The sequence below is a fragment of the Strigops habroptila genome, chromosome 1 (genome assembly GCF_004027225.2).
Source record: "Strigops habroptila isolate Jane chromosome 1, bStrHab1.2.pri, whole genome shotgun sequence".
Taxonomy (NCBI): domain Eukaryota; kingdom Metazoa; phylum Chordata; class Aves; order Psittaciformes; family Psittacidae; genus Strigops; species Strigops habroptila.
This window is the reverse complement of record NC_044277.2, coordinates 56,920,054-56,992,142: the sequence shown is the minus strand read 5'-3', so window position 1 is coordinate 56,992,142 and position 72,089 is coordinate 56,920,054. Positions and strand designations below refer to the sequence as shown.

Below are 72,089 nucleotides of genomic sequence, written 5' to 3'. Positions count from 1 at the left end.
TTGGAAAGTGATTGGTTCAGGGGTTCCATATGTTACTATGAAGGAAAGGTTTATTATCTTCAATGTTGTCAGTTACCTTGACATTTTGATATACCAGCATTCTTCTTTTTTCCAGACCAAACAAGTTAAACTTTGGTATGATCTTATCTGACTGTTAGATAAATCTTACAAAAATGATTACTGAGGCTAAGAGGAATGATGCCTGTGTTCTACAGAATTTTAGCTGGCTGGTACCTGAGGACCACCTGTATGGATCTGAAGAGCTGTGCTGAAATCTGGACTACCTGTGCATGGGATACCACTCCATTAACATTTCCTTTTTTTCTGGAAGTTGCCATGCTTGATTGGTAATAGAATAATACAATCACTATACAATCAGATATTTTCTAATAATATTTAAGCAATGCAGGAAAAAACATAGAAATATGCTGGCACTCTTGCATGGAATCTTTCTTAAAGAGAATAATTCCAAAAGCTCTTTATTACAAATTTAGTGTGTTTTATCTTTTTTTTTTGACTTATGTAAGAAACAGTATTTTCCTATCTAGAATAGAACATGAAGTCACCTGCATATACATATGTACTTTGTTGCACCCTTGTCTCCACAACCCTTTATAAAACAGAAAATGAGTATGTCAAAATGTTAAGGAGGAAGATACTTTCCTACCTCTGTGCACATAAAATGACTTAAGTATTAGGAAGATGAGAAATTCCTGTTTTGAGTAAGGTAAAATGAAGGGAATTATAAAACCCTAAAAGAACAGCTCATAGTTTTTCACAATTAGTAAATTAGGGAACTGAGAGCTTTATATATAGAAATGTGGTTCCTTATCAGAGTCATTTAGCTATGGCTCAAACTGCTAAGTCATTTAAGGTCAATCTAAAACATTTTAATCATCACTCAACAAATTGTTTAGCAGTCAGCAGTGACTGGGAAACTCAGTAATCTTTTTGCCTGAAACACTGTTTAGTAATTAGACTCCCTGTCATGTTACAATTTTCATCAGTTATGAAAATCATGATGATATCTCATTTTCATTTCTTCTCACATAAAAAGGAATATGCCATTAAATTCCATTGAGTTTCTGCCATTAAACCTGAGCAGGTGACCAAACATATACAGACCAGCAGAAAAAGTGAGAAATAAGCATTACTTCCATAGCCAGCGCCTGGTACCCCACAATACATGCTTACTTCAAGCAATCCCCTTTTTAACCCTGCTTATCCTATTGAAAAGGACAGTCAAATTCAAGAAAAAATTCCCACTGTTACTTTTCAGACATATCAAGCACGAAGCACGGCACTTCTAAGGTTAATGACTACTGCTGCAGTCTGCAGTTTTGTCAGCATCTCATACTTGACTGTTTCCATGGTAACCAAGGAAATGGTGGTGATGAAACAGTAGAGCAGGACAGAACCATTTATCTTCTTGCAGGATGACCATGTTAACTAATCAGCAGTAGCCCTGCCACTACTTAGCAATAACCGAAAAGCTTGTTTCTGACCAAACTGACTGAGCCATCTGTTAGCAGGGCAGTATTTTTCAGGCTCTTGCAACTCTAACAATGTTATCTTTTGCTTTTCTAATCTGTTCAACAGCTTGTTGTACAACTACGTTGGATGGCACCTGAAAACGTGAGGAATCTCTGAATTGCATGGTTAAATACTATGGGAAGATGATGTCACTGTCTTTTTCGCAATTTTTTTTTTCATTATTGTTTGATACTGTTTAATAAGTTGATATTCTCTTCCTGTTCTTTGATTTTAGTAGCTGTACTTAGGCGTAGAATATTTTTCAATATGAACAACATATCCTTAATATTCACAGAAGTTTACGTTCAATTCCAGCTTTGATGTTTTAGAGCTAGATGAAACAAACAAAAAAAAAAAAATAAAAAAGGTTTAGAACGTGGATAAATTTTGAGAGTTCATTTACCAATGCTAATCCAAAGACTCGCTTAATTTTCCAGCTTCATTTCCTCTTGTTTAAATTGCAATCTCTACCACTTTGTCAAAGTTATTGTAATCTCGGCATGATCAATATGCAGAATCCCAGTGACTTCAGTATATGGCTTATAAGTTAAAACCCACAGATTTGCAGCTTTATCACTAAATCAATTATTTTTATAACTTTCTATGTATTTAAAGGTTATTTTAAAAACAAAGTAATGAAACTAAGGAGATATCTTTACCAATAAAATTCAGTTAAGAATCACAATTAAAACAAAAATTCCTCTGCTTAGAAGAACTATCAGTGGAGACTACCTAAGCAAAACTTAGGTGAAAACTAACATACTGTGATTTCAGAACCTATCCTATTCAGTTAGTGGTGAACTCCCTGCTAATCCTATTAAAAGATTTTTCAAGGAGACTTTGATTACTTAAGCCTAAAAATATCACTGAATATATAGAAACTCTAAGAGTCCTCTACTGAAATACAGCATGATGAAATTTAACTAAACATAGAAGTTTTATTGATGATTACCCAGTATGAGTAATGTTCTTAAAAAGAAAATTTTTCTTTTCCCGACTTCTTCCTTATTTACTTTGGTAGAACATAAAGATATGAATACATATGACAGTTATGCATACCAAAAGATCCTCTGCTCTTTTACACGATTTGTGTTTGATTTCTTACAGCAGCACTTGGAAAAGAATCACAGAGGTTAAAAAAATTCCCTATCATAAAAGGGTCTATAGCAGTGACTAAAATTATCTACACAACCAGAACTTTAATGCTTAAAACATAATTACCTTGCAGAGACCTGCTGAGTTTATTGCAGATATTTACAGTATAGTTTATCAACACTAAAGCAAGCCAAGAATCTTCTTTTCACTTTTATTCCTATTGCATTCATAGTTATCTTTTCTTTGCAATTTTTTACCTTTAAATGATTCTACAGCTATAGTTGCCAGATTGTGTAAATGCGAATCAAAATTAGTGCCCCTAAAGCACAGAGGACTAAACAAAATCTTAAAGCTAAGCTTTTTTGTGTGGATATTGTTTTAAATCCTTATTCTAATATGTCATGAAGCTACTGTAAATACAGGAATAAATATAGTAATGTCGGCTAGTAATTATTACTGATTAAGCTAAAATTCTGAACATCAATCAACTATACATTTTTATCTTCTAAATGTATCTCTTAGTCCCTCTGCATTCATATACAAATTTAGGCAGAGTTAAATTTGACTCTGCAGACAATTTTATGAGATACAGATATTCAATCACCAGAATCTGAAGTAACATGAAAGATGAAGTTCTGCTGAATGAATGATGTGCTTGAGGTAGAGCAGTCTCTGCTGATCCTTTAGGCCATTCATTAACTTTTACAGAAAGATGTGTAAACGTGGCTTATGCATTGTTAAGGCTTAATCCAGCGCTTCTTTTCTAAATGACCACCTCATTAATAATTAACAAAGAATGGTATTCAACATGCAGTAGCTTTAAGAGTCAAATCCCTCAATAAGATCATTGTGTGAGGGAGGCAGAGGAGAGCTCAGCTTGGAGTTCTCCTCTTAAACTTCACATAACTTCAGAAGTTTGGAGAAACCTCTGCAGTATGGTTCTGTCTTTCAAAATTATACATATATTTCTAACTCAAAGTTATGTCACATTGATGCCATGAAGATATTTATGGTAAATACTGCTGTGACCTCTCACTAATGTTTCCTGTTGCAGACTACCAGTGCTTTCATGCTTGGTCAAGAGCAAATAAAAAAATAGTGAATTTTTAGAGTACTGTAAATCCCACCTCCCCCACAAAAAAACCCACTGCAAGTAGCCTATTTATTGATGTAACTTATGTGTATTCCTTTCACAATGCTTGAAAATTCTCCAGGGCAGGCATAAAAGGCATAAAATACAGCATACACCAATACCTTCCATACTTCTTGATGGTCAGTTTTGTAGGTGTAGTAAATAAAAACCTCATATTATCATATAGTTTACTGCTCTTCAGGCACTGAAAGTTTTCTTTAAACTATCATAAATGGCTTCCAATAATTATTTCTTTTAACTCCCAGAGGTATTATCAACATGATTAACATATATGTCAAAAAGATCAACAAAAATCAGGGACTGATCTTCTAGATCCTCTTGATCTAGAGGATCAAGAACTATGTTTCCAACAAACTTCTCTTTCAGTAAGTAGTATCACTCATTTAAATTAAAATGTACAAGCAAACAAAAAAGCAGAAACAAACAAACAAACAAAAACAACCCCCCAAACCAAAGAACATAACATAACCCAGATGAAAAAAATCCACACAGAGTGTCTACATGGAATATATTGCAAAATTTATACTGAGAGCATAGTGGTGATCTCACTACATGTGGTGATTTGCCATGAACTATTAGAAGGCCGCAGGATTTCTATGAACTTGGAAGTGCTGCATGTCAGGTCTTGTCTTAACCAGAATTGAGTTTAGCTTTGATATACAGTCTAGCAGTCAAGTGACTATTGCCTGTGAATATTATTTATGGCAAAGGTCTAACAAATCTATAAAGTTGATGAGTAACAAACACTACCTTTTTATGTTAACTGGGGTTGGAGGAGGTTATCACAGAACTTAAACTAATAGCAAAGGGGTGAAGGTAGTCACATTTTTAGACAACAACCAAAAATCAAATAAAGACATGGTGTTTGAAAACATAAAAAAAACCCCAAAACCTAAATAAATAAATCCCAAGACAGACACAAGTCTGAGAAGAAAGAAATGCCCACCACCCTTCATATACTCCTCTGTGCAGATAACTCAGGACACAGATAACTGTCTGTAATGCTCCCCCTCACTCTATCCCTCTTGAGGATGACAACCAACTTTAGATTCTAGACTGACACAAGAAAGATGAACAAAACATCAGAGAAAAGGTGTAGAAAACTTGGGTAATTTTGGTACAACAAGTTTAACTGTATTACCACTGAAAGTTTTCTTTATTACCTAGATATTGTGGCCTGTAAATGTTAGTGTCATTGTAACTGAGATTGTAATTGCATATTTGGATTACACAGTTCAGACTTAAATTAGACTAACAATAAGTTATAGGCTCTGCGTGCACAGTGTGTTCCTTTTTGCCCTTAAACCTTCAAGCTTTAAGCAGCTCCACTTTAAATAGCATGCAGTACAGAGTATATAGATGATTAAATAGAAAACAGGAGTTCTGAGTAAATGAAGCACTTCAGCCACTGTTTGTATCCCTGCCCACTACTCCTACATCACAGAAAACTAGACTTACTCCTTCAAGATAAAATGTCCTGTTGTGTTCTGTGATATACAGAAGATATAAAGCATGATTAGACATTTTAAAGTGGTTATTTTTGACTTCAAAAAGCAACACAGCATGTCATTCAGGTTTTGTTTAATGTTAAACAACTATAAAAATACCACACAGAGATCTTCCCCAAGGCTGGATAGTTATGAGTGGCAGGGTGTGTGGAATAGTATGGGCAAGTACCTTGGCCAGTGGGCACCTCCAGTGTTTTGGAACTTCATCCATGAACAAGTGCAAAATCTGGAAAAACTAGTAAGACGATTGGAAAAAAGTATGCTGTAGCCCTGGCAATTCCAAATAGGCACAAACCACCGCAACGCGCTGGAGCCTGGCCCATGCTTACTGAGCCCTGTTAAACACTATCGAGTACCCTCAAGGGGAGAAGAAACTCTATGGATCTGATGACAACTCAACAGACACCTTGGCTACCCCATCCCTAACAACGAGCATGGCAACCACTCTTACCCTGGTGACATACAATAACGAGATTTTAAAGAACAATCTAAAATACCACAAAGGGACAATAATTGGTAGTGGTTTTCTTTTTTCTGTCCTTAATGCTGCCAACAGAAGACACAGTCTTAAGAAGTAAGTGTGTGTAATGAAATGCTGACATTGCAGCCAAGATTGAACTATGGCAAACAAAGAAGGAATTATATTGAAAAAATGAATCTTCAAAAATGGTCAATTATTTTAAAAAAGACAATTTTTATCACAGAAGTATTGCTAAATCGGAAAAGAAACCAGTAAAGAACTAACCAAGCAGCTCATTTTAACTTCTATTGTAAATTCTGTCTTTATCACTATTTGGTTGATTTGTTAGGTTTTCAAAATACATTAGAGATTAAAAAAAAATAAATCTGTAATTTTGGTGCTATTCAAGTACAATTTCAGCTATGCTCCCCTCCTCTCTCCCCCCCCCCACCCCCCCCCCCCCCAATATCAGGCTCATTTCATCAATATTTTAAACTTTAATTGTTCCAGATTCTAAACATAAAATTTATTTAAACTGAAGTAACAACTGAGATGCTCCATATATTTATTAGGAGCATGGAATTTCTGGCATGGTGGAAAAGGGCTTTTGGATGAGTCAGGAACAATGTGACAGAATTATTCTGTAAATAGGTATAAAAGAAAATATATCACGTAAATTTTCATGTGCATTTTACCATTTAAATTGTAACACATGAATTTAATATTTTGTTTCTTTTAGTTTGGCTTTGTTAACATTGAATTAGCTAGAATTATTATACCAGCCATTTTCTAATGCAGTCTTGTCCAAACCACAAAAGTTCTCATGTAACTATAACATTACCATGTTACCACAATCATAGATTTGGACCAATAAAATTTATTTTTTCTTTCATTATATACTGTAATGGAACAATAGTAACAGAAACCCACACTACTGTGCAGTCATCCTTAATTACATAGAGATGGTACTTTTTTCCTGAGGTATTATTACTTTGCTATTGTTGCCATATGTTATTTAAAAGAAAAAAAGGGCAGATGGAACATTTATTTTCGAATAAAGATGAATACGAGAATCCTGGTCCACCTCCAAATCGTAACTAAAAGCTGTTTTTCTAAAGCCAGTGAATCTGTATTTGACAAAAATATATCATTAGAAGCAAATGTCCAATTAGAAATGCATAATGATAGTTTTGACATAAACATAATTACATAAGTATATGCTGTTCATGTAGTTTAGTTTCATCCACTCTCTTTGTTCATTGCCCAGATTCTATCAACATAAAGAAGTAAAATAAATTAGTTAAGTAGATGCTTTAAGCAGATGAGTAATGTCTCATTTTAAGCAAAGTAATACTGTTTTAACTTGTCTTTTAAAAGAGAAAAATGTAACCTGAAGAAATCTTTCATAGCTCTACTTGTTTTGGTTGGGATAGATTCAATTTTCTTCATAGCAGGTCATCTGCTGCTATGTTTTGGATCTGTAACCAAAACAGTGTTCATAACACACCAGTGGTTTAGCTTTTGCAGAGCAGTGGCTACACAGCATCATAGTCTTTTCTTTCTCGGGTTGCCCCACCACTGCGTGGGCTGAGGTGGGCAAGAGGCTGTGAGGGAACACAGGTGGGACAGCTGACGCCAGCTGGCCAAAGGGATATCCCGTACCATGTAATGGCATGCTCAGCAGAAAAAGCTGGGAGAAGAAGAAGGAAGGGGGGATATTCACAGTAACGGTGCTTGTCTTCCCAAGCAACTGTTATGTGTGATAGAGCCCTGCTTTCCTAGGGATAGCTCTAAACACCTGGCTGCTGATGGTAAGTGGTGATTTGTTTTGGTTTGTTCAATTGGGTGTGAAGCCTGCTTTTTCTATTAAACTGTCTTTATCTCAACCCATGATTTTTCTTACTTTTACCCTTCTGATTCTCTCCCCATCCCACTGGGCAGCGGAGTGAGCAAGCAGCTGTGTGGGACTGAAATACCTTAACAGGTGAAACCACAGTAGATTACATGAACTGTAATTGGATTACTGAGGTAATTTTTAGGTTCTACCTATAGTATCAAGAAGCAAAACTGCACAGAAAATGAAGGGATATTGCAGTCATAAGATCAATGTACAGCATGAAAAGAAGGGGAGAAAAAAAATAAGCAAAACTGCTTTAAGAAACATCTATGCTCCACAACATTGCAAGTACTTCTTGGGCATGTCATTGACTGTATTTTGTTGCTCAAGCTCTGTTCCTTGAAGCATGATTTGGTGCCATTAACAAAAAGCTATTTAAGGTAACAGAACTACATTAGGGAAATAATTAAAATCATCCACTGTATCACACTTCAATATATAGGAAAGCTACATAAGAAACATGTTTTTGCCAGCATTTACCTTTCTCAGGTAGTCATACTGCTCTAGTGTTCGGCAACATGTACATGTGTCCTATTTAGCACATAAGCATAGTGAATCAACATTTCCAAGAAGTCAGATCTATTGGGTATAATGTGCACAGATAACATGAGCACATTCAGGAAAGCTAACACATTTTTCTCATGCCAAATTTATTGTGTGGGGTCAGACCAATGATGCAGAGTATCTGCAATACAACTTCTGAATTTCCCAAAATCAGAGCATCACTGCACAGGTCTCATGAAGCTGATCAATACAAAGGACATGTCCTAGATTTTCAGTTATGAAACTTGTAATCCGTTCAAGACCTGTATTTTGAACAAGACCACTCCCAAGCATCTATAAGCAAGACCCTTGAAAGCCATTTGAATACAATTTCTGGAGGGGGAGGAGGGGGGAGAAGAGACATGAACACCTTAGCCTAAAAACAACAAAAAAAGATTTTGTTTACTTTTTTTTTAATGCAACCTTGTGCTACTTCTTGAGCTGGATGCTATCAAATTGACAAAAATGTTAGTTTTGCCAGTGTATTTAGATAATTACAGTCCTTCTGTAAGTAAAGTCCTTCTGTAGTATATGTTATTATATATGCATATTTTAGTCTAGTTCAGTTTACTAATTCCATGCAGCTGCTGCATATTTAACCCATATGGAAAAGTCAGAAGCAATCTTCCCATCTAGATTATCTTACTGACTTGTGTAGGCAGTCATACACAGTAGTACATTATATTAGCATAATATATTATTTTATTCATACTTTCTAGTATTTTTAGTCTTTATTTTTAGTTTAGTATTTATAGTTTTTTACTATATTTTTAAATCAAGACCTGCCCACCTCATAGCAATATAATAACCTTGGTGAGGTAGTTTTGGTTTTGTTTGTCTGTGGTTTGTTCTGAATTTTTGTTCTGGGCTGTTTGTTGGGTTTTTTTGTTGGTTTTTTTTTGTGGGGGTGGGGAATTGGTTGGTTGGTTGGGGCTTTTTAGTGAACAACAGATCTCTACAGTAACCACACAGAAATGTGACCTGGCTCAAAGGATTAAAAAAACCCCAACAAAAATGGCCATATAATTTTGGTATGTTTCTAAAAGCCATTGAGTTAGTACAGTGTGGTGGAAATAACGCACAATAAGCAATTTTCAGAGCACAACTAAATCTTTCTTGCAGGATAATATTGTTATTTCTGATCTTAAGAAAGAAAATATGTAGCATTATTCTTCCCTTACCCAGGGAAGATCACCCAGAAGGTACCTTTAATGCTTGTGCTATGAAACCACTTCTGATAGCTCTCTCAAGCAATTTACCTGAGGACTATTCTAAAGCAGGATAATTTTCCTGTCAACTTTTGCTGATGTCATCAAGGAAATGATGCGTGGTTTAGCAGCAGGCTACAGTAAAATAGTAAGAGAACATGTTTATGTTTGCTTTCCCACCATTTCTCATATATGCTTCGTATGCTTCTCATACCATAATTTACTCTTTGCCTGGTCAAACAAGGTCCAATTACCCCTCCTCAATGGGATTTTTTTTATCAACCATTCAACTTCTGCTTAACCATTTCCTACCATGCTAATGATATGCTTTCTACTATATGTATAAATAGTGGAAATCAGTGATCTTAAGAGGCAAAAAGATATACGTATGTTTAAAGTCTGGATAAAGAAGTGACTGACACAATGTTATGGTAACCACTGGCCCAAAAAATATGGGAATATATTAATTCACTGAAGACCATAACAGACATAGAAAAATAGATTAAAAAAAAAAAAAAAAAGAATAATAACATATTTTGCTTGCGTAAATGATATGCAGAACACTGGAAAATCTTCAATTTAACATGCATCATCAACAATTTGTGGCCATTTCAGATCATGCAAGATTCTTTATTTCTTGAGAAGGCCCAGTGGCTAAGTAATAGCTACATTTATAAAAAGGGAGTATTCGCCACTCTCTGTCTTCTCTAGATTACCTTAAAACCAAAGCACTAGCAACAATGTGATATTACCAAAGCCTTGTTAAGTAGGCATGCTGAAAGATCACTTTTATTTTAGTAAGTGAATAATTATATAATGATTCTTATGTTTTAAGTAGGGAATATAGACAAATCTTTTGTCTGAAATGAAGTATAATCATAGCGCACAAATGCTGATGACCTTAACACAAAGCACTGTGAAATAAATACCGATATATCAGTTTTTCTGTCCCTGGAGATTGTTTACAGAGTGTTTTATTCAAATACTTCATATTACCTGTTATTATCTGGCATAATGAAAGATAATTCATGGGCAACTACTGCATAAAATTTCTTTAAAAAGGTAAATCTGCTTGCAAATCTAATGACTTTTTAAATACCATTTAAATAATAAATACTCCAAGTAAGAAACAGGCTATATAACCACATAAGTTGAACTACAAAAATTTTGAGTGAAAGGTTATGTTAATGTTGGGATATATTATAAAATGCCACCATATCATGGGTGACATTTTAAAATACCAATTTAGCTGATTTTATGAAACACAGCTCCTATTTCTCTAGAGCCAAACTGAACAAACACTCTAGCACAAGAGAAATTCCTTTGCCTGGCAACATTGCTAAAGAATAAGAAAAATTCAAAACCTCATAATTTTGTCCAAAAATGGATATGAAATACTTCAACCTACATACACATCCACGCTAGACTTTATCAGCCTAACCTTACTAGTCCTGACCCACAGTTTACTAGTCTATACACAGTCCTCGTTTAATTCAGATGCCGAATATTATACTTTATAATTCTTTTGTTAAAAGAAATATACACCATGTAGAATAAGAGACTGCACAGTACCTATTTCAGAGTTCACATATAGAATCTGTCAAGTATTTCTGATGAATGATTCTACTATTATGCTGATATACTGCTTGGAGCTATAAGCAAGTGAATTCACATCAACGTACCCAAGTTTTGGAACATGCCATGAATTGGATGATTCACACTTTTCCTATGATTCTCTCTGACTTTGAAAAATGCTTGTTTATATTTATATATAAATACATATAAGTATCAAATACATATATATATACTACTTAGGAATATGTAACAGGGCTATATTTTATCATTTGCTTATCATTCATATCAACTGTTTTATTAAAAAAAAAAAAAAAACACCAAAAAACCAAATTGTTGTACTTCCCATGTCTTACCCATGTTCAGAAAAGCTATATAGTTGTTTTTTATTTTCTGTTTAGGAAAAATCCTAACAAAAGCATGCATATTTGAAAGACAATTTTCATTTCCAAGACACCAGATAACAACTCTTTCATTTTCATAAAACGGCCCAGTTATAGTTTTGAATATGCTTTCAAAACATAATTCCATTTTCCTGTTCTTGACTCAAAGCAAGAAGCACCAAATAAGTCTCAATTTTTACTGAGTCTAGCTTTGTATGACCATTTACAGAAGTTTTGCAATTACAAGTGATCCTAACATGATTTCTTTACTTTTTTATATCCTTTTCAGGGTAAAGAAAACCTGTTCAAGTACTGTATTTAAACATTCAATAATTTAGAGAACATAAAAAGCAAGTTAAGTCTTAGCTTACACTATTGACCACAAATATTTTTAAAACTTCTTTTCAAATACTTTAGTATTGCATTGTGTTGATTATACAGGTGTTAGTTTTTTCATCAATTGATTTTATTTTATTGCTTCAGTATGTGAACGCATCTTTATAATGGACAAAATACAAACACATGGGATGAATAGGCCTATTTAGAAAATTATAGAAGATGATCTAGAACATATTTTAATATTGCACAGTACTATATGCAAGTTAGGGAATCATATCCAAAGTTTAAAGACAAAACATTTTTCTATCAAGAAGAAAAACAACATTTTTTTTGCAGGAGAAATTAATGGGATCTGAATAATTTCTAGTAATTCCTCCTCATAAACTCCAGTTTTCAAAACTTGTGTTTGAATGGCCTATGACCTTCAGCATTCCAGAGTGTAAAACCTATGCTTCACACATATGAATCTGATTTGTACTTATGAAATTTAATATAGGAATATCCTAGAGCATTTCATTTAACATTTCTATGCAAGTTGCATGCACTGTTCAATGAAATTAACCTATCTGAATTTAGAATCTAGTAAGCACCTCACACTTCAAAAAGTCTCTTTGAAAACCTCTTGTGCGTTGTCATCATATATTTGGGTCACTAGTAATAAATTCCTTTTAAATAAACTGTAAGCTGAATTTCATGACCTGTAATATTTCTGAAATGGCTCAAAAATAAGCACTTGGGGGGGTGGTGGTGGTGAAGTTCTTAGATAAGAAATAACTAGTATAGCGAAAATGGGCCTGGAAATTAAAAAATGTGATTTCTAGTCCTCTGTTACCTAATCAGTTAGTAACAGATTACTAAATTGTAATCAATCAGGGCATATAACATTAGCATTTATTTCTTCCTATTTCAGAGAATACACAAATTAATCAAAAAACCTATAAGCATTCAAGGCTTTTAATTACCTTCAATATACTTCATCTCTTAATGTTAACACCACAATTTTTTTACATTATTGAAGCATTCATTATTTCTTGATGGAAACAAACTTAACAGTTTATAAGGTCCAAGTATTTTGTGGAATGTTTTGAAAACAGAAGAGACAAATAGGGTCAAATACCCCCACCAAACTCCAAAAACACATACCTCCCCTCCTTACATCAATATCTTGAGTTCTGATATAGTCTAGTAATATTGGGGTGACTTCAGTGGAGTGAGAGCATAGTGGTTTATCAGTTTCTTGATTATCACCACCATCACTTCAATTATTTTGAATAAATTCTGATGCAAAATATTGCCTTTTTTTTTTCCACAGTACATTTGAATATACATGACAAGTTATTTCATAAGTATATAGGGCCACAAATACATTTGCTTTAACTATGAATAAATAACATATGAAATAGAGAACAATTTATAACTGTTATAGCTACTGCATTTGACCAGAATCTCATTAGAAGTGTAGCAAATTAGACCTCTTTTAAATTAATCCTTCATAGATCTTTTTCTTTTACACTTCAGAACAATGCACAAACTCATTTATATTACCTAGAGTTCTTCCTAAATTAAACCTTGTTAGCCAGGTGTGAAAAAAGACCTTAAGATTAATGAAGTTCAAAACTTTAATAAAATGGAACATGTATCTCAAAGAGTTAACTCACTGCCATCCTTTCATTCTTCCTATGGCAAAATTTGAGAAATGTTCTATACTACAGCATTTGTGTATGCATAGATGATAACACCACTGGAGTATATTTCAATACTTTTCAATATAGTAATTTATGCCATTGTTCTATTATACACCAGGATAACTAGTAACTAGTACAATCAAGACAAGTTATGAAAACTTAGAAAATATTGATGAGATGAAAAATAATCCGCTAATTAAATCTTGCTGTGACAAAGAAGTTTAAAAGTGTTCCACACCATCATCAAAACAGAACTGAAATGAAGCAATGAAGTCCCTTTATGCAGTACAAAAAACCAAAAATGCCTGCATGAACTGAACAGTAACACTAAGCCTGTGTTCCAAGCATTGCTAGAAAAATTAGACAATTGCTTCTGTTCTACTGGTAACACTTGAGACAGTCCAGCTTTTGGACTTAACAACACTTTAACTTCTTTAATAAAAATCCTAAATGTGGAAGTCAAAAGCCCATCATCACCACTACGAATTAATTGACACCTCAATTCAGTTTCAACCCTTACTGCAAAAACTTTAAAGTACATTTTAAAAAGGCAAAAATCTAATCTTGAAGTTGGAATGCAATGTCCATCAAGAATCTAAACTCCTATTGTCTGAAGAATTCAAAGCAGGAAAAAGAGAGTCCAGTTTAGTGAAGTAAGTATAGAGAATAGAAATAAAACTTGAATCCAAACACTGACTGCTCCTTTTCACAAATTATTTATTATGTTTCAGGTTAATGTTGTTTTCAAATCTGTAGGATTAAGCTATTTCTTTGAGGAGGTTGTCAATGTTGGAATTAAGCAGCAACAGCCTTCTTACCCATGAAAATGAAAGTCAAAAAAATACCTTCTTATGTTGGAATAAGCCCGAGGATTTGAGTGCGAGGTTGCTTATATGTCTTTCAGTGTGAAAAGTTATACAATGAAAACCAAACAGAATCACAGAATCATTAAGGTTGGAAGGGACCTCTGGAGACTATCTAGTCCAACCCCGTGCCAAATCAGAAAAGATACAAATGGTCTTCATAGTAGCTTAACTGTTAGACTGTTCAGGCTGGATAAGAACTGAACAACTCAATCACATCTGCCATGATGTATTACGTGTGGAAAAGCAGGACTGAAATAATCTTAAGAGGATCTACCCCAGACTAGATAATATCTTACATTTCCTATCTCGCAAGAGAGATTTTAGGGCCTTATCCTCTTTTTTCTCTTCACAGATTTTTCTCAAAACTTTGGATTTATAGAGTTGATATTTTCTAAATCAAAAAGATTATTCTTGTATTTAAAACCAAGAAAACTTCTTTGTTAGATTTAAGAAGTGCCAGTAAGGCCAACAGAAAAGTTTACTCTCAACACAACCATCAGTTTCTGAAGTTAACAGAAGCATGGATAGCTTTCTTCACCTAATCACTGCAACCAGATTTATTTTTCAGAAGACAGACTATTACGTATGTGTGAGTACCATGACCTTTCAGATTTTACCAACAATATTCTTCATATAAATTGATCCATCTTATACCATTGGAGTCAGAGATGCAGAACTTCCAAAAGCATTCACTTTCACTTAGCTAGAAATATAACTTCTCATGAAAAAGCAGCTTCCTCAATCATGATATGTGGCTTCTGTATGTCATGTGATAAGATGTAAATGTCTAAGAATTCAGAACTGCAGAAACCTTTACACCTAGTAATCATAAAACCACAAAGGTGTGAACGTAGAGTAGCCAATTCAAACTTAATCAGTTCTATGCCATTAGACTTTGTAAAAGGTATTTCCACTCAACGATACAGGAGCCCACTACAGTAATTTCCATTTGAAGGTCAGCAGTCACCAGTGTTGACCTTCAACAGGACATAAAAGTTGTTAATCAGTGAATTTATGGGAACAATCAACAATCGCAAAACAATACTAAAATCATATCATATTTAATCAATCTGACGACAAAAGGAACTCAGTATTTTGATGGATTAGGCTAGACTGGGTTGAACCTCTCACTGTTCTACTGCTTTGTAGCATGTTAGCCATGCTCTAATGCTGATAGTTATTTGATACGAAGTGGGGATCAACAAGGCTGTAAGGGCATTCCCGTATGTGCTCAGGGCCAACTTAGATCTAGTGTAGCTGAGGGCATGCCCCTGCTCCCTTTTTAGAAAAGATTTGAAGTAAAGCATTTCCAGCTCTGCTGGAAAAAAAAAGCAAGGGCTGTTCCTCTTTACCTTGGGAGCTTTTATGCTGAGGCTCTCCCATGAGGTTTGCCTAAGCTCCAGCCTCAGCTGCATCAGAGTCACTATTGACTTGCTTGATGATGCCACTTCTTCAGGCAGGGTATACAATAGTGTATTAAATATACTACACTATTTGGTAGTAAAGAAATTAAACCTTCTTCAGCATGGTTGCCACTCATTTATATTACACATTTGGTAATATGACGATAAATCTCCTTGGTAAGATGCATGGCTTGAAGCAAGTAATCAAACAACGTCAACTATCTGAATGAAGCACAGAAAAAGAAAATGCAAAAGGGAAAGTGAAAACAAAAGGGAAAATAATGATGAAGATTATTTATTTTCATTTGCAATTATGTTATATAACAAGACAGATTAAGACTGTCTTGAATTTTTTTTTTCATATCCACTTTTCAACTATAATTAAACAAGGACATTAGAAATATTAAATAACCTTCAGTTACAAAAAAACCCACAAACAAACAAACAAGTCCTCCCAAAACAAACAAATAAACCAAACCAAACTAACCAAACAAACAAAAACAAAGAGAGTACTCTCTTCCGCAATGTTTCTTCATTAAGAAGGTAAATTGTAATGTACAAAATTGTCTTTTAAGGAACCACCTTTATAATCATCAAGTATTAAATAAAATTCTGGACAAAGCATCTTAAAAAAAACCAACTAACCAAAACAAAAAAATCCAAACCTTAAAGAAATATCTTTGGCTATTTTACATCAAGTATTATTTTTCATCCTCACAAATTTTCTAAAACAGAGAAAGACAGAGAGTTCAATATCCCTAAATTGAGAAAAGCAAAGCATACAGGAAATGATGGGGTCAGACAAGAGGTGTTCAGATCTATAAATCAATATTTATGCCATATGGGGACTATCTGGCTTCAATGTACACAACTCACATGGGTTGTTTTTAAGCAATCTCTTGACAAAATGACTTTATCGAACAACAAAGTAAAAGCTGTTATTTCTGTTATCTCCTTTGGCACAAGACTTTATTTTTCGTGCAATTCTTAACCCTTGGGGTGGTGGTGTTTTGGGTTTTTTATTAACAAGGATTCAGTGAAGAAATATATCCTCTGAAGAACATTGAAATAAAAATGGTAGTATAATAAAAAGACAATCCTCTATAATTAAGTTTAACCAGAATTACATGGATTAAGTGACTCCAACACCAACTCAAGTGAGCACAAAAGGCAAATGTCAGACCAAAATCAAGCACAAGATATTCCAAGAATCTACTGCTGGCTGTTTAAAAAACTGAAATTTCCAAAGTTGATGAGAAATATCACAAAATACAGTTCAAATCGATGCATTTTTTAAGAGGGATACTGCTGAAGAACAATCCCTTCTGTTCTTTTCCCAAGACTGTTGTAAGATACCCAAAACTGAAGGCTGAATTAGTCTCTCTTTGCTTCTAAAATTTATTTTATTTTTCTTAGAAAGGAGTTTTTCAACAAGTGAATTTGACAGTCTGCTACATCAGAAAAGAAGTACAAGAAAAGAAAGTACAAAAAAGAAGTACAAGTCAGAAGTTAATCAGAAGAACTCTTCAAATATTCAGTAACTGTAAGAAGTACCTTTCCAACTGAGACAAGCTTACAGACATACCACTCAGGCCAAAGTTTCTACCTAACTGAAAAGATTAACCACTGAAACTGTCAGATTTTACAAGCTGAATTTAAAGGAATGAAACCTGAGCATCAACACACTGATGCATACATTTGCCTTTTCCAACTGATAGCTTAATCATGAGGAAAAAAAAAAAAGGAAAATTCCTGACCTCCTAACAACAACAATGTAACATAACGTGTTTTTGGAATTAATAAAATGGGGGGTGGGGAGGACAAACAGGATTAAAGACTGAATTTTATTTTTGTTACAGATATCACAGGTTTAAGAATAGGGCAGAAAAAAGTTAAATCCATTTCTCATATATATATTATGGGGTGGAGTCTACTGTATTCATAAAGGGAACTACATAAAACATTGAATCACATGATATATTATAACTAGCTGTTTAGAAATGGAAGAAATAGAAAAGATCTTAAAATTTGCCAGTCTTTTTGTAACTATACAATAAGGCAGGGCAAATAGGATTTGAGGAACAATTTGCAGAAGTTATAAAAACTATTATTAGTCCTTTTTTAAACACATCCACAGCAAGAAACCTGATGGTCTGTTGACCAATATACAAACAATATGAAAAATTATGGAAACAAGACAGCTACTTGAATTTCGTCTATGTTCATATAAGAGACATATGGAAATAATCCTATGTCCGTATTTTATATATGGGCCACACCACAAGGTCTGTACCAGATTGAACATTGCCATGAAACAGACAAGACGGGTAGTTAAAAAAAAAATTGACAGAAAAAATATTCAATAAGATGTATTAGAGTTGGAAAACATCACTCTCTCTCGGGAACTTTCTGAGCCATAAATTGCTAACAAGCCATGAAAGTGCTCTGGAAAAGTATTCTTATGCTGCTCTTAGTATGTCTTCCATACACGCCCATTTTTGGTCAGTGTCAGAAATGGGATACAGAGCTAGATGAACTCTGGTTCTGATGACATGCAAACACTCTTATGCCACTCTGAAAAAATAAAAAAGGTAACTATTATTTGAAAGCAAGCTTCCCCAACTGGCTGGAAAACAGGGAGAGAGGTGGTGCAATAAGGTTGAGAAGTTAAAATTTTGGGTTTTTTCCCCTTAATTTTTCATTTGAGAATTCTAACCTTTGAAAAGCTGCGTATAGAAAAATGAAGGGAAAAAAGAAAACAATACAGGCTTCATAAGTTTCACGAGAAAAAGACTAAATAAAACTTTTTCTGAACTGTAAAATCTTTCTCATTGTTATAAACACGTAATTTACTGCTTAATGAAAAGCTTGAATGGAGACATTGTATTTTGTAAACATCTATAATTGCAAGCATGATAGTGAAATAGGTGTTAATCTGCCATATGCAGTCTGCCAGGAATAGCCTCCAGTGACTTTTAAATAGAAGACAACACTGAGAAATTCAGTGTAAGAAGATGTTCCAACTTCTACAGGTAATACTTGATACACACAGCCCCACCGCATGAAAAATTACAAGTTTCAACACTTTCATCTCATGACTGAGGTTGAGGTTGAATCATTGATCTCCTTGATCTCCTCGATCTCCTCCAACTTGACCTTCTTGATGTCCTCCAACTTAACCTTCTATTATTTTATGATTAGAATATATTCCTTAGTAAAAGATCACATTAAGATATTCCAGCTGTTAAAACTATGTTATGAAAGTTACAGGACAATAGTAAACATGTAAACTTCAGTGAAATCAAAATCTTGTCCTAATTAATAACTGATTAACATGCATCAGCAAAACCTACAGTTTTTCTGGGGTTTATTATTCCTATAAAATAAAAATTTTTATAGAGTCTTCAAAAATTGTACAATTGCACAAAAATTTTACAAAAATTGTACAACTGTACAATTTACAGGCCCATTCAAGAAGTTAGAAAATAGAAGATAAACCACCAAATTTAAATGAAAAAAATGAAGCATACTAATACTCTTGAATGTATGCCACTAGTCACATGCAAATGACAGATTATTTTTTAAATCTGGTCTTTAACCTTCAGCTTTTTCTTGTCAGGAATTCCAAATTTAATATTTTTGAAACTGGAAACCATTTGGTGGGGAAAGTATGGAGTGCTGAGTGTTGATCCATGACAGTTTGTAATCCAGTAATTTTTTCCTTGCTATTATTAAAGATCAGCATAATTTCTTAGAAGAAATGAACATATCTGTAAAACTCTCTTCTTATTTGCTTTTAGCTCTAGATTTTAGTGGGTTTTCTAAGGAATTAAAATGATCATTTCACCAGAAAAGTAATTAGAAAAAAAAAATCATATAAAAATAACTGTATCCCAAGAGGTAATTATGAGAATACATACTGCGTTTTAAAAATCTGCTAAGGTAATTGTGCAACCGATACCACTTTACCATCACAATAACCAGCCCCAGAGGTTCTCATTGAAATGAGATAATTCTCCATTGGTTGACCAGTGCTAGATGAAGTATCGAAGTATTTAACAATAATACTGTAATTATGTCTTCTCTGGAGTTTTGTTCTGATGAAGAGTAAAAACTATATTAAAAAACTCAGTCCAAGAGATCTTTGTGACACAAACCCAGGAATGAAACACATGGCAATTACTATAAGCCTTTACTAGTCAAACTTCTTTCACATCATCCACAGACTTGACTTGGGGAAAACTAAATACACTGTCAATTAAAAATAGAGTAGGATGGTGAGAAACAAAAATAAAACTAAAAAAACATCTTCCTTCCCTCTCACCCTTCTTCCCAAGCCCAGCTTCACTCCTTCACACCTGACTCCTCTACCTCCTCCCTCTATGCACAGATGGGGAATGGCAGGTTATGGGTCAGTCTCTGCTTCCTTCCTACTCACACTGTTCCTCTGCTCCAGCAGTGGGTCCCTCCCATGGGATAGAGTCCTACATGAACTGCTCCAGCATGAATCCTTCACAAGACCACACTTCTTCAAGAATTGTTCCTGAACAGGTCCTTTCCATGGGGCAGGTCTTTCAGGAACAGACTGTTCCAATGTAGGTCCCCCACAGGCTGCAACTCCTGTAGAGATTCCCCTGCAGCCTGTGGAGAAGACCATGGTGAAGCAGGTTGCTCCATGCAGCCCATGGAGGACTGTGGTGGGCACATGGAGCACTCCACTCCTTCTACTTCTTTGGCCCTGATGTCTGCAGAGCTGTTTATCCCACATTTTTTCCTCATTCATCCCTATCACACACTGCTGCTCAGTGGTTTTTTTCTGTATCTTAAACGTGTTTTCCCAGAGAGGCCACCAGCAACTGATAGGTTGGCCAGCGGTGGGTTCCTTTTGGAGCCAGCTGAAACTGGTTGTTTCTGGCAGCTCTCGATCTCTTCTCACAGAGACCACCCCTGCAGCCCCATTGCTACCAAAACCTTGCCATGTAAACCCAATACAGAAAATTTTTCAAATTATTTGCATTAAAAAATTCAGTGTTTCCAGCTTTTGAAAACTCAAAAGTTGATGATTTAAAAACCATCTTGCTAGGTAATGATGAGCTAAAATGGTTTCATCTTAAAAAATGTGTTGTCCATCATTCCATATTTCAAATCTATGGATTTTTTTCCTAACATTATAACCTTATACTATTGAAGACAGAAATTAAACTTTTTAAAAAATTTATTCTATGATCAGCAAGCTACACAGTTCAGCATTTTGCACTTAGATTCTGTACAAGTCCACTGCAAAACATATTCAATGAATCATATATTTAATAACCAGATATTCCCCATAATAATTAGAGATAATACAAAAGAGCAGTTATTTCTCAAAATCAATAAGTTTGTTTCAAGGTCATATTCACTGATGAAATAGAAAATATCTTTCCCATAAACAGCAAGTTTTGGGTATTGATCTATATCATCAACAAGTTTGGGGTTTTTCTTCATTTTATTCCATCCTAGATGAACCAGTTAGATCCATTTAATATTTGTTGCCATGCTATTTGTCAAATAACACTGCTAATAATTTAAACAGTATTTTCCACTCCAAGAAGTACAATCAATAAAACCACATAGTAACAATGTCTGATCTCAACTGTTTCATCAATTCTGCTCATCTTTTTGTACAACAGAAGTTAGCCTTTCAAAAACTGCATATGGAAACATTTTAAACCAACATATTGCCAGCTAAGAATAATATTAAGGGCTCACATTTTGTGCAAAACATAATTAATATTAAATTTTGTGTGTTTAGAATTTCAATCTGCATGACTTCTTACTGTTAGTGGCAAGAGATTGCACAAATTCTACATTCTGTGGAGGTATACATACTAAAGAGCAAGAAGGGGGCCTATAAGGATGCTGGGGAGGGACTCTTCCTTAGGGACTCTTCCTTAGGGACTGTAGTGGTAGTACAAGCGGTAATGGCTTCAAACTTAAACAAGGAAAGTTTAGATTAGATATAAGAAAGAAGTTCTTTACAGTGAGGGTGGTGAGGCACTGGAATGGGTTGCCCAAAGAAGTTGTGAATGCTCCATCCCTGGCAGTGTTCAAGGCCGGGTTGGACAGAGCCTCGGGCGACATGGTTTAGTGCAAGGTGTCCCTGCCCATGGCGGGGGGGTTGGAACTAGATGATCTTAAGGTCCTTTCCAACCCTAACAATTCTATGATTCTATGATTCTATAAAATCAAGTGTCAACATGAAATCATTTAGACAAGGACGTAAGAACTTTACTTCTGTATTTTGATACCATATTTAATGTAACTAAAACTGTAATTAAGGAAAAAAATGTTGCCATTATTTATACCCTTTAGAAATACGAATCAGCTATACAACAATAAATAACACTGTAGTGTTCTAAACTACAATGGATCTCCCAAATCATCCCGTAAATGCAGGTTTTGGAGAAGCTAGGGTGTTAGGCAACTGTGGTTTGCTCTGGAATTCATTCCATAACCTTACTCATATTCCAATAATTTGCTGAATAAAGCCCTGATCATTCAGATTAAGATGCACAAAAATCTTTAGAGAGCTATGGTTTTAGTCTTGCATATTATTCCCTTTGCTAACCTAAACATATAACCATCACCCATATTATACAGAAATCATCCTTTTGTACTCTTTTAACACTGCATCTAATGTGTTATTTTATTTGAACTCAAGCTACCTTCCCAAGAAAAAAGGCTCTTGAATCAGAAGTCAAAGCCATTCTTTTCAGAATATTGACAGTATTAAAGCAAATTAGATCATAGAATCATAGAATAGTTTGGGTTGCAAGGGACCTTCAAAGGTCATCTAGTCCAACACCCCTGCGATAAGCAGGGACATCTTCAACTAGATGAGGTTGCTCAAGACACACTCTCAGAATTTAGAAAGGTTCAACAGTGACACTAAGATGTCTCTACGTAGCAATAGACAGGTTCCATCTAAGATATAAATTGAGATACGCTGGAATCCTTGAAAAAGACACTCTGTCCTTCCCTAACTTCTATTTTTCACTTAATGGCAGCAACAAGGGTTAAAAACTATGCTAACTAGCTCTACAAACCACTGTCTTCTCCACATATGGCTGCCCAGGTCACCAATGCCATGACTGATTTGGGGATGAACTCATTGCCAGAGTAATTTTTCTCATAAGGCTGCTTCTGTTTCAACTAACTTTTTGCTGCTGTGAAGAGAGTTCATTGCTGCATTAAGGGTTCACCACAGTCCTTCTTTCCTGTGACGCCGTTGACCTTTTATTTTACTCATGTTTCCAATGGATGTTTGGTGTCACAGAAGACTGCTTATGGTGGTAGTGTTTACTCTGCCAGCAGCCAGAGGCCCAGCCTTTACATGCCTTAGCAAATGAGCATCTTTATGGCTACATTTCCAACCTCAAATTACGTACATTACAAAGAAACCATGAAAATTATCATATGATATGATTTGGTATGATACGATATAATACGATATGATAAATACTAGTAAAGGAAAATCCAAAACAGGTGATTGTTATGTAAGATATTTTATAAAGGTAAGCTATATGCATGAATTGCAATTTGCTCTTCCTGAGCCACCAAAGACATATAAAAAATCATATCTTTTCATTTAAAAGCAGACCTCAAGTACAGAACCTCTCTCTGCTAATCTTTCCCAAGAGAAATTATCTTTTTCAGCTATAACCTTAACCTGCCATTATTCAACAGTAAATGCACATAGATGACATTAAATTATTTGTTATTTCGGCAAGTAAGAATGTTACTGTTTCTCACTGCCCATACTTGTAATATCAAGTATGTACATGGTCTGGAGGTGGTTTTTGCTTTCTCTTACCTAGCTTTCAGAGTCACAGTGAAAGTAGGAGCCTTCTGGATTGCTAATTAATTATTGGCATAGAAAACCGTGAAATAAAAGAAATATCCAAAGCTAAAATCTCTGAATAATTTATCACAGCATTTTTATCAGTACAATAAGATTTAAAAGTGAACAGATCTTTAGAGGAATCAAAAAAAAAAAAAGAACTAAGGTCCTTCCTTCAGTTCTCTCTTCCCTAAGAAGAGATTCAATATTCGGCAAGACAAAAAAAACTGTCTCGCAGTTTTTTTTTTGCTTTGACCTTCATCAGGACTCTGTAGCTATGAAAGCTTACTTAATCTCTTCTGTTCCTACCAGTCTTTACTTTTGCTCCCAAGTCTTCTCAGACTTGTCCTATCCTCCTGCTCCTTTTAAATATGAAAAGATGCTTCTTGCTGTTTCTGTACCCTACAGAAATTCAAAGTCACTGACTTCTAACTGTCCAGGTCTGAGATGCTGACAGGGTGTTCTATCTTGCACAACCCTTCTTTTAGGGACGGATTTTGACATTATGAAATGGTAATTCTTCAGGGGAATGCTCCCCAAGTAACCAAACTAAGCAATGCATATACCTTAGTTTGGATCAGCACCTTACTTTGTGCATTTTGATGATCACAACTTAATTTAGTTAGTGTTGCTTTATTTTTCATCTCCAGAAGTCCCTGAATTTCTTTTACCTGTGATTTTGAACTTCTGTTCTCTTCTTCCAAACTTTGCTTTTCTGCTTCAAGTTTCTCTTTCTTCCCCCATCCAGAGGTATTCTCAAACTGCAGTCTTTCAAACTGGGAAGGGTTGTGGTGGGAGGAGGAACAACCAAAAGAGAGAGAGAGAAAAAAAAAAAGGAATAATATGACTCAAAAAACCTGTTCTTCACCAGATGAAGCTAATGGCCTCACCTCAGAGTAAGGAAATCATCTTAGAAATCAGTCCAAGATATGATTTTTTCATGTTTCATAAAATTGAGTACTTGAATTTGAAAAGAGAAAAATATACAAGAGAGTCAATTTTTCACTAATCGTACCTTAACAAAACTAAAACATAGGTAATGTTTTAATATAATAACTAGTAATCAAATCTAATTTTTTTCCTGTTATTTACAGAACAACAGTATTAAAAAACAAAAACAACTTTTTTTTTTTAAGTAACATTGAGACTGATTTTTTGTCAGACAGTGTAAAAGTTCACTTTTTATTTCCCAAAAGATGAAAAATCAGCATGTTTTTAGTTATGGTCTGTTTACACTTTAGAAGAACTGTAACAAATTTTCATCAAACTGAACCAGTTCTGAAGTATGTCTTCAGTACTAGAAACCGCTAGCCTAATAACCAGAAGAAGGATTTTTCAGTTTGCAAAAATCTGTTTCTTGAAGTCACAAGTAATAGTCTTAATGGAAATATTATCTTTTTATGGCCAATACTGTAAACTTAATTTAGGATAACCAAGCTTTCTCAATTCATTTATCTAATCCACATCTAGGAGGAATTAAAGATATCAATAAAAAGCTATGTTAGTAAGTCATATAAAGTAATGATCTAACAACTGATTTTATTTAGTGTTTGGAGACAACTAAACAGAGGGTTTTGCCAAGAATGTACAAAATGTTTCTCATATTTCAAAAGAAAAATTGGTAAAATGTATTTATTTTTATAGCACAAAGCAGTTACTTGTCAGGTACTAATAGATTTTGATCAGAAGATTATTACTGACAAGTACTTAGTATTAAAAACTTATTATTAACTAGTACTTATGAGAAGATTAAAAGAGATTAAGGTAGGTTAAAAAAAGTGAAAATGAAAGGTTTCAGTTCTTTCAACTGAGATTAAAAAAAGAGGAATACTAATACATAATGTCAAAATTTTTAGAACTTTACAATTTTCAGTTGTGTGATAACTAAAATCGGTTACTTGATAAAAGTAGAGATTGACAAGAATGCAAGGCACTTCTTCATTGAAGAAACAGGATATCTGTGCCAACAAGGCTTTAGAGAGACCTGGAGAGGTGTACTTTTTCAGATATTGGTTACTTTAATTTTAAATCAATTTCTGGCAAATAATGGAAAGCTACTGAACCTGAAGCAAAAAGAATGAGGTGTTACAGCATCAGAGAAACATAATTCAGACCACAGCAATGAGAATTATAGTAATGAATCATAGCAATGAGATTATCTAGCTAAATCAAACAGTAAACCTGTCTGTTCCCACCTTATTTCTGAGCAAATAAAAACAATCAGAAACTCTACACAGCTAAAGAGACTTATTCAGATTTTCAGAGGAAAGTAGAAATGCTTTTTGAGTCTGTCTAGTATGGACAAAAACATATTCAAGAGAAAATAAAAAATGCTTGTTTACTAGCAATGATAATATTTTTCCAGATATTTCTCTAGCTAGTATTCTATATATGACAAACTAGAGAAATCCCCAAAAGACTAAGTACAGGGAAGCGACAAAAATATAAAGTAGACAATGTGTTTTTTTTCTCCACAAGCTCGATCTTCTCCTGATGAAGAACAATAAAAGACAGACAGCACAGCTGATGTTTCAGTTTCCATGTATAAATCAGAATGTGACCTCAAGCTTATCCCTTTGAAAATGAGGTTCGTAATGTCCAAAGGCTTACACTATGAAGTGTGGGAACTTTATGTACTAAAGTTACACCTAAATACTAAATTATAATCCATGGAATAGATAGGAAATCAAAGACAAAAGAACTAAGACATTACAATAAAATACTTTACTAGCAAATTAATTAGAGCTATCTCAAAATTCTATTTCTAAGCCAATTCACATACTGTATTACAGTCACCAACCGTACAAAATTTAACAAGAGCAATTGCCAGATTCTCCATCTGGGATGGGGTAATCCTGGTTATACGTACAAACTGGGAAATGAGAGCCTGGAAAGCAAGCCCATGGAAAAAGAACTGGGGGTTTGGACTGATAGAAGGTTGAATATGAGTCAACAATGTACCCTGGCAGCCAAAAATGCTGATCATGTCCTGGGGTGCATCAAGCACAGCATAGCTGGCCAGTTGAGGGAGGTGATTTTCCCACCCTATGCTGCACTGGTGTGGTCCCATCTCAAGTACCGTGTGCAGTTTTGGTGCCTAAATATAGGAAGGACATAAACTATTAGAGTGTGTCTAGAGGAGGCGACCTGGATAGTGAAATATTTCCAGGGCAAGGCACATGAGGAGCGGCTGAGGTCACCCGCCTCAGTGGTGAGCAGTGGTTGGGCCACCCACTTCCCTGTTTAAAGACCTGTAGATGTGGCACTTAGGGACATGACTTAGTGGTGGATTTGGCAGTGCTAAATTAATGGTTGGAGTTGATGATCTTAAAGGTCTTTCCAACCTGAACAATTCTATGATTCTGTGTTGCTGTGTTTCTTTAAAGGGAATCTGTTTTGTTTTGTTTTCTCCTCATTACATGAAAAACACACATCCTTTTAATTAATCTATTGATGCCTTAAAATCTAGTATCTCCTTTCACTTTTCACACAGAAACATTTCATAGGAACAAAATACTTATTTTTCATTCTTAAATTTATTACTGAAATTTCAATTAAATGCAAATTGATTGAATAGCAGTCATACCTATAGCACATCTACAGTGAAAAGAATTGCAGGTGGGGTTTTTTTCATATAAAATATACATAGTCATCTATGTGCAGAGAATAAGTATGCTTTTGAGTAGAACGACAGATTCTGATTTATAAAGGAATTGAAAACTTCAGAAACAATTTGCAACATGTGAAAAAAAACCTCAGGATGTTTCATTTTCCCTTCAAATGTGAATATTTTCACTCCAGAAAATGTCTCCACAAACTTGCACTGAATTTTACTTTTCAGTAGGAAGACTAGAACAATGGTGGAAGCATAGAGTGAGGTCAAGGTATTGTGAGTGAAGCGGGTAATTGCTAAGATGAGTGGTTGAAATGAAGGATGGTGTACTGACCTTCGAAACTAGATAATAACATCTTAAGGCTAACTTACACCATTTTATGAGTAACACGAAAGACAGAACCCTGAGAAAAACAGATGCAGAAAAAGGAGCTCCTCCTGATACAGTTCATTAGTGGGAAAATCTTAATGCTCTAGTTCAGTTTAAGGCATCACAACAGCAGTTGAGGCTCAAAAGGTTTTATTGAAACAAGTTTTTTCTCCTTCCTTTTCATCAAAGGAAGATGAAGTAAGATATAGGACAACAATTAAGCTGCCTACTCATTTTTAATGGGAGTAATGACAGCTAAAAGAAGCATGACAAAAAAAGAGATGTAGCAGGCAATATGATTCCAAATGGAAAAAGGAAAATTTTCTATGCAGCCCTCTTTTCCATCAGCTTCCTATAAAACCTGGCAAAAGGTAGGAAAGTGTACTTAGAGAGTTATTTCTATCTTTCTAATAGGAGCATTTAAAATAGAGATGGACAGAACTCAAGCATTATGGCAAATAGCTGTAGTTTTGGTTTGATCGACAACAATATCAGAAATCGATATGACTGACAATGATATCAGAAACAAAAAATACCAATTCAACCAGAAATTCTCTCTGCAAAAGGTTTGGGTTTTTTTTACAAAACTGGTGCTTTTTAACAGCATTTTCTGAGAAAGATTCTCCAAACATCTTAAATAGAATTTGTCTATACAAGATACTTCACATTATATGCAAGGTCTTTTCCACAGCAGAATAGACTGAAAACAGAAGTTTCATTTTTTACAATCTGAACCTTACTCAACCACATCAAAACATGAACTTTTAATGCTATCTGTCTTCATACTAATGATCAGCAGGCAAGCCAAATATGGCCTACAGACCTGTGACGCAGAGAAGGAAGAATTCCTATTTAAACTAATAAAAAGAAATCTCTGGCAGCCTTATTTAAATACTTGTAAAACATCCATTTCAGATTGCATGGATCAAAAATGAAAATTTATAATCAATATGCTATTTTGTGCTTTAAATGACTGCATAGAGCTTTTTCAGGTTTTAAAGCAGGAAGAATGAATACGCATCTTCAAGATTCTTGATATCCTCACTATACTGTGTATGGAGGTAATTTCCACTCATCTATGCTACAAATTATTCTACAAACTTATAGCAAGAGACACATTGAACTGAAAGTTGAATAAGCCACAAGTTGATTATGAATTAAGGATCGTGTCATTCTCCTAATAAAGAAAACACATTAAAATAACTATAAAGCTTCATAAAGAATTTAGTGAATTTGACTCTTAGAACCTTTTCCCCACAGTTACTTACAATACTCAGCAGAAGAAAGCTCTTGGTTTCTGAAGCAAATGTTCCCTTTCTGTAAATAAGATAGGAACATGAAGTTTCAAAAAAAAAAAAAAAAAATCATTTCCAATGACCTTTTCAAAGCCAGAGTCAAGAACTCAACAGCTGTGCAGTTTTACCAACCATCATCCAAGTTATTGTACATTGTTGAGAAATGCAAGGACAGAGAATCTACCATTTCACACTGGTAGTTTTGTTTATTTATGAGACATTGCCAACTTTTAAAGTACTGAATGCGTTTCAGCTGCGAGAAGGACTGGCAAAAGTGCAACTTCCTTAAATATGGCACCTAGGTAGATTGGATCAAATGAATTAAAATCAAGCTCTTCCTGAGGAGTCTACCATCAAGCTGAAGCTGCATGTTTCTTCATCAAGAGTGCATTGTGATACATCGTTATAATTTGTAACACAGTTATAATACTGGGTCTGAAGATCTTTTATCAATGGTCTGAAAGGAATGGTATCAAACTGTTAAAGATACTCTCAGCACAACTGGGATTAAAAAAAAAAAAAAGTCTGTACTGGGAGACCAGGAGAAAAATGATACAGGCAGAAATATCTTCAAAGAGATATTATATACAAGCAGAAGAGATCAGTTAGACTGCTGAATCTCATTCTCTGAAATCCCTCTTGGTTTTAGGTCAGAAGTTCTACAGAACTAAGATGATAATGGTTCAATTCCACCCTTTGGGAGAGGTGAAATAGGAAGATACCTATGTCCAATTGCATAGGAAATACTTTCAAGAATCTTCATTACCTGCACTATAATAATTGGAGTTTTGGTGGTGGTTTTTTTATTTGGTTTGTTTGGTTTTTGTTTTGTTGGGGTTTTTTTGGGGGGGTGGGGATGGGATTTATTTTATTTGGTTTGAGATTTCTACTGCGAGAAGTCTGTAAGAGCTTGGTGACAACTGCAGAAGCTCCTAAGGCCTCAAAGAAAACCCACTAGCTTGCCTGTTTCCAAGTCCAGCACTGCTGTGCACAGGTGTGATATTCACTGGCAAGCAAAACTATTTACTTACCATGTGTGACACAAAGCAGTTTTGCAATGATTATTCACAGTGTATGTGGCTGTTTCTAGATTTTTTTTCCTTTTTCGTCCAAAAGAAGTCATCAAAGACTACCAGAATCCATAGCACTCTTACAACAGGAAAGGGAAGACAAATGTTGGCTACCTTTTTATTTTACAGGTACTTCAATATTCAATATAGGAAAAAGAAATTTACTTTGCTTTTTCTCTTACTGTGAGTAAGTCTGCCAAGAACACCATTTAGTCCATCAGAAACTATATTGAAAGCATGATAAATGTGCCTGACAACATCTTGAGACACTGAGCCCTGCAACAAATTGAACTTTTAATGAATGCTTATATTTATAACAATGCATGTATCTAAGCACCAGCATGTTTCATAATCAAATATTTCTTCCTTCTGGTACAACTCAAATGTTTGAGTCTGCTGCAAGCTGGTATCATTGCACAATGTTGACATTAAAAGAAAAGTTGCTGATTTTACAAGCATTTATTTTCCTCTTCCCCACATACACACAGAGAAAACTCTTTTGTGTGTGTAACTAATTTACTCCAAGTTTTTTCTGCGGCAATATATGTTGTCCATAGATACATAAAAAACTTAAGGGCTGAAACTTCACAACAGTCATGAGTAACATATGCAGAGAGGCATAAATAGTTTCAAGAAAAGGAAAATACTAGGAGCGAGGTGAGGAAAATTACCCTTGATCTCACAGATCTTTCTTTCCATGATTCTGGCACTGCTTTTACCAGTTTCTTTTAAGTTCAAGTTTATATGGACTATGTATTACATTAAAATAAATCTTCACGGAAAAACTAGGAATGGTGTCCATCTTAAATAATCCTTAATGCAGCTTTAACAGTTAATGTTAACATGCACATCAGGACATGATATTCCGCACATTTCAGATGTTGTCTGCTGCATTCATATCTAAAATGTAGCATCTGCATGGATCATAATGTATCTGGTGGAGCCCCACTTAAAACAGTGAATTCACATGGAGAGTTGTTTAATATCTACCACCAGCTCTTCAGGACAAGCTACTATGCACTCAAGGAGAAAAGGTCTTTTATCAATGAGTATCAGATAAAATTATCAATAAAGCTTGTCCAAAATTCTGCTTTCACCAATTATCTGAAAATTATTTAAAACTTCAGGCTAACCACTTTTACCTAGCTGTTGAGATCACTAAAAAGAATACTAACACAACATGCACTTATTTTTACTGCAAACTTTTAAAGTGTTTTTATGTTTTATCATATTTTAAACAAAAGAGATATTTATATTTTTCAGGCAGAAAAAATAGGGCAAATGACTAAACAAATACTGAAAGCTTCTCACTGTACACTAGCCTTCTTCACTGTAATCACAACTCAAAAAGCTTGAGACTAGAGCAATATCCAAACTGTCAATGTCTACCAAGTTGTACAGCACTTCTTACTTATTTCACATTTTCATATGTGAATAACAAACTATTGCAAAAAATATCTAGGAAACAAGTTAGAACTAGAAAGGACTGTTAGAATAATGATGTAAAAACATATGCTATAAATAATACATCTGTTTGCCGTAAGATGTAGGGACAAGTCTGTCAAATAGACATTCTTGAAGACTTGCCAGAAAAGCATGAATGTTTGAATGAATATTTAAAAACAAGTAAGAGTATGATTATTTTTTTCTGATGAATTTTGTGCTATTCTAGCAGTCTCTTGTCCCAAATGATGTCTGTTTCAAACACATAATTACATGGTCCCCCTAAGCGTCCTACTATCTCAGACTACCCCATTTAGTATAACATTAGGTAAATTAAAAACTCTGTATCCTCACTGGACCCCAAAATTGATTTTACTATTGATGGAATAGAACAGTAAATCTGTCAGGTAACCTATGACAGCTGATTAGAGTTAGGATTTAAAACTGAAGTGAAGTAGTAGGTTTCCTTCTGAAATCTAGGTCCACGAAATGAAATCAAAAGACAAAAAAATATGCTTTAATTACACCTGCAGGAGAATGAAGTCTGCACTTGTACTATCTTCAGTTCAAAAAAAGGTCTACAAAAACAATACTTGCCAGTGCTCCAAGCTTGGTGGTAACCGGATTGACTGAAAGGTTTTCCTATCAGAAACTGAAAATACATCTTACATAGGCAATACACGGCAGTGCTTAAATAAAAACAATTAATGATTAAGAGGCTTTCTACAAGTATATGTCATATTGCAGCTAAATTCAATGAGCCTTAACAAAACCAGATCCACTGAAAAACACCTACAATCTCCTCAAGACACAGTAGGCCCATAAATCTGTGGTCCTTAATTCTACAGCCCTGCTTATAAGCCTCTGAAAGACAGCATCATGAAATATATTATTCTTTTTTAGCAATAAATAAATAAACAAACAAATTCTGCCACAAGAATTCAGAGTCCTAATTCTGATTGTATCTCTTTCTCTAATAGCTGGTGATCAGTATAGTGACAAACCACATGCAAACCAGTGTGGTATCAACAGAAGGCATTTTTCACATGCCACTATAATATACTTCTTTTTCTGAAATAAATAAGCTTTATAAAGTGCTGCTGCCAATTCATTAGTGTACATAATCAGAAGCTACATACTAACAAAGAATTTATACAAAGCACCCGTGTCCTTACCGCTAAACTAATATGAAAATCAGCTTTCCCAAAGACCAAGTGGTATCATAAGGAGATATCAATCACAAATGAAATTAAAAGAAAAACAAACAAACAAACAAAAAGACAGCCAAACAAAAAGGGTCCTCAACATAAGGACATGGAGCTGTTAGAGCAAGTCCAGAGGAGGGCCATGAGGATAATAAAAGGACTGGAGCACCTCCCATATGAAGACAGGCTGAGAAAGTTGGGGCTGTTCAGCCTGGAGAAGAGAAGCTGCGTGGAGACCTCATAGCAGCCTTCCAGTATCTGAAGAGGGCCTACAAGGATCCTGGCGAGGGACTCTTCACTAGGGACTGTAGTGATAGGACAAGGGGTAATGGGTTTAAATGGGAGAAGTTCAGGTTAGATATAAGGAAGAATGAAATCTTCCTAAGAAGAAAACAGTTCACCTGAGATATAAATCAAGGAAGCTGAAGGACTTTCACCCATGGTCTAAAGAGAACAAATACATAAATGTTTTATTCATTTTTATAGCCAGACAATATATCAAACATGTCCCCATGTCCTGATCAACTAAGCTACTAATGCATATGAAAAATGAACCATGTACTTTATTATCTTTCAGAACAGAACTCAGTAATCTGTAGTTCAAGATGCAAGTCTCATACATTACCAATCTACACAACCTCCTGTCATTTTTCTTATCAATAAAGTGTGTTTTAGCTGAAAGAGGCACATAAGAAACTGATTCCTTGGTCACATTTATACAAAAAAGGTACACTTTATTATTAAGAGCACTAATTCATCTTCTACGTGCAAATTCAATCAGCAAAAATAATAAAAGTAATAAAAACTAAACGTGATCAATTTCATCTACCTTGCAAAATAAAACAGAATATCAGCCTCATTCCAGTGTTCATTCTTGATGCAGCTTTGTCACATATTTGATAATAGAAATATTTTGATACTTTACCACACTTCCTAGTTTGGGAGCTCGCCTATTGTATGTCTATTTGAAGTCAAAAAGGTAGCAGGCCATACATTTATATACCTCAAAATATAACATCTGGGTAAGAACCATTCCTGAATTTCATCATAAATATTGATACTGAATGAATTTCTAAGTAGCCTAGATGAAATAATCACTGTGACTACATTCTCCAGGTTGAAGTTCAAAGTGTTCTGGTTTAAGTCTCTTTTCGAGTTTCTGGGCATTTTCTCTGGCATCACTGAGGGACTCATAGGAACTCCCTGAGGTACTTGTGGGTACCTGCTGCTTCCACATAAGGAGCCACTAAAATAACTGTCCCTTCCTTATCAGAATCTTGGACCCAGACAGAGCTTCAGAAGGAGGATGCAGCTTTGCAAGTGCCAGGCTGCAGTTAGTCCCTTGAGCCTCTGACTGGACATGTGGTCAAGAGCCCAAACCGTCAACAGCAGGGGAGGGGCAGGAAGAGCCTATGTCTATGAAGCTGGAAAGTGGAAACTCCCATGATGATGAAGGCTAGAAGCTATCATCGTCACTAGGAAGATGCACTAAGCTTGCACTAGGAAGAAGGTTTATGACCCACCTGAAACTTGCATTTTCAGAACAGGTTCACTGCCCTTGCAGTTGACAAGAAGCCTCTGTGGAGGGTGACCCTGAGCCACTCAGGATCACTAGAAAGAAGTGGTGAATAATAGCAGTAAGAGACTCCTACTGTGGAGGAAGGGAGACATCCATCTGCTGGTGTGAGGGAGGTTTGCTTCTTGCTGTTTGCTGCATCTTAGGTAAAATGAATACCCCCATGAAAAAAAAGGAAAAATAAATCTAGATTTATAAATTAGAAAAAAAGATAAGAAAACTTTATTCTGTTCCTCCTATGTTTGACAAATTTGCCATAATGTTTAGAATTTCTTAAAGCTGGTTTAATAATATCTCTCAGTTACAAATATCATATCTAGCAAGACACTAGGAAACATCCCGAAATTTTCCTCTCTTCCCCATAAGATGAATGTGATAAGTGAGACCTATTTACTTACTGAAATAAAAAATATTTATAATTAAATTACCAATAATAAATTGTCCATCAAGTCATTGTTCCTTTAAAACTTACACTGTTGTTTAGAAGAAAATACTCATATTATATATCCAACCCATATAGACATACATAATTTTACATAGACATATCAGTTGACCTTATAGCTACATTGCATTATGGGCAACAGTAGCTGTACTGAAAGGTTTTATTACCTGAAGAGAAAGTAGAGGATATCTTACCAGTGAATCCTAGAATGGTTGAGACTGGAAGGAACTACTGGGGTCATTTGATCCAAACCCCTTGGGCTCAAGCAACACCACACAGAGCCAGCTGCCCAGGACCATGTCCAAATGGCTTTTGAATATATGCACAGTGGGAGACAGCAATGTCTCTGGGCAACCTGTGTCAGTGTTTGGTCAACCTCACATTATAAAAGTGTTTCTTGATGTTCAGAGGGAACCTCCTGAGTTTCAGTGTGTGATCATTGCTTCTGATCCTGTCACCGGCCACCACTGAATAAAGCCACGCTCCGTCTTCCCTACACCTTCCCTTCGGGTATTTACAAACATTCATAAGATACCCCTGACCCTTCTCTTTTCCAGGCTGAACAATCCCAGGTTTCAGCCTTTCCTAATATGTCAGTGCTTCAGTCTCTTCATCTTCTTAGTGGTCCTCTGCTGTACTCTCTCCAACATGTCCATGTCTCTCACGTACCAGGGAGCCTAGAAATGGACTCATCATTCCAAGCGTGGACTCCATCAATGCTGAACAGAGGGAAATGATCGCTTCCCTCAATCTGCTGGTAATGCTTCTCCTAATGCAGCGCGTTACAATTCTTTGCTGCAAGGTCATACTGCTGACTCATGTTCAAACTTTATTTAATATTCTCTATTTTTTTTTCTTCACTTCTCAACACCAACAACATTACTAGGCTTTCTCTTAAGAGCTTGACCCTTAACCTTATTTTCCAGCCCTGACTGGGACTAAGATCCTTACCTCTGGCTCACACCACAAAGGCCCTTTCTGTACAGATCTCTTGGCTGTCCTAACTTTCCTTGGGCTCCCCAATTCCAGCACCACTCCAACAGCACCTTTAAGTTTTCTCTTTTGCTCAACCCTGACGTGAGCTTCTGGCTCAGACTGAGACAAAGAACCTCACCTCCAGAACTTTTGCCAGTATCACTGCTGAGTTAGATACTGTTCAGTTATATTGCCCTCCTACTACTATGGCTTTGCTGTATTTTAAAAGTAATTCTCATAGTATTAAATATACCAACAACTACATAAAAGGTCGTATTGGCCTTACTTGGCTGTGCCAACAATATGCTGCACTAGCTTAAATCAGTAATTTGACTCTGCAAATTTACAACATTGCTTAAGAAAGTCCCTTTTTGCTATAGTCTTTCAGGCCACTCAGTATCAGCTTTCTACTTGAGATCCATTCTAGCCTACTTTTCATACTGGCCAGTTCTAAAGGTTTCCCAGTTCCTCGAAATTGCTCATAAGTCAGATGGTTTTCATTCCTCCTTGTACAAACCCTCAGAGTAATTTCTGACTGCAGAAACAAAGTTGAAGCCTTGGTTCCAACACGATTCAGTAACTACATACTCAAAACTTTAATATTAGGCATCCTTTAAGTAGCCTTTGACTTGAAGGTTACTTTTTAAATAATAACAAAATCCCTCAGATTCAAGTGCTTCCCATAATTGGAAATAGAAACTGAATTAAACTCCTTTGGCTGTACATCTTTTTGTAACATCCTTTTTACTGCAAGCTCTTCTAATTATCCATTTTGTGTTATATTTAGCAAAATACTGGTGCACATGTAAGTATGACCTTACATAAAAATGGCATGTACCACATGCCCATTTGCTATATTCCTAATGCAAGTGATATTTGAAATGGGATTAATATGACTTAATTCTCAAACTGCATTTCCTTTTTTGCCTAAAGCTAAACACAATAATAATAGTTCCAACAAAGATTAATCTAAATGAACATTATACAATGGTGTAGGCCATTTAAAATGTTCTCTAATCTCAGTCAAGGAAAGAATTCACATTTCAGCCAATGCCTTGGAGAATACTGCTTGAAATTAATTTATAAGGGACACACATAAACCAAAACTCTCAAAATTTGACAAGTCATCACTCATCTGGAAAGTGAGAACTCCAATGTGCTAATAAGTGCATAGTTGCTTTTGCTATTATGCATGAAGAGTTGAATTTTTAATCCAGGGAATAAACAAGTAAAAATTCATATATTAAGTAGGAAATTCATCTGAAATTAATTTCTTTTTAAAAAATAAATAAATTACCCTTAATCTTTATGTTTCACTATCAAGCAAGGGAGAACTGGAGCTCTCAATGTCCACACCAAAAGGGTTTGATTTGTTTGCTTTACAAACAGTAGCATGCTTACCTTGAAATTGATTGGATTATGACAAAACACAGCAGGGGTGACAGCAGTAACAGATTAAACAAACTGTGTTAAAAAAACCAAAGTAAATGACAAAAATTGTTTCAGGCATAGGTATTATAGCAATTATTTCTCCTAAATTAATTTGAAATCTCAAAGGGCAGCTGGTTTGGAGGATTCTTAACCAAAAAGATCTGAAGCTAAGGATGAGCTTTCATCCCTTAATTTGCGTTGGTGACATCTTTATGGTGAAAAAAAAACCAAATCAAAACCAAAAATCAACCTGCTCACTAGTTCCCCAGCATGCTTAAAGGTTCAATACTAGGCATTTTGGTTTATATTTCAAAAAAAGGTATAATAGGCCTCTGCTGAGAACTTTTTTTTTTTTTAATTACACTTGAAAACCTTTATTAAACTCTGCTTATTTCCCTTTTCATCTAAGCATTATTGCAATACTGAGGTTGCCCATTGTAAGAGTCTTTATGATCTGAAGTTACATTATTTCTGTTACCAGTGCTTTTATCAGAGGGATGGGGCTGGGAGTGTGTGTGGCTTTTTGGGGTTTTTTTTTCCTCTTCAAACCTAATAAACTTCTTCCCAAAATAAGGAACACAGACAACCCCCTTAGAGAGCTGAGAGTGACTAATGCAAATCTTTTCCAGCATCAAGATAAAGATTTGTCACTTTGTACACCTAGAAATACATACACAGACTAGAAATACTAATACAGAGTATAGTAAAAGCAAAAATAAGCTTCTATTCTACAGAAAAGGATGACTGATTAAGTTTTTAGTCTTAATGCTCAGAACAATGATAATTTATCTGTAATTTACCAAAGATAATTAAAAAATTGGGGATTTTTACAGAAAAATAGCATACCAATTTAATTGTAGTCCAGACTATAATAGCCTGCCTCGCTTTGCTTCAAGTAGTAATCTATTGCTGTGTGTTTAGTAACGCTATCAGTTATTAATAGTAACTAATTCAGGGACTATAATGAGTCATAAGCCTTTCTAATAAGCACTGTAAAAGGAAGATGATAACCCTTACTCAAAAATACAGGGATTTGTCATAAAAAGATGAATAGTAGACATGCAGAAAACCACCTGAAGAAAATTAAATCGTGCACTGGCTAATCTATTTTTTTTTTTTTTTTTATTTTATTTGCCATACATAAGGTCAACACCTCTCTGTTTCCAACTGATTTCTAAGGCAACCTTCCATCCCGACTTTATATTGCTGAACTAAGCCAAATGTATAGATAAATAAGGAACTGTAAGAAAATGGTCAATCAGTAGTGTTCAGCATGATTGGAAGCACTCAACGCAAGTTCAAATTGTGTCATCAGTCTCAAGAATTTCCTAGACTGTATCAGTATTATGTGCTGCAGATCAGAATGCTGTTCAACCCATTTAAGTTAGGAACTATGCAAAATCACTTAATCTTACAGATGAATATTGTTGACTTTTCAGATTAATAGTTAAATGGTGCTGGGAATTGGATGTTTGCTGTAATTGTAGATCTCTAAAAATAAATACATCTTAGATTACTAGAATACTTAATAGTGTGAAACCACACTAGAATTTGTAATCACTACTTTCCTGTGGGCAAATCAATCCCTGTCAATATACTTCATAAAAATTTGAAATTCCGATAGGGCATAATATGAAATTTTCAGGAAAATCAAGATTGTGTCAAAGTTGCTTAATGAAGACCAGACTATTGTACCATTGTTACTCAAAGTGCAGGTAACTTGCACTATACATCAGATTCCAAAAGTTGCCAGATTATGGCACAGTGAGCTTTTTTCTTAGTCTATGCTCAAAGTGACAGATTAAGCCAGTATTTAAGCTTATTTTCTCTTCTGAACAGAAAGTTTGCCAGGATTCAAGAAATGCAGGATCTGACTTTGTTCAAAGAAATTTTAAAGTGTTACTAGACCTTTCAAGTCAGGAACTGATCACTGAAATCAGCAGATTTCCCACTGACTTCAGTAATATCACTCATGCTGTTGCTCAAGGAAATATGCAGCTTTCTACTGATATAAACAAAATAAGTTTGTGACTGTGTTCAAGCAAAACACTCATTATTTTTACCTAAAATTCAATCCTTTGTTTGAAAGTTACCTGAAAATATAATGCTTCAGTGCAGAGGTACTTACTTCAGTCTTCAATGCCAGACAGCTCTCTCTAAGCATGAAAACCGAAGAGGAAAATTCCTATTACACATTAAACAGAAAAAAAGAGAACGAAAAAAAAAAAGGCAGTATATCTGGTTCTCTTCCTTTCCTACCTCCCATGAAAGTTCTACTTCTTTGTTCGGAAGCAATACAGCTTTCTTGTATATGCTACAGCTGAGTCAAAAAGAAAATTCAATTTCAGCAGTCACAATGAAACAATAAATCTGACTTTTTATTCCATGTACATAAGTTAGGAAGCAAATTACCTAACCATCCTGAAAGTTGTATCAATATAACTGTGTCATAGATTACAGGCATGAAACTACATTAATTCTAACACTAAATGTTTAGGCACATGCTTCATTTCATAGAAAATTACAAGATCCTTTAAAACCAAGAAACTTCATTCCAGTTTCTCACAAGTTTTCTCTTCAAAGGCATGTAAAAAATTAGTTGAGCTATTTATCAGATAGTAAACATGAAACTCTAGGTTACTACACAGCAATGGATTTCACAAGGCTGCATAGACTTTTGACTCAACATAGGCAGTGATTCCTAACAGTCTTGCTGAGTCCACAATGGAAACTCTTTGTAAGTACAAAGGATCCTGGATAATATAGTACTACTTGCACATTTCTTATTAAATTATAACAGGAGCTTGTAAGGTGACAGGGTTAATTTCCATTGAGGGGAAAAATAAATATGAGAATTGGAATTTATTGGATTGCTTGTTTTTTTTTTTTTTTCCCCAGGAAAATAAACCCTTTTTTTTTTTTTTTTAAAGTAGGAAGACCAAATATTTGCCATGCCTAAAAAAGAGCATTTTATTTTCAAAAACTAAGGAAGAAAATGATCTAAGATTATTTTTTCCAGTAAAACCTCCTCCCAAATTACATTTTTATTTTTTAGGTGACACATTGCTATCTTACCTGGATCGCTATAGAAAAAAAGCAACTTCAGCATTATGTGTTCTTCAGGATTCAAGGGGCAATCAGGCAAAGAGTATGGGACAAAATAGATGGTCTTAATACATGCGTCTAAATTTTCTGTAAGATCATCAGACTACCACTGTTTCCAATTCATGTATATACTAAGTGAATGAAAATAGAAAGTATAGGTAAGCACCTCTGCAGCCTTTTCACACTATAAACTAATTTCAGAATACAGATTTCTGGAAAAGGTTGAAATATTTCACAAGAACTACCTGTTAACAACCTGAGTCTCCAAAAAGGCTGTTCCATTTTAAACAGCATTTAAAGGTCTACAGTGAGAATAGAAAACTTGATTTATCCAGGACCCTCACTCACCTTAGTGAAGTTTCTACCACCTGGGAAAAAACAGGTAGGGAACTATTACCCTTCGTTTAAAAAAAGTAGTGCACTTAAGTAGATTGCCATAATGTACAGTGTAAAACATCTATGGGCAGAGACAGAATACAGGAAGAACAGAAATGTCTCTGCCTAAGATACAAAATGCTAACTTAGCCTGTGTCCCCTTTTCATCTAAGTATACTTCGATACTGAGGTTCCAATAGGCTTTAAGTACCAATTAGTTTAATTTTTGCCTCACATCCCACAAACTGGGATATGAATTTCCCTCATTAATTACCAACAAACTAGACAATGTAGAGTAAGAGCACATTCTGTGCTTCAGCTAGCCGAAAATTATCTTAAACAACATAAAAGTCACGCCTATAGGGGCATTTGTAAGGCTACAGCGCACACAAGTGGAATATAGCAGTATATGCATGTTTTCATTGTTTTCAGTATAATGTAAAATTTCTTTGTAAATATTCCATCTTATTTAACTTTTAAACCACCAGAGAAGCATGCCCTTTAGAAATTATAAAGACAGATATAAAATGTTGAGGAAGACTTGCAAAGAGTGTAAATAAGAATGTTTTATTGTGCATGTTATAAGATTAAATGAGCACTATAACACTTTCTAAACATTTTTTTAAACTTAAAGAGCCTTGCTAACTATTATTCTGTGTTTCAAAACCTCAGGGCAACACACCAAGGATTTTCTCTGTCTTATGAAGAGTCCAAAGACCTAACTAATCAGGCTTAGATACACTTTTTGCATCTTTCAGTCTGTAAAGTTAGTTAATTGATCTGTAAACTAGGCTGTCCCTGACAATATCGGATAGCCTGTTTCCGGGGACATTCAGCCAGCAAATGTCATTGATGTCAAAATGTTCATGTTCTTCAGAGAACTTAAGGATTCTTAGTTTTTCCTACAAAGATTACTTTAAAACCAAATATATCTGATGTCACATCCTTTACGTATTCAATGGTTTTACAGTCCTGATCTTTTCCCTTCTGTGGATTTTTATGCAAACACAACAATAGTGCAAGTGTAGTTTTGTACTGAGGAATTGATTCCCCTTTTTTTAAGAATAACAAAGTGTTATACTGTTGTTAATGTTATTCTTAATATAAGTGAAAAGCAAGGCATAAGAAATTAATTGATTCAGTATCCCACTAAGAGCTGCAAGCTCTTCTAGAAGTAGAACTGAAGCTTATTAATTAGACAGTGCATAAAAAAAAAATGTTTTTGACAGCTAAGAAATGTAGACTTGCAAATCTTAGTTTAAGAGGTGATTTTATGGACTAAATATTGTGGAACAAGTCCATAAACAGGTCTCTTCAAAAGCCTCAAACTTATCTAACAATCTCTGATACTGATACCATTGTTAGGCAACAAATTCATAATAATTTGTAAGATAAGCTCCAGATAGTACAAAACATTTCTCACACAATAAACACAAAGTGTAAGGAAGTGACACTTGACTTCCATTCCTTCTTTCTCTCTGGAAAAATATAAGACATAAAGTCTTAATTCAGTCACTCTCTAAAGGAAGCCAAGATGCAATTTTCACTATCTAGTCAGCCAAGTAAGGTAGAATTAAGGAAAGGCCAAAGAAAGCCAAATGAATGAAGAATTCTGTGTGTCCTTAGAGAAACAGACAAAATTGTGTGCATTAAAAACAGGTGACATTTGACTGCTTGCAAATAAACAGAGTGCTGTCAAACATCAATCAATATTTGAACAATAAGCTTCTTAGTGTTAATCTTATTTTTTTATTTTACTATTTAATGGGAAACCAGTATTTTTATAAAAGAAAAAGAAATTATCAATTTCAACACTAAGTGCAACTTCCTGTTGTATATGTTAAAATGGTCTAATTTACGACCCCAAGCAAGACAAGTTCAATGCTAGCGTCACACAAAGCTACATGTAACACTCATAGTTACCACAAACATAAATTGCCACTTTATTTTTTTTAGTGAACTCAATACATTAAAAACTTATTTACAATTTCCAAATTTATATAGAATGCATGAGTTTTTAAAAATATTATTATCAAGATCACTGAGACTTTCCATATTTAGCTTGTTCCAAGGGAGTGAATACTCATCTTTTAACAGAAAGAGCACTAATACTTAAATCTAGGCAGCTGAGAAGATTTTAACATTACATACAATCTCTCAAACTTCCAAAAGACTAGCACAGCTAACCATCCCTAAAAATGGTTGAATTTTCAGTGGTACTGTCACTTGCAAACCAAGCATTTTTTCCACATTCACAGTGGGACTGCCAGGATCTACCAAAGGAAATAGCAGATTAATTTATGCATGACTGAAACCAAAGCTCTTAGTCAAGGACATGAAAATACTCCAGAGGTAATGATTAATCTATTATTAAACTAGAAATTCCATTGTGATTTAATACTGCAAGTGTGTATACAAATCAGCTTCCATGTTTAGCCTAGCATATCTGCATTTTCCTTTATTTCACTTGCAAATATTTCACTGTCAAAAACCTTGTATTGTGTTCCAGCTTCCAACAGGAATACACAGTGACCTTCACAGACACATCACCAAAACAGAAGATTTGGGTTTTTTTTCAATAAAGGGAGAATTTTCACTTACTAAGAAATGAACAAATGCAAGTTGTTTCATTCACATTAGTCGGATTCATCAAGACCAATGTTTTCCTGTAATTTCAAAACTAGGTGTATGTCTTATAAATCTCAGAAGATAAATGGGATGCTCAAAATATCACCTCCTGTTAACAAATAAGGCAATTCAGCATGTTCCCAAGAAAACAGAAACAACGCATATATATGTGTATGTTTATGCACATACACAAAAGTTGGTATCCATCAATCTCCAAACAATTCTCAACAAGTTTTTATTTGTTGCTCTATCCCTGCTGACAGTGCCATAAAACATAAAGACCAAATTTCTTAAGCTAATTAACTAAATCTAGACTTCCTCTGTTGTGCAGATGTATGACAAGTTAAAATCCTGCTCAATGAGCAAGCAGAAAATAAAGAACTAAACTCTGAAGGAACTCAAATATGACAGGTAGATGTTAATTTGTTCCTGTGGCTATTTATCTGTGAAGGAAATTCCATTTACAGATGTACTAGCATGTAACTGGAACTTGGATTTAATAGACTGCTTACAATCTTTTCCAAAATGTGAAAAGAAAGCTAATTAATATTCCTAGATAATGAGATGTTAAATTTATAGGAATTTTTAAATTCTCTATCTATATTTAGTTACATAGACACACATTTTGAGTTTTGTTGGATCTAAATGGTCCTCAACCCATTGTTTCGGAAGTCCTGAAAGCTGCATCACAAATATTTCTTTTTCTTCTACTCATGAACTTGGATTGAAGTAAACACTTCTTTTCCAATAACCATTCCTACACAACCAGGTAATGTTCCTAAATTACTCCTTTGATGTCCTTTATAAAAGTACATTGCCTTCTGGCATCAGAACTCCACCAAGAATTCCCTGCTAAGCTCTATCAGTCTCCTGACACATCTACCTATTCTCCTGCGTACTAGGACAAATCATTGCTTCACTTGGAAGATCCTGTACCTCAAGACCTGTCAGCTTTGGTGAACCCCTTTGTTTACCAGTCAGTGCTGCTTCCTAGGGGATGCTGCCCAACAGTTCCTGACTAAGCCAATGTCCTGCTTTTCTTAGGTTCAGGGTCTGTACTCTACTGCTTGCCTTTCTCACTTCCTTCAGGACCACCATTTCAAAGTTACTACAGACAAGGATATTAATCATCATCATATCCCCAACTAGATCCCTTCATATTAGTCAACAGCAGATCCAGCTATGCATCACCACCGGTTGGTTCATTCAATACCTACAGCAAGACATTACTCCTGAAACCCTTCAGAAATCTCTTTGATTGCAGCAGCCATGTTGCCTTTCTAGGAGCTGTACAGCACAGTCAGTGCCCCATGAGAACCAGAGCCTACAGCTCAGACACCTGTGTTCTTTAAACTCTTTATATGCTTCCTCATCAGGTGGTCTGTAATAAACTTCCACCACAATGTCACCCTTCCTGCCTCTCCTCTGATCCTGAGCCACAAGTGTGATTATCACCCATCCTGCAGGATTGCTCAAGAGATCTGAGCTGCTTATGGATCTGATGACATCTTCAATCCCCTCAGCCCTTCCTTGCCAGTCTTTCCTGAAGTTCTTCATAGTACTCCAGTTGCATGAACTTAATTGCTCCAAAAATATTGTAGTTCTGTAACCATATATAATTCTCATTCTTCCTGTTTATTTCCCAGGATGCATGTGATTCTGTACCAATACTTGAGGCAGATGTCCCTTCACCATCTTTTTATTATTCCTGAAGTCTTTCTTGCTCCTATCAACCTGCACTCTGACCACCACTTCTTCGCTTTAATATGGTCTGTAATCTTCCACTCCCATCATTCCTAGTTAAAAGCTCTCTTCATTAGGTTGGCCACCTTGTATGATTGTCGTGGTTTAAGCTCAGCCAGTAACTCAGAACCACGCAGCCACTCGCTCACTCCCCACCTTCTTCCTCCATCCGCTCCCGGAGGGATGGGGAGGAGAATCGAAAGAATGTAACTCCCACAGGTTGAGATAAGAACAGTCCAGTAACTAAGGTATAATACAAAACTACTACTGCTACCACTAATAATGATAATGATAAGGGAAATAACAAGGGGAGAGAATACAATTGGTCACCACCCGCCGACCGATACCGAGCCCGACCTGAGCAGCGATCTGTGCCTTCTGGGTAACTCCCTCCCAGTTTATATACTGGGCATGATGTGCTGTGGTATGGAATACCCCTTTGGCTAGTTTGGGTCAGGTGTTCTGTTTCTGCTTCCTCCCAGCGTCCCCTCTTCCCTGGCAGAGCATGAGACTGAGAAAGTCCTTGATTGGAGTAAATATTACTTAGCAACAACTATAACATTGGTGTTATCAGCATTGTTCCCAGACTAAAGTTGAAAACACAGCACTGCACCAGCTACTAAGAAGGAGAAAAATGACTGCTACAGCTGAACCCATGACAATGATCAAGTAGGCAACACCTGGGCCCCTATGATCTCAACTCTAGAGCTGTGTGGTCAATTTGCCCTCAGCTGGTGCCCATATGGATGAACAGCAGGAAAAAATAGTAGTCTAAGGACTGGACAGACCTTTGCACTTTCTCTGTAATGTCCTGGATTCAAGTTCACAGCAAGACACATAACCCTCAAAAAGGCAAGTGGGGGACACAGGGGTTTCTCTAGCCACAGGAGTGAGTCTCCTACTACTGCCACTCACTGCTTCCTCCTGATGTTAATGCATGGTTCAGTTTAAAGCTGCCTCTGATTCGTCTCCAGTCACAGCTTTCTTATCCTACTCTACGTGGCTTTTGAACCTATTCTGCAACTGCATATCTGCATGTCAAAAAAAGCCATCCTCCAGTTTTTGAAGATCATAAGTTTCCAGCCTTCCCACTACGGGACTCTACTTACCTTGCAACTGACCACAGTCTCTCATTGTAACTCCTGTGTGGTTCAGACTCTCCTACCTCTGGGGACCCTGTAAAGTTCCTGTTAATCTCTTTGCCTTCCCTGACCCTGCCCAGACTGCTCACTTCCTCCTGCAGGTCAAAAGAGGCAACACATTTCCTCCACCAGTGTATACCTCTTGTAGGCATTGACGCTCTTTCCCTGCCCCAGCCTCAAGGGAAGGTATCAGGCACTGCCTGCAGCCCAATGCCTGGGGACCTGCATCCTCCCACATCAACTCTGAGCTGAGTGAGGTCTCTACTGTGCCAGCAGCAGCCCCAGCTGGTGCTGGGGACCATGCCCCAGGGTGTTCCGCAATTGTTGCTGATGTGTTTCATGCCACCATCAGCTTATTTCCAGCCCACTCTCACATGCAAACTGATGGACAAGCCACTGCTCACCATAGACACAGCTCTTCCCCAGTGCCACCTGAATGGGTGCTTGGCTTTCCCTAAACAGCAGTTACCTCTCTTGGCCACAGCCTTGATCTCAGGATGACCCCTCCACCTCTGAGGGTGCCACCCTCTTCCTTGCCAGGTTTCTAACCCCACCATACCCACTCAGCAGCCCAGGGGCAATGTCCTCATGGTGGTGGGGTTTCCCACACACCCCTTTGCCACATGTGGGATACTTCTGCCTGAACACAAGCCCAGCAGGACCCTGACCATGGCTCACTGTACATCAGGACCACCACCCTTACCACACATGGGGATGGGGCAGCAGCACCTGCCTCCTTCATCCAGTCCCTTCCTGCAAGACTACAGAGCCACCGTAGTGCTGCTGTTGCAGCTCCCCAGTACCAGTGCTGACATGACAGCACAGGGTGGCTGCCCCAGGGCTGGGCTTATCCATATACCCTCGGCAGGTCCCTTATTGCCAGGCTACATGGATAAATAATTGATAAATGGTTGATTTATCACATTCATAAACCCTAGATAAGGTTTTACTCTTAGTCACAACACAGCAGATGAGATGTCTCAATTTTGTTTCTTACTCAATGTGATAACGATGTACTGCTAACATACCTGTTTCAGGCTTTCCAGCTTGGTTTGATGCAGTTCTTCATATCTCCATTTCCAAAGATATAATTCATTTTCTATCTTTTCCATTTCTTTTTCCAGAAATACATTCATTCTGAAAAAGTATTTTACAAGTCAGCATCACATATTTTTGAAGTTGACAACAAATTACTTTCCACAGATTGAGTTATATTTTGCTGTCTTTGACAACTATATATCTGTTTTTTAATAAAAACCTGTACTATCATCACATTATTCCAAGAGATTTACCAAAAATATTAGTTAAAGAGAACAAAGAATCCCAGTAGTATAGAATTAAAATTTAAAAATAAATAACATTTGGGGATAAACTGAAGAAAATTTGGAAATGCCCTTCAGTTAGTGATTCAGATCACCTAATACATGGTGAGTTAGTGAAAATCCTCAGAGAAAAGGTATGGTATCAATTTTATGTGGGCACAAGCAGAATATTATTTTAAACACACATATATGGGGGAATATATATACTATGTAGACAGTACTGAAATGTACTTTACATGTTAAAAAGTATTAAAATATGTATATTTCATGTTTCAAAAAACAATTTCTCTTGAAAGAAAATGCTAGAAGAATTTTAGAAAAATTGATTATTTAGCTCAGAGGCACTACACCCTCATTCAGCATTTTCTCTGGTATGTTATTTGAGCATGAAGTCCATTACTACATTCAGGAAAATTATTTAGGATACACCAATTCACAAGGAATGAATGAGATTCCTTGGAGAAAAGTACTGAATTGCTGAAACAATGAACTTTGATATTTACTCTTCTAACCAATTAAAATAGTTTCAATCATTCAGGAAATAATGAAAGAAATATAAAGCAGGAGAGGCACTTCAGACGTTCTTTCTTTGAGACCAATTAAAAACTCATTTCTGTGTTCACAGGAAACACTATTAGCCAAGTTCCGAAGACAAGAATGACCTTCTCATAATTTCATTTTATAGAATTCTTCAATAATTTCATTTTATATTTGTGTAGTGCATATGTTTTATTTTGCAATTTGGCAACAAAGTAGAATTTGGAACATAATTAAAAGTGAAAGAGAAAAATCTTAATTATAAATAAAAAAACCCCTGCATTTCTTCCATCAGTTTCTGAACAGAGCCTAAATTCATGTTTTGATTAATCATCTAATTTCACTCCTAAAAAAAGACAAAGACAGACAATAATTTAGCTTCCCTCAATTAAATTATATGAATAACCTTAAACAGTAGTTTATTTTACTGCTATAATAACGAGATAATCTTAATAATACTGTTGATGTTTTAGAAATATGCTTCATCAACAAGAAATAGCTATTAAAATATATTTTATATAATACTTTCTGAGTACAGTATAAACAGACATACCTATTATTTGACAAGGAATTGCTAGCAAAGGAAGTGACATTAAATAATCATAGTGCTCTCAAAAATGTTTGAGTCTAGGCAAACCAGGCAAAAGCTCTCTTCCTTCAAGACAAGATGAAATTGAATATATATTTTAAATGTCTAGTAAGAGGGAACTATTTGTATAAACTGCAACCATAGATTCACTAGCTTTCTTTCCCAAACCATGGAACTTCCTAGTAAGCAAAACTTACCTTACAATTTGCATACATGGGGGGAAAAAAAATAAAATCACAAAACCCCTGACCTTTGCATTTTCTTTGTTTCGTGAGAAAAAAATAAAACATTTTTATAGGGGGGTTTATTTTGCTGTATACATTCCAGAAGATTTCAATTTATATTTCTAACATTCCCGTGAAATAAAATCACAGTTTAAAATTCTGGAATATTCCATTGGCGATAAACATCAATATAGGAACAAAGTCAGGACACTGAAGTATTCTAAAATTTAAAAAACAGTAAAACCACATAAGTACTATTATGCTGGGAAATGAAAATTTTACAACATAAAAATTTTGTGAAAACGGAGAGTTGAAGAGCTACTATACCAGAAAAGAAAAAAATGTTGACATAGTTTAAAAGATAATTCTAATCCTGGCAATTAAAGAAACTGCTGTATGCCACAGTAGTTACTTACTATTCTGAGGCTAATGGGATTTATCAACCTTTTTACTAAAGGTATTCTTGCCAGGCAGCTTACTATTACTTAAACAAAAGATCAAGATCAGAGCATATTTCATGAATCTTGTAATCATCTATTTTAACTCCTTATTATCTTATTAAACCACAGAACTACACAAAATTGTTGAGGTTGAAAGGGACCTCTGGAGGTCATCTGGTCTAACTCCCCTGCTCAGGGAGGGTCATCTAGAACTGGTTGCTCAGGACCATGTCCAGATGGCTTTTGTAATGTCTCCAAGAATGCAGACTCAGCAGCCTCTCTGGGCAACCTGTGCCAGTATTCAGTCACCATCACAGAAAAAAAAGTGTTCCTTGATGCTCAGAGAGCAGCTTCTGTGCCCATTGCCTAAGTCTACCCATGCAGCCCTAAGCAATTCCTCTTTGATATTGTCAAATACCAGTGTAGTTGCTGGGCTTTTGGTTTTAAAGCAAAGAAACACTTTTAAGTTCAAAAGGGAACAAATTAATATTTTGAAACTACAAGACATTTAGGTGAGAACACTGATTCAAAAGCTGACTAAAGATAGCTATTTTAGGAAAATGATTCCTTAAAATGCTCCGCAACTCATAATGTCAATGGGACCTCAAATGTGTATTTTATATGAGCTATGTGCTTAGTAGAGGATTTTGGTGTGTGATTTTACCTAACCCTGAGGGTCTTTGATAGTCAGAACATAAGCTTTTTTTTTTTGAGCTCCTTTCTTTTGCAAAGCCTGATCCACGGCTTAAGGGTAATGTAGCAGAGGTCCTCTCAGGGTGAAGAAACAAAACATCTTATGGAGACATTAGTCAGGTAACTAGGGGCAAGTCCAAACACTGGATCTGCATGAGCTAACTTGATTCTGGAAAGAATGTGGCCACAGTTTGGGAGTACTGAATGTAAACCAGAGAACCGTGCTGAGAAGTCCTGTGCTGTATGAGTAAGATCATACTGACTGCCAAGGTAACCTTTGGCCTTAGGGTTCAAGCTGTCAATGATCCAAGCTTGCTTTTGATGCAGCACAGCTGTGTGTCCTTGGCTCAAGTTTGCTGGGAAAATTGTTAAGTTGTGAGGAAGAAGCTGTGAGAAAGTACTTAAGTTAGAGCCATGCAAGATAAGAAAAGTAAAAAAATGCAAATGGGGTGAGATTGTTGAGATAGCAATCATTAGCAACTCCAGGATACTGGAGCAGAAATGCTGACATGAACAAGTCTAAAACCTAAGAGGAAAACCTAGGAATCTGAAGATGGAAACTCAGCAAAATCAGCTGAATCCACTAAGCAGTGGAGACCAGCCTTTTCTGAGCTGGCAGATGACAGCCTGCTCAACACTCATAGGGTGTTTCAAGAGACTGGTGACTATGTTAATACTTATCCTAGTAACATTATTCCCAGCTATTCATTGTGTGCATTGCCAAAAATAATCGCTTCATACTTTTAAGTTGAATATATTCTGCTTACAGAACATCTTTGCGCACAGGAGATGTTACCCAAAATGACCTAGAGAGGGAGTTGTTTTACTAATGCCCTTTGTTTAGTGGAAATCACTGCTCTGTGAGGATTTGCTGCTTGTGGTTGTTACTGGTGTAGACATGACCCAGTTCTTGTAAATTTCATGTGCCAGTAAATTTATTACCATATACCACAGTCAGTATATATCTAGACATTAATGGCAAAATCTATTGAAGGGGTTGAAAAATAAAAAATTATCCCCTTTCTAAAAGGAAAGTTTTATATATGCATGGATGTATACTGAGACTGCTGTTGAAAAATGAAGTACCTAGGACCCTAAATATTTCAATTAGAGGAAAATGGGTATGTGAGGCATCAGTCTCAACTCACATCTACAAATACCATGACAAGCTGGAAAATTTAGGCATTCTGGGATTTTTGCTTCTACAAAAATCTAAGTCCTTTTTAATGAGATAGAACATACTTCTGGTGATCTCTTGCAACATGATATTATTGTGTGTTTTCTACAGCTATCCAATTGCTATAACAGAATACAGTAAATACTAGTTAGGAATTTAACAGATTTTAAAAATATTTTTGTTTGTTTGTTTACTCAGGCTTGTACCATCTACAGGACAATTGTGAAAATAAACCTGACAGGAAAGAAATTATTTATCATAGTTTCCCATGACAGACTCTCTGAACTGAAACTCTCAAATGTATTTGCAAAACAGGAAATGTTTTCGTCTTTTCATTTTCTGTTAAACTTCAGGTGATTTTGAAGTTACAGTCACATAGTGCCTGAAGTCTCCTACTACATCCATCATACATCATATAGCGCATGTTTCCTTGGATAGCCTTTTTGGTGTGATTCAGTCTTGCTCAATACCGATCACCTATATGACACAGCATGGAATTTCTACCAACACAGAGACTCATATTCTAGCGTGTACTGTGTAATCAACATATGACCTCTTTAGGTCACCAAAATGAACATTTAGTATTTATGTAAAGTAAACTTGATATGATACAATAAACATACAATGTGTGTCATTCTCTCTCTGTTACGTGCTTTTGACATAGACTATACGACAAGTGAAGAGGTTAAGATTAACAGAATTTTGCAACTGTATTCATGTACTTTTAATTCAAAACCAGCCTTAGTCAGTGAGCAGTTGGACTCCTTCAAAGTCTGATGGCAGAGTATATGAAAATTTGTTATTATGCACAAAGGACTCCCATAACTAAGCATAATATACATTAGATACAACTGTATTGATACCAAATTTCTAGTAAGTATACATTTTTTTATTAAATGCATATTCTTAAAAGTTCTTAAAAGCACTTATTTAAACAACAGAAAAGCTAAGGAAAACAATAAACACTATGCTGGATTTTCTCTCTAAATTTTTATCAAAGCCTTGTAAATAACAGTTAACAAAGCTTAGAAATGAAAAAATATTAACTATAAATGAAAGTATTGCCATATCTATTTTAGAAAGTGTCCTTTAAACCTGTATTTTTAGTAGAGATTCCCCCAAGTAGGATATATTTTGCACTTACTCTCTTTCCTTCTGTAAGATTTTCTGCATTTCAGCTAACTGCAAATGCAAGACTGAAACATGTATTAAATCATTCTCTGTTGTCTCAGCTGTACTGTCCAAACTTTTTTTATGTTCCTCCAAATAGGCGCTGAGAACAACATTGGGAAAGAAATCAGGAGGCTTTGGAGTGATTTTTTTGTTGTGATTGCTCTGGTCTTTGATTATATCCTGAGAAAACAAAAATATGACATCTGAGAAAAACATAAATGAAGAGAAAAGAAGACTCACATAACTTCTGCAGTGACTTCCAAGACTTTTCTAGACATTTAAGACATGTAGGAGAAAAAGGAAACAAGTAACATCCTATAGAGTTGCACATGGATAGAATGTGCAAAAGCCATTATAGTTGGATCACTGTCATTTTGTGATTATCTCTCACACCTTCTGTAATGACAAGCTTCATATCCAAAATATTTCGAATGCATCTTTACTAAAGAAATTGATTCCAGTTATCATTAGTTAGCTATAACTATGTTGAAGACAGAATCCTGGAACTAACAAAATCAGGAATGCAATTTATGCATACAAATAATATATTGAGAAACTCTACATTAAGAACTCTTAAACTTCTAGTGGAAATCATGTTGAAGCAGTTGACAGATTTATACAAGTTTCATAGAAGGAGCAAAGTTACCCGCATAACATACCACTTTGGATCCCATTTAGAAACTAAAAGCACTATAATATCTATTTTGAAGACATATAAGTTTTGTATACAAAACATAAGTAAAGATAATAACAATTAGCAAAAAAACCCATTAAAAATTAAAATACATATTTATTAGGAAGACTTAACATCTCTATAAACAATAGTTTATTTTTTTAAAGTATTTAAGTTTTATCACTTCTGCCAAAATGTGTTTAAAAGCTTTAGTAGGTTACAATCAGTGCTATCACTCTGTTTTTCTGAGTTTTTAGAAGAGTGCCTGCAATCTACATCAGAAAATATTAGAAGCTGATGAAAAGATAAGATGTTTTCCATTCATATATAACGTTTCTGATTTCAAGTAGCGTCTTTTATATTAAGCAGAAAGTGTAAAAGTTAAAACGTATTTTGTGTCATTTCCTTCCAGGAATCTTGTTATGGCACATTTATCTGCCCAAAAATATGAAATCCATGCTTTTTTTTTTTGGCCAAATTTCTTCTCATTAATAACACTATGGTGTGGGTTAGTTGTGGGGTTTTTTTCAGAATTCACAGGAATATAATGTAATTTATGCGTGTTACAGAGAGAGTGAAAATTCTGAACATAATACATTCAGGTCTAAGATCCTGAAAATTTCCATTTAACTGAAGTGAAAAATTTCTTAGTTCCTACTTCTACAACGACTGCTATCAACCAGAAAAATAACAAGTATAGTTTTTACGTAGTGCTTTCTATGAGAACTATGTAATTCACGCCAAGGCACAGAATTAAAACCAGTAAAACATGAACAAATAGTTCCATTTTGTTGAATATAACTGTTTCTTTTGTATAGAACTAGGAGCTGTAATTAAACCACGCCCATACTTGACTGCTTAATTCTGCATAACACCTTAATTGCTCTCCTTACCAAGCAAAAAATCTTGTGAATTTGCAGAAGGATTTGCCTAACCTCTTCCCACATTTTAGAAGATGTATTAAAGGAGAATTCAATTAAATTATTTTATTTTAGAAGCCAAGAATCTACATTGATTTTTTAGAGGTAAAAAAAAAAAAAAGAAAAAAGAAAAAAAAGTACACAAACCACGGAGAATTAAGATAACAGAGGTAATGTTATCTTAAAACACGAGAGTCAGAACAATGCTCTAAATTATTGGATATAACGGTCTGCCTCTGTTACTTAAATGTTTAGCCATATCTGAAGGGTATGAATTGTTTTCTGTACTTCTCTGTATTAGGAATATTAGGAATAATAGATGGATGAAAAAAGTGGTTTTGCTATTCAATGGATCAGGTAGTGTTTTGGTCAAAATCCTTGAAAAATCCTAGAAAATTTCTAGATATGCTCTATAAGCTCTTGCTTATTCATGACCTAAGCCAATTCTCCATTCTTTACCTTCTTTGTGTCTTCTGTTCCAGGAATCTTGTTAATTTTGCTCAGTTCATTCACACGTTCTTGTTCCAGAAATGTGAAGTGGTTTATGTCTTTTTTAATATAAGACATTTCTGAGCAACAGAAATCTGTTTTCCAAGCAGTTACATTTCCCAAGTTTTTCTTCTCACTTATTAAATCTTGATTTATTTTTTTTAGCATACTCAGTTCTTTTACAACATTGTCTAATTTGATTCTCAATTGTCTTGCTTCCTCTCGGGCTTTATTTCTTTCTCCTCTAACTTTGCTCCATTTCTCCCTCCAGTTAGCAGTACAATCTGACCACCAGCGCATGGTCTTTTCCATTTGGGCAGCTCTGGCTTTGACGTCTTCCAGTTCCTGAATTTTTACTGTTTCTGAAATTTCCCAGTCACTGTTGTAATTGGTATGCATGTATGGATAATGAGATGAATATGGGTAGAAACTTTGAGATGGCAGATTTGAATTACACAGATGGCCACCTGGTTGGCAACCTCCAGCCAATTCATAAGGTTGTCTTGGTTGGGTCTCAAAAACCTGCATTTCTTCCATCAGTTTCTGAACAGAGCCTAAATTCATGTTTTGATTAATCATCTAATTTCACTCCTAAAAAAAGACAAAGACAGACAATAATTTAGCTTCCCTCAATTAAATTATATGAATAACCTTAAACAGTAGTTTATTTTACTGCTATAATAACGAGATAATCTTAATAATACTGTTGATGTTTTAGAAATATGCTTCATCAACAAGAAATAGCTATTAAAATATATTTTATATAATACTTTCTGAGTACAGTATAAACAGACATACCTATTATTTGACAAGGAATTGCTAGCAAAGGAAGTGACATTAAATAATCATAGTGCTCTCAAAAATGTTTGAGTCTAGGCAAACCAGGCAAAAGCTCTCTTCCTTCAAGACAAGATGAAATTGAATATATATTTTAAATGTCTGGTAAGAGGGAACTATTTGTATAAACTGCAACCATAGATTCACTAGCTTTCTTTCCCAAACCATGGAACTTCCTAGTAAGCAAAACTTACCTTACAATTTGCATACATGGGGGGAAAAAAAATAAAATCACAAAACCCCTGACCTTTGCATTTTCTTTGTTTCGTGAGAAAAAAATAAAACATTTTTATAGGGGGGTTTATTTTGCTGTATACATTCCAGAAGTTCTCCATGAAGTATATTCTTCTAATATTCTTGAAAGAGTAGTGCTATCCTACTGTACTGTATAGTGTACCTCATGATGACATGACTCTGCTAATAAATTTTGCTGCATTTCTTTTCACTATGTATCTGCTATTACTTATTTGGCCCAGGGGAAAATCAATGTCTCAGAAATTGCTTTCCCACCCCAGAGCTGAGAAAATGCTGTTGTGGGAAGTCTGTAGAGACTAGTCACTCTTATCTCCTTGTTGTTTCCTAAAAAGAACCACAACCCCCAGAAGACTACAAATCTTGCTGTATCAGTAGAAGACTACATATTTAAGGTAAAAAGAAAAAAAAAAAAAAAAAAAGAAAAAAAAAAAGATGCTCTTATCTTCCAATATCCATCTGTAAAAAAATCATGTTAGTGTTAACACCTGCGTTTGAAATGTAGAAAGCCGATGCAGTAAACAAAATGCTGAAGGGTAGATAGTCTTGACATTATGATTCAGGCATGTTTCATTTCAGCTGAATAGAAGTTCTTACATGTTTTGGTTCCAGTTTCCCAGCTGTTTTCTGTGCTTTCCAGGACATTTATTTGCCATTTGTTAGAATCTTAGGGAGAACTACCGCAGTATGTTTATGTATGGATATGAGAGCAGGAAAGGACAGTAAAGGACTCCCTTCATGATCACTGGTGTATCACCACCAACCCCCTTCTCGTTGCCTGACCTACTCCCAGAATTTCCATTTGAATAAAATTTATCCAAAATACAAAGATATTGTCACCCAGAATTTTGTATGAGGCCCAGTAGAGCCAAAATAACACAATATTTAACTTTCACAGTAAGTTGTTAATTTAACTTCTGGTTTGTGATAATGCCTTTGTTTCCTACAGATTTAATTAAAACAAAACAAAACCAAACCACTTTAAACTGTAAGTATATAATGCAGTAGTTGAGCTTTTGGGGTTTTTAAATAGTACAATAACTTTTTCTCACATTTTTTTGTTTCTATCCTAGACTAGTAGATGTCTGCAGAGACATTCATTACTATGTTCAGTAGGTTTTATAAATGGATTTTGCTAGCAGCTTTGCATAGTCACTGAAAGATGGCAGAACTTGGGGAGTGTACAGTTTACAAATCTTAAAAGTTGGAGAAATAAGAATGGAAATAATTTTCTTTGTCAGAAACTTCAAAAGACCTGAGAATAAAAAACTTCATAAATCAGAATCACCTGTTGCTGTGGTTTCATGACTTGTTTGAGGTAATTTTACTGCAAACTACTGCCAAAACCAGTTGTCTCATTCCCTGGCCATGAATTCTTGGCCCCCCACCACTGTGTGGCTCTAGTGTTCTTGAGGCTGGAACTCCACTAATCAGATCAAACTTAAAGCTGTGATATTTGAGGTAGGCTTGTATAGTAGCCTAGTAGGCTTTGAATAGTTTTATGATATGCTGACCTTTGCCTGGACTTTTCATCATGCATAGGTGATCCTAACTCTGCACCTAAAATTCAAAAAATCTGAGAATTAAAATAAATTACCTGTCACCAGAAAATATTACTCTTGACTCCGCCCAAGGTAGTAAGGAATAGGAGATATTTGAATGTGTCTTAAATTCCCTATGTGCTTTTCAGAAAATCTAATCAAAACAGCTTTTTAGGAATCCCTTATAAGACTGTAAGAGGTAGAATGATATCTTACCAGCCAAGAGTTTGTGAACATACAAAGTATATATGTAGTATAACAGGTTATATTTTAAATGCCATGTTTGACTTTTGTAAAATATTGTATGCGAGTTAAAAAAGAGAATGCATTTCAGTGAAGACTAGAGCAGACTTGCCCTGCCATGGAGAAAAGGCTTGCGTGGTTTTGCTACAAACTTCCTTTCTTGGCAAACAATTACAATGTATCGTGCTGATCCATTATGGTGACCCTCGCTGTCAGGTTAGTGAGCCTCTAAAGCCACAGGTGACAAAAGCAAATGAACTGCCACACACCATTGTAATGGCATTTCCAAACTTCTTTTTATTATTATTATTTTGTATAAAAATATTAGAATGTCTAGACTTGAACATTTTAATGTAAAGTTTAAGTTTCTGCAGGTATTTTCACAAGTATTTTCATTTTATCAGAAGAATAATAGCTACCTGTGAGTGTTAAAACACAAGGCTAGTAGAATTAAGGGTGGATATTCTTCTGCAGCTAGTTTAGTACCAGCTGCATAAGTCTATACCTATGTCTGAAGAGCAACTCTGTTGCTACAGAGCTGTAAAGCAACTGATTAAAAAAGGCAATAGGTATTCCATTTCAGCTATGAACAACAAAGACTTGTGCTTGTACCTATTTTAAAAGAAATAGACTAAAATATTATGCTTGAAAGGAAAAAAGATGTAAAAATAGCAAAAATGTACTATTATAAAAGTGCCTCCAATTGTCAGAATCTCACAGTTCAGATGCTCACTGAGGTATTATTCAAACTCTGTTGGACAAAATTGGTGTAAAAAAAATGAAATCATTTGATACTGAAACCCTGGCAAATAATTAGACAGTATTAGAAGAAACTGAACCTAGGCTAATCATAATGACCTGGAAAATGCTTAGAGGAAAGAGTAAAGTAAAAATATGATAATAATAAACACACAGCTTAGGCTAAAGCCTGACATATGCCGGGAGCAGTGCCATCAGGTGAAAGCAAGAGCAACACATACATAGGACACAGTGAACAGGAAGAGATAAAGGATGCTATCACCTGCAGCCAGCATGTCCTGCATCTTTGTAAAGTAACTGCCTGGCAGTTTATTCAGGAAATAACTGCATGTGAACTCTTGGAAACGCTATAGACCAAACTTCTGAGCTTAAAAATAGAAACATCTCAGCTTACACCTAAAGTTTTTTAAGCAGATCCAACAGCAGCCAGACTGATAAGGCTTTGGTGTTTGCCAGTGTGGTACAGGGGGCACCCACACTATGATGGGGGAGGAAGAACGAGCACTTTCACCAACAGCTTGGTATTTTGCTCATACAGAAGTTATGAATTAGAGAACTCGTGAGTTAGAGAGTTCATGAATTAATGAAATAATGAATTTCTGAATTCACATGTTGGACTAGTATGTACAAAGATGATTCAGCCAGTGTTTGAAATCTTTGTGTATTTTTATAGTGGTTTTTGGGGGGGAGAGACTTGTTTCTTTTGGTTTTGGTTGGGTTTTTTTAATGAGGTCACAAAATGAAATTTAATTTACAGAGCACATAGTGCTGTAAATTTGAGAGATCCAAACAGACCATGACAATGTATGCATACTATTATAATTCCACAATCTGGGTCTGATAATGGTCTGTGTTAGCAACTTAAGAAAATTGTTGGTTTAGAACTGAAAATTAAAAAATGGTGATTTCAAGACTTTTCAATGCACAGCCAAAGATCATTCTGTTTATTTTTTCCACAGCTATAAGACATAACAATATTAAACCATACATGACATTTTCATGTTGTTTCTGTTGTTTCCAAACATCATATTCTATACATGTCTCATAACTAAAACCAGCCAAAAAATGTACTAAGGAGACAAACAATGCAAATTATTTACTTACTGTTACAAGTTATGTGATAATTTTTCCTATTTACACTTCTCTAGCTGCATTCCTTTTAATATCAAAATACCAATACAAATCTAAATTTATTTCCAAACCCCACTCTATTTACTTCTAATGTCCCGTAACTAAAAACACTTATGCTGTGAAAGCCATAAAATGTAAAGTTATGTTTCTAACTTTGCAAGGAGAAATGTTTGTGGGTTTGTGAGGGTTTTTTTGTGGTTTTGGTTGCTTTTGGGGTTTTTTTACAATTACGAAATCTGTAAAGTGCCTGAAAGAAATAGGTTTCCCTCATCATTTTGAACAGTATGGCTTTGTTAAGGGTGTCTTTGAGATCATATGAAATCACAGCCACAATTCATTATTGTCCTAACAGATAAAATAAAAATTACACAACCTCATCTTCCTTCTATAACCTATCCTCAGCCTGAACTTTTGAAGTGCAAGAGACAATGTCAGGCTTAAATCTTAATTTCAAAGTTCCTTAATTTTTAAATGACAGGATTAAAAACTCACTAGTTACCTCATTATTTCCTTATGGTATAAACACTTTTGCCGTGAAAATAAATAAATACATTTAATGTGAGGAGAGGTTAAAAATTTCAGAAGCAGTAAAGGGAGTAGGACCAAATTTAAGTAAGCATTTTTTAGTAGAATCCGTGCAAAACTACAGTCAGATCCCACTTCTGAGTTGATTACTGCTAGATGATGATAAGAAATAACATGACAGAGAGAAAGAAAGTAAAAGAGAGAAACAAGCTTGGTCTTCCATCAAAAAATCCAGAAACAAAGTTTGCCAACTACTATATCAAGCCTAAAAGGTTCAAAACCAGAAAGCAGCTTCAGGAAAATAGTGGTTTTGTATGGACTATTTCATTTTACTACCATATTAAATATTCTGACAGACAAGGTGTTTCTCAAGTACCCCGAAAGTATATTATTATATTAGCAGTCGATGTATAGCTAAATTGCCAGGAGAAAAAGTAAAGGATGAGTGCATTAAAGATAGTGACTGAAGGGCAATAAACCACAGAGAAAACAAAGGAAAATAAAGCAATCAACGTAATACTGAAATAAGCACTTTACACTATACAACATTATTAAGTATAGTGCTGCTTGATAGTCCAGTATTCATTATAAGAGACAAAAGTTCTCTGACACCAGAGCAGGAATTCTTTCTATTGTTAATAGTAGCTTGCTTCTCCTGAAGGTTTTCATAATTCACATGAAGACATGTACAGTAAAATTATAAATACATATAATTTATAGCTTCATAAAATGAAACACGAAGGAGCCCTAAGTGCCCCTCAGGCTGGTCCAACCACTCACATTGCCAGTTTACCCTCATTTGGGATTTTTTCCCATAACCTATTCCAATCCCTTAAATAGGATTTACAATTCCAAGTGAAAATGGTCCTGCCTATTTTAGAGAAAATAAAATCTCTAGTCTGATAGCAATTCTTTTGAAACAAAGACATGGTATATAGAAGTCTCTAGTAATCTTCTCTGAGCAGGGGTGCTGGACTAGATGCTTTCTAGAAATCCCCTCTAAATTCAGCCATTCCATGACACTCCAAGCAGCGTGATTTCTGAGGAGCTGTACATGCCTGCTTCTCCTGGATTTAACATTGCCATAACAGCCAGGAAACAAGAAGGAATAAAGATCATGAATTTTGAACCTCTGAATACATAACTTGTAGCCAAATGCTTCACAAAACACCATGTAAGTAGAGAAGCACCATAAGAAATTAGCCCATTTTGTGTCAACTTACTTTTTCTTGAGTTTGAGTGATAGCCAGATTGTTTGTTGAGATCTGCAAGACAAATCCCTATGAAAGAGTATGCTTTTTAATCTTTAGATATTTTAATTCCTTTCTGAGAAACAATCTATGATGCATGCCTAATACTTTTTATTCTCAGGGATGCACTGGTGGATACATCTTGCTCAAAATGAAATGCTGTAATTCTCTTTGTAGAAGGATGTACCAGAAAAGCACTTGGTCCACTTCTCTGTGGTCCTATGTACTGCTTTTCCTTTTATCATTTTTCTCCCCATGTCTAAATATCTAAAGTAAAATCCTGTTCACTGCTTCAATCTATTTTAAAACACACTAATGTATTTTATATGATATTATACAAATTATATACATACTGTACACATACACATTCGTAAAAAAAAGATAATTTGGAAAGTAGTCACAGAATACAATAAATTCAATAAATAAACAAATTCTACTCTTTTTTTCCTTTTTTTGGCTGCCACTTCCAATAAGCTCTAAGCAGTTTGGTTGCTACTTCAAGATGAGAACCAGCGTTATATATCTATAGTGATTTAGGTCTACTGGTTAACAAAAGTCATTACATATCATTGCAATATCTTCTAAAATCTTTTGCATAGAGAAGCTGATGGTTTCTCACGTCTGAAGCTGTATTCAAATCCTTAGGTTTAAATATGTGTAACAAATATTTGTACATACAGATGTTGTCATTTTCTACCCATAAGGCCAAAAGAAGCTCTGAAGTACTGTTTTAAGTAAAATTTACAGTAACTTAGTTTCCCCAGGAATGTTTTGTTTGATTACAAACCTTCATAATGTATGGACTATAATTTTTATACATTTAAGTCTATAGAACTGATACTCATTTCTCAGCCACCACACTTAAAAAAATAAGTTGTATAATCAGATCATGCAGGGAGGAGGGGAGCGTGTGTGAAGTGATCAACTTTCCCGGAGAGTCTCGAACAGAACTAAGTATTAAGCAGAAGCCAAGACAAGCTTAACTCAATTTAACTAGCTAGCTGTGGTTTATGAGACACAACAGTTTGCCTGGCTAGTTCTTCTTTGATGTTGCTTATCACCTTTATTAGGATATGATCAATGCAAAAAAAGAGGCAAAATCAACTTCCTAGGTAATTAGGATAAGTGTGAACTGTCAAAGACACAGTGAGATTTGCTCTTAATCACATTAAAATGGTTTCTGATTTTTTTTTTCCCCAGCAGTTCCACAGCTGAGGTAAAGAATAACCCAGTGCATGAGCCTTCCTCCTCTGTTTCCACAGAAAGCAGAGGAAGTTAGTGTGTTTAATGTGACAAATGTTTTTACTGCATATTGAAATGAACAGCAGTGCTAAAGGTGTCATATCCCCTTTATTGGAGATATGTAGGCTAAGCAGCTAGCTTCTTACATTGCTCAGCTCAGTTGCATCTGAACCAGTTGTCAGTCAACAACAGAAAATTTCAAAGGACTCTACACAATCAGAGCTGTCAGCGTGTAAATACAGGATATGCAGCTCAGACAGTACACACATGTGTTATATTGCTTATACTGACAGACAGTCCTTTAACATGACACAGAATATCTTTTATGGATTTGCTCTGAACTTTTTCTGGAAAGAAGGAAAAGTATGGGAATAATATCCAAGACATACATAATCCACAAGATTAGATCTGCCTTTGAGCATGTCATTCATAATTGGTTTTAGAAGGCTTTTTTAAAATTTGCAAGCATTTAAGCCAGTTGTAAGTTACAAGTCAAAAAAGAAACGAAGGCTAAAAACATTTCATCCAGCTGTTTATCCACGGTGTTTGTTAATCTGTTTAAGATATCTGAAACATAAATATTTGCTAGCAAGCTTTAACTAAGCTTACAGTACACTGTTTAAAACAAATACCATTGTACCATGTCAGATTCTTAATGGCTAGGTTCCTTTCCCAGCCACTGCTAACATTAGCACTCTACTATTTAATGTTTTATTTATTTATTTATTTATTTAAAAATCAAAATTAATCTCTTTGTGAGAGTCTCTGTAAGTTCTTATTTGGTATAGCCAAAATTTAAGATGCTCAGTTACTCTCAAATGGCATTGAGGACTTCAAAGATCTGTGGGTTTGGGTTTATTTTCCTTTGTTTCCCCTCCATGTTTTTCACATAGGGTTATAGATCAGGTCAGCTGGGCTCTTTTCAGTTTCAAAAGAAAGTTGAAAAAGGCAACTGAAACCAGACTTCTTCAACCATTCTGAAAAGCACTTTACTAAACAAGAATTAGGTCAGACACAATTCTAATACTTGTCCATCCAAATAGTAGAGGTCATTTAAATGTACAAAGAAGCTTCGTTACTTAAACAAAAATCATCAAAATTCTATTTTTGAGAGTTTATACCACATTTCTGACAACTTTTTGAATGTTACTTTAAACTGGATGCCTTCACTTTCATTTACAGGCTTTTTTTGCTTAGTAACAAAACAACATTGAGGGATTTTTTTATTTTGTTTTCAATATGTGAAGATATAAAGGCATGTCCCTGAAAAAGTCAAATTTTTAATTCCTGTTCATATTGTGACAAATTCTGAAATTTTATGATATAAGAGATGAAGAATTGTCTTGTTATAGTTGAAACCATTTATGATCTTTTTCTAATCAAAACATGACCTACTTTCAAAAGCAATTTCATCACACTGGGAGTAGGGAAAACTAATCACAGATATCTGATGCATTGTTTCAGACAAAGACATGAAACATTCCAATGCTTTTTTGGACACAGAACAATTTTTCTTCAAAACACTACTCAGAGTCAATCTGGAAATAAGTGATTTTCCCATCCACATAAGCAGACAAGTAAGAATGCTCATGAATATTTAGCTTTTTCTAGGTCAGAGCCTATCCCTTTGGCTTGTTCAACTATGTTGATACAGTTGTATCAGAATTAATGATTCTGTTGTGCAGAGACATGCTCAGTTTTATTAGAATAGTTTTAGAAGAAATTTCTTCTATAATTAATGACTATTCTTTAGTATTTAGTATTTTAGCACCATCTCATGTCTTTCAACAGTTCAAGGACTCCTTTGAGGTATTTAACAAGATAGCATCCGGTGATGACTCCAACTCCACTAAGTCTTTGAGAGAAATGTACCTAAGAAATAATTCATATTGTCACATAAGCCATGGCTTTACAGTTCCTAGAGTGGCCACATGAAATAATCCACAAATTACCATGTGTTGTAGCCTAGAGGTTACTTAAATGCATAAAGAAGCCTAGCTATTTATTCTCTCACTGCCTACAGTAGGCCATCGAGTAGCCCCACCAAAAGAGAAGAAATTAATTGTGTAAGCACTGGTTACTCATCTTGGCTCCTTTGACATACTTTGTTTTGAATATTGTTTTTCAGACAGAAGGAAGTGGGTAACATTTCCTAGTCTCATCAACCCACAGAAGAGTCAACTAGCAGAACATTAAATCTGTACATTTCAAATGATTCCAAGATATATACCTCTTGGTGCTGAAGTTAATGACAGTGTATAATGGCTGTTCATTACCAGCTGCTTTAGACTATTCTTTTTCTAACTATTTATTTCTCAGATCTACCCGAGGTTAACATTAATATTTTCATAAGAAAGAGTGGCCTCAACTCAAAACTGGATACATGTAAATACATAAGAAGGACAGACTTCTTAATTTTACATTTTTCACTAAGCTTTTCACAGAATTCTCTGAGGAGGGTACATGACAGAGAGATATGACTAGTTCTATTAATTATACCAAATAGATTACAGAAAACCTTTTATCTTCATTATACTATGCAAAGAATTGTATTCAGAAACTTGAAAAAACGTAGATTTTCTAACATAGGTAATCAAAACCAAAATCTAGGCTTCTAGCAAAAAAGAGTCAGTAAGAATTAAGACAGACAAAATGCAGCTATCTGGATAGTCAGAAGGAGGTCTGTTTGTTAGTACTATTTGTTATATATACTTATTAAACTCATCAACATTACTTTTGAAACTTGTCCCTTGGTTCTCATTAGGAATGGATCATCAATACAGTCTCATACCATCTGGGATATTTGCCTTTCAAATAATGCAAAATATATATCTTTGTCCAGCATCAACAAGTCCTAGTATCAATAAATCATATTTCATTGCATTAGAACAATATCATACAGCTAAGAACACTCTTTTTTCTTATCCTATCATCAGGTATTTTCTGAAGGAAATTAGGTTTATACAACTCATTAGTGTAATTTATGAAAATAGAAACACTGTGAAAACAAAAATAAAAAGCAATATGAACTGCTGCAAACTCATAACAATATTCTCATGACACATGTTCATAATACCAATAATGATTAAAAGTTATGAAAGCTTTACCAGTTTACCCTATTGCAGATGCATTTAATATAGTGATTTAAAAAAGTTTTTCAGTATTGAAACAGTATAACCCTTGAACTTTCTGCATTTATACTAATGAAATAATAATTTAATAAACTGCCACTTGAAGATTTTGAAAACTTACCTGGCTATGGTAAGTAAAGATCCTACTACATCTGAAAAACAAGCTATATTTAATGGGGTGTTAGAATTAATACTCCCCGATAGTAGTGAAAAGGATAGAAGAGAAAAATATAGGTAAATCTGACTTAGCCATGTGTTTCAAATACTGTTTTCTGATCTTCAATACTTTTGCTGGGTATTTCAGATTGTTTTCCTTCTTACCATCAGCATGATAGTAACTCATATTTTGTCCCTAAAGAGAAATATAAAAATTAAACAGCAAACCCACATGTTTAAGAGCCCTTACCCTCCGAGTTTGCTGGGCTCCTCTTGCTTCTCAGTGTTACAGACACATGTGTAAACAACAGAATTTCCTGCATCCTTTTCTCATCTGCACTGTACTGGGACTTGGCCAACAGGATTATTTACAGCATTAAGACCACTCCACAGTAACTTGAAAAAGATTCTCATTGGTCAGGCTTTATCAAAACTAAACCCACATTTTTCTTTTAAATACAAGCCATTTATGTAATATAAAACTTTTTCCATATTTTCTTCACTAAGTATTGCTTTATTCAGCTTTTTATTTCTCCCTACCACTCTAAACTGAAGACTGCGACTCCAGTCCCCCAAATATTATATATAAGCTTAAGTTAATTATTCTAATCAGAGTAGTTAAGCACAAGTAATAATGTTTTCCAGGTTGGGTGGATTCGTATGCCACTACTTGCTCTTAGTATATTTCCTGAGTTTTAAATATCCTATAATCAAACTAGTTTTTCCCTCTGCATAACTGTATATCATCAAGCCAATACATGTATTTTCATAATTGATTCAGTAATTAGAAGATGTTGAAAATTATTATGAAAAATCTCTGGCTACATTCCGCTATCTCTGCTGCAGGAAATCAATTCACATTTTAAAATCAAGTTATATTCACATCGTAACTTACATAGTATTTTATTTCTTTGTAACTAATCACATTCCAACCCATTCATGACTTACAGAACTCACTTTCTACCATTCTTCACTTCCTGCAATCTCTGAATGTATCCAAGAAGCATGTTCCATTGCCCATATTCAAACAAATTCTCAGTTTCTAAATAAATTGATGCACATTAGTTTTACCTGAGAGGAAGTTAAGTAACTTTGATCACAACTGAAAATACCTTCACAAGTGAAGACCTGTAACAGAGAATGTATCATTCAACATTCAAAACTTAAAAAAAAAAAAAAAAAAAAAAAAAATTAGTACACCACATGAAGAAAGTAGCACTGTTGGAAGTACAGAATCACACAATGGTTGACGCTAGAAGGGACCACTGGGGGTCGTCTATTCTAACCTCCCTGCTCAAGCAGCATCACCTAAAGCACATTGCTCAAGAACATATCCAGGTGGCTCATGACTCTCTCCAGGGAAGGAGGCTCCACAAGCTCTCTGGACAACCTATTCCAATGCTCAGCCACCCTCACAGTAGAGAAGTTCTTCCTCATGTTCAGCTGGAACTTCCTGTGTTTTAGTTTATGCCCATTGTCTCTCCTTCTTGGCACCACTGAGAAGAGTCTGGCTCCATCCTCTTTGTTGCACCCTTCCTTTAGATACTTACTTACACACTATGCTGAATTCTTTGCCATGGAGGTCTTAAAAATCCTCAAAGCCTCTTTTTCAACTCTTTTCTCCTGTCATTAACTACTTTTTGGAAAGAAAAACCATACTCTTCAGGAAAAACAGGCACAAAAAAAGAATAATGCATAATAGATGAGTAGTAAAGCTATAACCAAAACTCAGGTTCTATTCTGTTACATTCTGTAGTAAATGCCAATTCTTGGAGGAATCTTGATTTTACACAGTTGTTAAAGATGCATTTAAATTTAATTAAAAATATTATACTGTAAATTTGGGAAGTTACTCTGTGAAATTGTATTGGTCAAACTATGCAGATGACAGGTTTTATAAACTTTAATGAAATATATCATCAACTTCATAAAAGCATAAAAGCAAACAAAAAACCCAAACAAACAAAAAAACCCAAACGAAAAACCCATAAAAACTTTTCGTACTAAATAAGCTTGTGGACTGCAACTTTTCAACTATTCCTGATGCTAGGGGAAGTACTATGAGGTACTATTACCGAAAGGTAGCAAGGAATCTGACACATCTATGGTGCTAGATTTGGTAAGCAATTTAATTTTTTATTGAAAGAAAAATAAGTGTAATAATCAGCTGGTTTTATATTTTTGCATGCAAATATATTCTTCCTTTCAGTCTTGTTTGACCATGACCTTGATGTTTGGCTTATGACTGTAAAAATTACAAAACAGATGATGCCAACATGCAAGCTTGCTAACACATGAACTTCACATAGGGAGCTGAATTGTCTTCCTAAAAGTCTCCAGGTATGTAAACAATTCTTTGTAAGTTCATACTAAGCACATTCATATGCTTTTCAAGAGACTGAGACTGTGATCATTATTTTTGTAAGAAAATTGTATTCAGAAAATATGATAAAGATTGTAGAAAGCATCAATAATCTAGAACATATGTTTTGATACATGGAGTTAGCTGTCAACTGGACTTTTGCACCCCTGATTAATGTGGGGTAGACTCAAGTGCATTTGAGATTTGGCAGTACGCTTTTTCCAAGATCCACTGAGAAGCATTAACAGAACATGAAAGCCAAATTTTGAATTTTTAAATATCAAGATCCAAACCTCTGGGGTCACGAAGGAAGAGACCTGATCCTTTTCAGGATTACTGAGCCAAAGAAGAAGATTAACTTTCTCCTCTGAGACAAATTAAATAGAGCCAGTCTTCTTCAAAATGTAGAAGTTAACAATATTTACTATATTGATGCAATTTCCTTAGCAGCTATAAGAAATTAAACCTCAATACTGTTCAAGCCAAAAACCAATAAAGCACTTCAAACATAAATAGCAATAGATCTGATCATTTCTATTAATTTAATTAGAAAATAGAGAGGGGTCTGAAGCACTAGAATTGTAACATCTTGAAATTGGTCTTCCTCAAGTATTCTCAAAAAACACATAAATATACCAGTTCTTCTTTGTTGATGAAACTAATTTTTAATCTTACTATTTTCTGTTACTACACACAATTTCATACAAGTGAAGCAATAAACATCACAATGCATTTGAATATACAAGGATAGAAAGTCATTCTTTACTGTACCTGAACCCCAGATATACACCCTTAAATGATGAAAATAAATAGAAGACAACTTTACAGTAGAAGGTACCTATGAAGCATGAAGAACAAGATAAGGGCAAAAAAGTCATATAATTTTTAATCTCATCTCTGCAGACCTTGCCAAACCTCTCATTAACTGCACACAAGTGTGATGGTGCTGTGAATTTTAGATTTATGCACTAATGCACTGATTAGAAAGACATATATGTGGGTGCAAAGAAGCTAGAGACTTAGCAAAATTTTTCATTTCATCATCTTAATCAAACACAAAAATCTGGCTTTGAATGAATCAGTACTAATCAACACATTCCTATAAAAGAAATCAAGTAATCTCTACATATATTTCTGATGAAAAATGTGAAAGGTCCCACACTATAATAAAAAATTTAAAGCTTCACATTTTTAGGGAAAATGTATTTCTTGATTAATCATTCATATGCTCAGATATCTCAGTTTGTTTTCCTCAAATATCAATTAGAAAATAAAAGGGTTGGGTTTTTTTTTTTCAGGAAAGCTTCAAAAACACTGCAGTGAAGTGTACGAGAAATATATATTTCCATCATCATTTTGGGAAGACTTCAGGATGAGATGCTACTCCGCATCCTTAGAATGTGACTGCTATTAATAAGTACAGCTTTAGAAATAATCTTTTCTTTTCCCCCTTCAATTAACCTAAGAATAAGAATCAGAACATACTTAAGCAGGGAAGATGTCTAAATTTGTATTATAAACACCACCTATCCCATTCTGGAAAAACAAGCATTTCCAATTTTTCACTGTAAGTGAAAATTCGTAATTGCCATTGTTGATCTATAAATAGTTATTTCTCTTACTAGGATAACAATGCTGCAGGTACTCAATATTCAAACAGCAACAGGGACTGCAACAAAAAATTTAATCACTGTAAATACAGTTAAAAAGTTAAAAAGTTATGGTTTATTAATTTTTACAAGCAACAGCATCTGTCTGCCTGCAGGGCTGCCATTCTCAATAATGAAAACATCTTGTATCTTTGGCATTTTAAGTGACATAATTTGGCAAGATTGAAGGTGCTATGTTATTAACAAAAAGAGTATTTTCATTTAGGTTTCTGAGTATTCTGCATCTCTTTCAGAAAAGAAGCATTCATAATTAGGTCATTAAATCAGAATATTATAAATAACATCCGAAGGAAGATGTGTTCCTGGTATTTTTTCCTGTAGTCCAAAACAAAGATAAACATCAGCAGCATACAGATGTTGAAAGTTAGTGCCTTAACACTACTTATAGGTCAACAGCAATTAAAGAGCCATAAAAAGCATGAATGTGTGTAAGATCTTGCTCCATATGACTGTGATGACATTGACTAGGTCAGTTGTCCTTACCCAAGATTAAATAAAAATTAGAACCCAGATGACATTTATATGTAGAAAGTCAAGCATGATCTGTTTTTTGGGTTTTGGATAGGGTCAATGTCATTTTTTTTCTTTGTTTTTCATACACAAATGTTACCTACAACAATAGACTATTTTTATCTTTCTGCAGTTTTCTTTACTCAAGGCTATTCTGCACCATTAAAGTGTGATCAAGAATGTAGTTCTTACGGATAATTCAATACCCAATTTTCATTAAGTAATTTCTCAAGATCCTAATGAGAAACATAGGGAACTCTTCTTTAATCTTTTATTCTATCATTTTTTAACCTACCTGTTTTTACTGTAAAAGTAATTAATCACAACTTCAAAAAAAACATTAATCACCTGAGACTACTGTAAACAGCATAAGACAGTGCCACAAAGAAATGTGCAAGAGATATACTTCCAACACTATTACTGAAGAGCACTAAAAAAAAAAATACATTGGTCTGGGCAGAGTGTCAGGCAAATGTCTTGAATTAAAGTTGTGGTACAAATCACTTTTCAGCTATGACAGCAGGAACAGTATTATGGATGTACTTGTATGTCACAAATAAGCTGCAATTATTACACCAAACCATGTACTAGAAGTGGGTGTAAAAGAGAGTTACCATTAATCTAAAGACATGCAACTTTATTATAGTTTAAAAATACCCTTTTATGAAAGGTACTATGCACAATTTATCTGTCTCTTTCCATGTAGTCTCACAGTCATCTCTATTAATATTTCAAAATTTACCTGTTGGCAGTGGTCTGAACAGATAAGTACCCATGAAGACAGCATGATGCAGCTGAAGGTTAAGTTTGTCACAAATACCTTGCATCTAAGATAACCCACACTACTTGCAGTACATCTTTAAAAAAAAAAAAGCCTCTTCCATATGATGTCTTGGTAATAAGGAGCCCTTTGGTAAACAAAGCCATTCTAACTCTACCCTTGAGAGTCCTAAAGTTAACACATATGAAAATGTCTGCTATGGGTTAGCCTGAGAAGAACATCCATTTCCCAGGAAATTATTAAGATTACTACTGAATTAATTGAATTCTATTTTGAATGGTTATGTTCAAGGGAAATATATCAATGGGAATCCTGAGTCCAGTTTAAACTTTATTTTCCATAGTAGTAAGTCTAGACCTTTGGCCATGTTGTTTTACAATACTCAAAAGCCACTTATGAAATCTTTTATGTGAGGTTTTTTCTTCCTTATTAGATTTAGCAAATGTTACATCCTAAAAGGAGACACATGAGATCAGGTTATTTAAAATCAACCACATGCTTTTGGCTTTAAACTGTTCTTTCTGTGCACCAAGATATGACATCTGGCTAATAATTCATGAATTCTTTTTTATAAATTTGAATGAAATTTTAATTTGACGTGTTAGTCCTTAGTTACTAATTTTTCCAGTTTCAACATCACATGCATTTAGAACATATCTTTTATGTTCACAGGTGGCTTATGGCCTCCAAGGCCAAGTTATACCATTTCCATATTAAAGATAAGATACCACTTTCAGAGTACATTTAACTTACTTTATCTCATCTAAAAGATTATCATCTTCCAAAGCTTAAGATTCTGAACAATAAGTTGAAATAGCTCAACAAGATTTAATTAGCAAGCAGAAGATAGAGAAACTGGAAAAACTACTTTCAGCAGATTATAATCCTCTAGATGTCTGATTTTCATGATGAGTGAGAACACGTGCATTGCTATTAAATTTCACTGCATTTCCTGCTGTGGCTGTCCCTGGGCACCTGTGCGGAGACCCAGAAAATTGTAAATCCTTTCTGGCAGGGAAGGTAGAACTGCCAGAGGTGCCTGGCCTGAGCACCTTGTACTAGATCCCTGTGTTTCTCCACGAGAACAGAAAACTACTTCCTTTCAATCCTCTCCCAGTCACTTAATACTTCCCCTTAGTTCTCTCAGACTTGTGTAACATCTCTAGGAGAAACCAAGGAAATAAATACATGACAAAATTTCCCCTCCTAGAGTTCACTGCATGTTTTTCATGTAATGCCAAGCACTCAGCTAACTTGTATTAGTATGGTTTACTAGCATGTAATATTTCATTGGAGCTATGTTTGATTAAACTAAAAATACTCTCTTTACCAGATGAAGACTAGATTTAGCTGAAGTCAGAGAGAACCTTAATAGGAAGCTTTTAACTTCTGAGTCTAAAAAGCAGAAAATATGCTATTTTATGCTACAGAAGAATCACTGTCAACCAGTGCTAACATCTGCGACTTGAAAAGTAGACCTGATGTAGTTTGTCATCTTAATGTACTCCTCATCACCTGAGGAAAG

General features: G+C 35.0%; 1 protein-coding gene across 1 annotated transcript; it reads right to left on the bottom strand.

The window, feature by feature from the left end:
- Positions 1-23,685: 23,685 nt before the first annotated feature.
- On the bottom strand, positions 23,686-65,573 carry CCDC102B (coiled-coil domain containing 102B). Its single transcript, XM_030478601.1, has 6 exons — positions 65,492-65,573; positions 54,145-54,765; positions 52,064-52,272; positions 46,966-47,074; positions 24,114-24,300; positions 23,686-23,714 (listed from the first exon to the last, which is right to left on the bottom strand). The coding sequence occupies exons 2-6, from the start codon at positions 54,751-54,753 to the stop codon at positions 23,686-23,688; spliced, it is 1,143 nt and encodes a 380-aa protein (XP_030334461.1). The 5' UTR covers positions 54,754-54,765; positions 65,492-65,573.
- Positions 65,574-72,089: the final 6,516 nt, after the last annotated feature.

Coding starts and splice junctions, on each gene's coding strand:
- CCDC102B (XM_030478601.1), bottom strand. CDS start 54,753: ATGATTAATCAAAACATGAATTTAGGCTCTGTTCAGAAACTGATGGAA. Junction 47,075..52,063: donor ATCTTACAGAAGGAAAGAGA/GTAAGTGCAAAA, acceptor ATACTTTTTCAG/AATGAATGTATTTCTGGAAA. Junction 24,301..46,965: donor AGCTGGAAAGCCTGAAACAG/GTATGTTAGCAG, acceptor AACCCTTCCCAG/TTTGAAAGACTGCAGTTTGA.